The following is a 72089-nucleotide window of genomic DNA, read 5'->3' on the forward strand; positions in this document are numbered from 1 at the left end:
AAATCGAGCTTTGTCATAACCCTGCACACCCCACTATGTAGCTAGATGGGCGAAAAGCCCCTGCCTTGTCCTAGCTAGCCATAGTCATGAACTCGCTGGAGCTCCACCGTGCACCTTGCCATGGTGCGGACTCTGCTATGCACTGTGGTCACCGTCATCGAGTCCTTTGCCTTCCCCGTAGCCCTAATCAAAGGAAAGGAGCCACCTTTAGCTCTGTTTGAGACCACAGAGGCCTCAACGTAGCGTGCCATCGCCTCCGCATCGCTGCTGCCATGGCTAGCCTGCTAGAGCCCATAGGGTCATGCCTAGCCCCTTAGTTGCATCCGCCGGAGCACCCGAAAGCCATAGGAGCCTCGTTTGGGCTATGACGTCATCCCTAGTTCCCTTGCCATTGAGCCACACCACCGCTATCTGCCGTGACGCCTACACCGGGCGCTAGAGCCACCAAGGCACCACCATTGGCCCACCGGTGAACTCATCGTGAGCCCATGAAGCCATAGAGCCTCCTAGTAGCCCTACCGTGCCACCTTAGCATGAGAATGCATGAGCTCACTACTAGTGAGGAGCACCGCCATGAGACAAAGAGAAGAGGGAGCTACTGTGCTGCCGCCGCCTTGTGCACTCGATGCACCATGAGCCAGAGAGAGGGGAGGGAGAAATGGACGTGGTCCACCGCAGACCAAGTCTATGGTCTATGGACCCATGCGCCTGAGTCCACCATGAGCTACTCCTGTGGACTCAATCCTAGTAGGAGCCTAGCTATGCCACATGGCCTTCTGCTTGGGTGACATGTGTCCGAGCTCAACCCAGCCCAAACTAGCCCAACCTCGCCCATTATCTAGCCCGCTAGGCCCAGTCTGAGCCCGGTCAACATTGACCGTTGACCGTGACCCAATCCCACCTATCAGTGACCACAACCACCTCGCCCAATCTAGATGCGCCACATGTCAGCCTCTGGATTTTTCTTTTTTAGAAAATGATTTAAACTTAGAAAATTCATAGAAAATTCATACGACCTCAGAAAAATACAAAACCAGTTCCCAATTTTTTTTTCTAAAAATGAGCTCTAAATCATAGGCTTGTGTTTGAGTGCATTTGGGTCTTTTGAATTTCTATTGCTTCTTTGTGATCATCTATAGGAATCGCTTATCGTGGCTATATGTCTCGTTTGACAGACCCAGAGGAGCCACAGACTAAGGATCCTTGACCCCAACTACACTGAGGAGCTTGGAGACGACCTGCCAGGTGCCACATTCCACCCAACCTCATTGAATCCTATTAGACATGCTACAATATAGATGCTAGCGCTTTACTTTTATGCAAATGATTTGTGATAGGTTACATGGTAGAATTGCTTGTGAGCCATTACCTTATCGCAACCTATACCCCTGCACACTCGCTGTTAGGTTAGACGCTCACTTACTTACTTGCTACTACTTCTACTATGCATTATATCTGTGATGTGATGTGATGCTTGGTGGAGGATTGTATGTGAGTGGTTAAGGCACTAGGTGCTGGTAATGTGGTAACAACCAGGGAAATCTTGGCATGTGTTTTGGGTGTATGGTGAGGGTTGAGTCGATCGGGTAGGATCTTATGACGAGTCATTGGACGAGTCTTGCCAGGGGGGTGCGACCTAGGCATCCCCTATGAGTGGTACTTGTGGCGGGTGCATGTGAGATGAGGAGATCTTGGGGTGGAGTGTCTTTGTGGGATGAAGCCCCAGGATAGAGGTGTTGTCGAGGCACGTGGTGTTGGTTATCCCCTATTGAGAAGATATCCTATCCGGTCCCCCTAAGAACTAGTATGTCGAGAGAACCGGATCATAGGCCCCTATGTACACACCACTTGCTCCTGAATGAGCAGGGGGACGGTTACCCGACTAACTAGGATGGTGCCACTACTGCTAGGTTAGAAGTGGATAGTGTAGGGAGGTACGGGCGTATGGCCCACACCCTCCTAAAATAGCGTAGGGACCTTTGGGGGCCCGGTACTATGTCTCATAGTCTCAGCATGCTGGTGGACTCAAAGGTGGCCTAGGGCTGAGTGCTAGGGTGGCACCATACCGGTTGGGAGGCAGTTGGTATCAGCCTAGGCGGGGCACCACCGATGATGGTGATCTAGTGGTTCTAGGTGTACACGCTCTGTAGAGTTGATCGATCTATACATATAATCGTGTCCTCAGATATGAACATTCCTATGACCTACGCTTCCCTTGATTAGTGAGTGGAGTCATTTCTTCTCTCTCCCTAGGTTCTTGTGTTGGTTTCTAGCTTTCGTCGATGAGGCAAGGTACGAGTGAGAGTCATCCTTGTCACCTAGAGAGTGTGAGAGTGGTGAGATATGTGTGATGGGATGGGAGAACGTGTAGATGAGCCGGGTTAAAACTTGATGAATTATTATTAAAACTTGGCATACTCACATAGGAAACTATAGCCACAAATAGGATTTTTGCTTTACCCTTGCATTCCACTGCCACAAAGCAAACGCAAAGCATAGGGTGGGATCTAGTGGCCAGTACAAATTGTACTGATAATTGTTTGATAGGTTCTAAGCCGAGTACGACTACCAAGGAGACGGTTGGGAGGATTAGAGGTATTGTTTCTACGCTCATGTTTGGTTGACAAGATGGAATCGATGTCTGCTACCTTTCTACTTGATGTTGTTCTAGATGTTGTATGCTCTGAGTGATTCCGCCAAGTGGTGATGTAATAATGAGTAAACCTTGTTAGTTGTGCTCTCTTTAAGACATGTATTCGATGTATGACTGTGATATCGACTGTTATTGGATAATGTGATGGGATGATCACCTAGGACTATCATGTTATACTTTGAATCTGTGGATTTTCCTTCGAGAAAATCGGGATCATTTTAGTTGGTATCATAACCATACTTGACCCTTGGACGAGACCCTTAGGATTGGACAATAGAAATATGAGTGAAACTTGTCTTTTTCGGTTATATCTACCGACCTTGCATCTTTTTATGCAATCCTGTGGATTTCACTTACTCCTGCTAGTATGATCTCTTTTTAATATATGATGTATAGCACAAGTTAATTAGTTTATCCTAAACATCGTGTATTTAGGTGTCGTTTGGATTGGAGGCAGAATACGATAAACATATATGAAACCATTGTAAAGGACTCTATCATCCTTTGGAACAAGGGAACTGGTATAAAACGACCAGAGGAATAATAATTGCGCCTTATGAAAAGGTGAGCTGTGAGCTGATTGCAAAGTTCCACCTGGTCGCTCATCGGCTCTTTTGCTCGCTAAGAGCAAGGCTAATAATATAGCCGGCGGCTGGTTGTTAAGGTTTTTTTAGTCTTTTCTCAGCTCACTTATATAGTAGTTCGCTCTTCACTGTCAATACATGACCTACTTGTCTCTCTCATAAAGTTTTTTATTTTTTTTGCGTCTAAGCCGACTGTAAGCTTATAGCTCGCTTCTCCTCTCACTTGTCTCCTCTCTCCTCCACTTCATCATTTAGCCAGTTTATAACATGTCATTATACTTGTTGTAACCATACTTATTAGGTCTTATTTAGATCCATTATATTGTTGCTAATAGTTAGCCAGTTAATACTAGTTCATAGATAATATAGAGTATTAGCTAGCTAACTATTAGTTGTTATTAGTTGGTTTAGTCCAATTAAAGAGATAGTTATTAGTTAGATATTAGGTAACAAATAGTTAGGCTCGTTTGGATTAAAGGAACTAATTATTAGCTCCATAGATCCAAAAGGTTTTAAGATTCATTAGTTGCTAATAGTTAGCTAGCTAATACCTTATAGCTAATATTAACTGGGTAACTATTAGCTAGTTTGGTTCTACTAGTGAGATAGTTGTTGGTTGGGTATTAGCTAAACTATTAGTTGGATCTAAAGGAGCTAAATATTAGCTCCATGGATCCAACTAGGACCTAAATTGGTGGAACATTAAAATAAATGCAGAGCTATATATAACAAATTAACTGGAAAACCCCTTGTTCGCACATATATGGTGACTTGGTGAGTGGTTAGACGAGGAGTTCATGGACGAAGGTGTAAGAAAAATGGACCCTAGGCCCATTTACTTTGGATTTTGGTGTTTGATGATCAACACAACCAAATTGGACTAATTGTGTTTGCTAGTGTTTATTTTATAGTTCAATAGGATGCAATGTGGACTTGGGTCAACTTTAGAAAATGAAGAAAATGATCAACACTCAAAAGAAGATATTGGAGGAGGTGTTGACAGCCTAGAAGTGAAGCAAGGAGTCCAAGATGCGAAGATGTCGAAGCCTGAACAAAGCCACACAAAGAAATAGAAGCAAACAGTGGTTGAGTGGGCACTGCCCTAGGGGATGGCGGTGCCACCATGGAAGGGCTACTGTAGCTAGAAAATAGGGGGGCACCTAGATAGAGCCCATGTGCACTACCCTAGTCACTGCCATGGGTTGGTGGTGCATCAAACAGGGGGTGGTGGTGCCACCACCCTAATAATCCAGTGACCAGCGAGTTAGGACTTGGGCACCACCCTGGTCACCGCCCTCAGGGTGGCAGGTGTACCGTCTCGGTGAAGAGTACCCCAACGCTCGACTGTTAGTGACCAACGGCTAGCTGATGTGGCTAGCACTGCCCTGTCCGATGCCTGGCACCGCCATGTCCTAGTGCTCACAGTAGAAACGTGGAGCTCGGCCCCAACGGCTATATCTCCACTTGTGGCCTATATATATGACTCCAACCGGCCATTTGAAGTTAGTGGAGCTGAGGGAAGATAGGAGGGTGTCGCTACACCTCATTTGTGCTCTCCACATGCATAGAGCCTAAAGATCACTTGGCAATTAGCATAGGTGCTTTGCGAAGTGCTTAGGTTAGTTAGACCGCACACATATGCGCTTGCTCTAGGCTTAGGTCTAGTTACTAGTGAGGTTTGCATACCTCTTGATTAAAGGTGCTTGCACGCACCATGTTTGTACTCTGTGGGGCTTGTAGTCTTGCGAGACCACACCAACCGTGCTTGTGGTATGGCCACCACCGTATATCGAAGGGAACATGGCCCGTGATGGTTTGGCTGGAAGCTTGATAGTGAAGACAGCGGGGAGCTATCTAGGAGAGGCTTGTCGGAAGGCACACTAGAGACCCACTTGCACGTAGGAAAGGCCTAGGGCTATCCATGTAGTTTCCTGACCGAGAGCTTGGCCCTTGCGAGGGATTTCTTGTGAGGGGCTACAATAAGAACTAGGGGAGCTTGAGCGCTTCTTGATACCTCGGTAAAAATATCAGAGTCGTCGACGGGAGTTTGTATCTCTACCTCATATTTACCTTCCGCATTTATATTATGTACTTTAGTTATGTGCTTACTTTCCTAGCTTAGTTTGATAAGCTAATTGATAGAATTGGAACCTATGGTGCATAACTCTTTTATGGTAGAGATAATAATACACCTAGCAAAACCGTAGTTGCACATTTAGATAGTTACTTTCTTGCATAGATTTTGACTAGGTGGATTTAGAGGCCATAGTTAGAAGTAGAATTTTAAATTGCCTAATTCACCCCCCCCCTTTTAAGCATCACGGTCCCTTACAGAAGGGTTTAATGAGAGTCGTGTTAACACATGTACATTGATCCATCCACTGTTATAGCATCTCCAAGAACCTTTCTAAAATATACTATAGAAGTCATCATTTGAAAAGTCAGTTGAGTAAAAATAGTTTTCTATATCTTTATACCCTTCAAAAAATTATATTTTACAAATACTCTAGAGAGTTATCATCGGTCTCCATCTTTGACTAGTGAGAAGTACAGAATAAAAGATATTTATATTTAGAGATCCAATTAAAGAGGTTGTTGGATGATATTATTTCACCAAAATTTCTATTCCTATAAATTAGGAAGAATATAAAGATACTATTATTAGTTTATCATTTTCATCTTTTTTAAATTCCTAGACCATGGATTCTGCGTTCCAAACACTTATTTTTTTCTATGTTTTTTTATTCCTCCATTTTATATTCCCATTCATAATACCGGTGTGTGTTTATGTACATTCCATCATTTTCTTTTTCTTTGTTTCAAATAAACCCTTAAACACTTTGGAAATTTTACATGCTATTATTAATTCTTAAAATCCAGAAGTATACGCCAATTTTTGGGACATCTATATATATGTGTGTGTGTTCTATATCTATACCTAATAATAACGAGGCAAAATTTCCACTGTTTTTTTCTAGCTTGATCTTTTTTTCTGCCTTCCCGAGACCAGCTCGGTCTTGCACTCTGGTGTCCTTTCACGGTTACGGTAAAATTGTCGAGTGTGGGGGAAGAGAATAGAAAGAAATATGGGGTTCTAGTTATAAAGATTCTAGAGAGAAAGAATAGGTGGGAGGACCTTAATAATTTTTGAAACAGATCAGGTTCCTGATGTAAAATGTCCAGACCCAAGTGGGTCTCTCCTGATAGGCTTTTTTTTCTTAACCTAGGCTGAATCCTTACAACTGGGCCAGCTTCATTGTGGGCTAGACCAACCCGATGAAGTCTTTTCCTTTTCTTTCATTTTTTTCTTATTTATAAAAAACTAAAATCATAAAAAATCATAGAAAAATCAGAAAAATGCTAAACTAGTTTTGTTAGCTTCATAAAAATATGGTCTATCCATAAATATTATGAATCTTGTTAGGTTGTGCTTTTATTTATAGGTGTGTTAAATCATCCTTACAAATGTTTCATGCATATAGATTCAGGCGATGACCGAGGACGTGCCATAGGAAGACCTATAATAGGCGAAGGTGGCCGAGGAGTATGAGGAGGATGTCCTCGTTGTTGGTGTTTCTGAAGCCTTCACTAACTTTTTGGTATCCAATTCCTACCTAAGACAAGCTCCGGTGCATAACCCCTACTTTTCAGCAACTATATATAGGTTCGACGATGACCGAGAACATGTGAGAGGTAGACCTAGAATACACGGAGGTGGCCGAGGAGTATGAGAAGGATGTCCTTGTCGCCGGTGTTCCCAAAGCCTTCACTAACTTTTCGATGTCCGGTTCCAACCCAAGGCAAGCCCCGGTGTATAACCCCTACTTTTTAGCAATTATTAAGTTTATTTGCGCATTAAGTTTTGAGGAGAAATATGTACACCATCGATGTAGCTCTGATTAGAAACAAAACTTATTTTTATTAAAATATGGATTAGTCAATGTTACAAGTAATTATTTTATAAACCGAAATCTTGTGCATATTATTGTCTAATGAAATCTAAACAAATATATTTATATAATTCCTAACAAGGGCTGCCATGTGAAAAATCAAGAGAGGTCTCCCATCATAATCATTGGCGGACAGACCTAATCCTTTATACATCAACAAAAAAAGTCAAGGAGGTTGACATGATGCATCAGAAAAACTACAAAGGTCTATATTGCGTCATAGAAACACATGGGTACTATGGAGAATTAAAGTTCTGATATATTTATATCTAAATAATTATGCACTTTGTAATGGAAGCAAAAATATACCAAGATGTATTTTAATTCGATATAGGTTTAATAGGACATTGTTATTTATTGTCAGCATTAACTTATGTTATGGATGTGACGGTCATCACAAAATAAATTATAAAAGCATAAAACATAAGTAGATATGTACCATTCACGTTATCATTTTGCATAAATATTTAATAGTTTTTTTTCTTCCATTGCAACGCACAGGCATATTTGCTAGCATAATATTAAGGAGGCAAAATTTCTCTCCATATATTATTTTTGTCCACCTCTGATAGGTTCTAATGGCTAGAGGAGGGGTGAATAGCCTATTAAAATTTTCTATAACAACACTTAGTAAACTGGTTAGACAAATATGAGGCGAAGCGAGTGTTGCGTGAGCCTACTAAAAAGCAAGCCACCTACCACAATTCTAGTTTCTATAGTCTCTATCCACACAATGGCTATGTTACTACACTAAGTTAGTGTGCTCTCAAAGGCTAACTAAAGAACCACACTAACCAAACTAATAAGCTCTCACAACTAGCTACACTAAAGAGCTTGACAATTAGTTTGCGGGAATATAAAGAGAGAGAGAGAGCAAGATGGTTATACCACCGAGTCAAGAAATGAACCAATCAATCATAAGAATAAATACCAATGAAGACCAATAACCTCGAAATCAAATGATGATAATGATTTTTACCGAGGTTCACTTACTTGCCGGCAAGCTAGTCATCGTTGTGGCGATTCACTCCCTTAGAGGTTTTTGCGCTAATTGGCATCACACGCCAAACTCTCAATAGAGTGCTGCACAACCAACACAAGATGTGGATCACACAAGCCACGAGCAATTTACTAGAGTATCTTTTGGCTCTCCACCGGGAAAAGGTTAAGAACCTCTCACAATCACCACGATTAGAGCCAGAGACAATCACCAACCTCCGCTTGACGATCCTCGCTGCTCCAAGCCATCTAGGTGGCGGAAACCATCAAGAGTAACAAGCCAAACCCATAGCGAAACATGAACACCATGTGCCTCTAGATGCAAATACTCAAGCAATACACTTGGATTCACTCCCAATCTCATAAAGATGATAATCAATGATGGAGATGAGTGGGAGAGCTCTGGCTAAGCTCACAAGGTTGCTATATCAATGCAAATGCCAAGAGTTTGAGCTAGAGCCAGCCACACACCTTTAAATAGAGCCCCCAACAAAATAGAGCCGTTGGGCTCACAGAGCACCCTACTGTGCACCGATTGGACGCGTAGGTCAGGGCGACTGGACTGCACGTCACCAGCGTCCGATCACACGACACGCGCCATGTGGCCCCTTGGTTTAACCTCGTCCACATGATCTCAACGACTAGTCTGCTTCGCACCACGTGTTAAGTTGCAACTGGACACGTAGCTTAAAGTGACCGGACGCTCCATCACTAGAGTCCAGTCGTTTTCAGTAAGGTTGTAGATATGATTTTTTATGACCGAACACATCCGGTCACGCCCGACCGGACTCGCCCATTGTCCAGTCACTTACCCTTTTTTCTGTGCATCGCCACATTGCTGAACAATGTTTAGCCAGAGTTCGGTCACCTACGTCTGGTCTTAGGCCGAGAGTAGCCCGAACACCCCACTGATTTTTATAAATTACCGGACGCTACTCCCCCGAGTCCGGTCACCACGTGACTAGCGTTCGATCACTGTTTTTCAGTGACTATCTAAAAGCTCTAGTTTGGTTTTAGTTAATTGATGAAACCCTAAGTGCTAACCTAGTTTATCAAAATGATTATAAGATAGGTAGCACTATTCCAAGTGGTGAAGCAAATAAAGATCATGACATGATGATGGTGATTCCATGGTGATAATCAAGTGCTTGAACTTGGAAAAAGAGAAAGGAAAACAAAAGGCTCAAGGCAAAGGTATAAGTGGTAGGAGCCTTTTTCGTTTCGGTGATCAAGACACTTAGCGAGTATGATCACATTTAGGTTCGATAGCCGTACTATTAAGAGGGGAGAAACTCGTATCAAAATGCGGTTATCAAAGTGCCACTAGATGCTCTAACTCATTGCATATGCATTTAGGATCTAGTGGAGTGCTAGCACCCTTGAAAATATTTGTGAAAACATGCTAACACACATGCACAAAGGTGATACACATTGTGTTTAGCAGTTGAGAGTAAGGGTTCGAAACTCCACCGACGGAGTGTTAGCCCATAGAGTGCGGACAGTCCGATGGTGCCATAGGCGCCCTGTACATAAAAGATAGGGTTTCACAGAGTGCACTGGACGCTGGTCACACAGTGACCAGACGCTGGTGTCCTGCGTCCGGTCAGTAGTAGCAGTGAGCGCACTGTCTCAGGTCTTTTGACCGGACGCTAGCACAAAGTGTGACCGGATGCTTAGGGCCTATGTCCGATCAGTGCGGACGTACGCTGACGAGGCGGCACACTGAGGAGATGGTGAGTGACCGGACATTGGGTGAGTCCGGTCGGGCGTGACCGGACACGTCCGGTCGTGACTGGTACCTTACTAGAAATGACCAGATGCTAGGGTCCTGTGTCCGGTCACAACTTAAATGTACTGATGACCATTGAGATTGGGTGATCAGTGTTTAAAGCAGGGGACACATGGCATGCATCGCTCGACCGGACGCTGGAGTCCAGCGTTTGGTCAATCTGACCGGTGTGTCCGGTCGCCCCATTTTTTAGTGGACTAAGGAGCCAACGGCTCTATTTCGTAGGAGCTTCTATTTAAGCCCCATTTGCATTGACATAGCAATCTTGTGAGCTTAGCCAAAGTCCTCCCACTCATCTCTATCATTGATTCATCATCTTTGTGAGATTGGAAGAGAATCCAAGTGCATTGCTTGAGTGATTGTATCTAGAGGCACTTGGTATTCGTGTTTCGTTGCGGGATTCACTTGTTTTTCTTGGTGGTTGCCGCCACCTAGATGGCTTGAAGCCGCGAGGATTGTCGAATGGAGGTTGGTGATTGTCTCCAGCTCCGATCGTGGTGATTGTGAGTAGTCTTGTGCCTTCTCCGGCGGAGCGTTGAAAGGTAACTCTAGTGGATTGCTCGTGTCATTGAGTTACCTCACTTGTGGGTAGGTTCTTGCGGTGTCTAATTATGTGGACGAGGTTCGTGCAACACCTCTTAGCCATTGAACCACCTAAGTGTTGGTTGACACAACGGGGACTAGCGTGCCGGCAAGCACGTGAACCTCGAGAGAAAATTGATTGTCGCTTGCCCTTTGGTATTCTCTCAGGTGATTGATTTAATATTCATCTTGTGATTAGTTCACTCCTCTACACGGTGGTTTAATCACTCTACTCACTCATTTATATTCTTGTAAACTAGTTGTAGCAAGCTCTTTAGTGAAGCTAGAATTAAGAGCTTGCTTTGTACTTTAAGTTCATCTAGTGGAGCTCTTTAGTGTAGCAAGTGTGAGAGCTCTTAGTGAGTAGTGACATAGCAAATTATGTGTTTAGTAATTATAGTAACTATAATTGTTGGATAGGTGGCTTGCAACTCTTGTAGAGGTAGAGCAAGTTTGCATTTCGCTATTTGTTATACTAATCAAATTGCTCTAGTTGGTTTATAGATTTTTAAATAGGCTATTCACCCTCCCTCTAGCCATATTAGGACCTTTCACTATCACCTCCTTCATTCTACCAACTTCTCCACCCTTACTCAAATATGTCAACCACCAAGTGTATCACCTTGTGCACATGTGTTAGCATATTTTCATAAATATTTTCAAGGGTGTTAGCACTCTACTAGATCCTAAATGCATATGCTAATGGGTTAGAGCATCTAGTGGCACTTTGATAACCGTATTTTGATACGAGTTTCACCCCTCTTAATAGTACGGCTATCGATCCTAAATATGATCACACTCTTTAAGTGTCTCGATCACTAATCCAAAAAGCTTCTATCAATTTCACCTTTACCTTGAGCTTTTTATTTTTCTTTCTTCTTTTCTAAGTCCAAGCATTTGATCATCACCATCATCATGTCATGATCTTCATTTGCTTCATCACTTGGAGTAGTGCTACCTATCTCATAATCACTTTGATAAACTAGGTTAGCACTTCGGGTTTCATCAATTCACTAAAACCAAACTAGAGCTTTTAACCTCCCCTAACTATCCGGATAGTGGACAATTCTTCCAGTCCTACTTATTTACTTCCCAAACTATACTCACGCCCTCCATGTCTCATATGTGATTTGGACTCATGACCTATACTTATACGAGTTAGGACAACTCGCGTAGCGATGATGAATATGGGTCCGATTCCAATGGATATTGGTTCACGCCCTACATATCTCGTATGTGACCTAGACTCATGACCCACGCTAATACAAGTTAGAACAACTAGAGAGAAAATTAGGAAGAAAAACAATGTAGACAAAGGGCATGTTTGGCACAGCTCACAAACAGCTTCATGAGCTGTTTTTTTTTTTGCCAAACACTTTTTTTTCAAAACAGCTTCAAGGGTGAAGGTGTTTTTCATCCTCTCTCACAGAGGGATGAGTTGGGATAAAGCTAAAAAAAGTAGTTTATCCTAGCTTCATCTTCCATATGTGGGCCCCACTGTTGACAAAGGATAGCTTTTGCCCCTAGCAGAGAGAGCACGCTTGCAGGGGAGGGAGGAGGCTGGGCGTGGCCGGCTGGGGCGCACCGATGTAAGCAGGCACGCTGCATGCGCGGAGAGGAGCTGAGCCAGCGTGCGGGCGTCGCCATCGCTGGACCGTGGCGCGAGCTTCGCCTCCTGGTCGCGGCGCAGGATCCTTGCGAGGTCGCATGCGGGTTCGCCACGTGGCCGCTAGGGCGCGGGTCCGCCGCGTGGCCACCGAGGCTCGCCGCGTGGGTGCGTGGCCGCCGGGTGGCCGCAGCGGGGTCAGCAAGCGCCGCAGCCGCCGGGGCGAACGTGCGCCATCACGACTGCCGACGCAGCGAGTGCCGCCGACGGGAGGAGGCCCGCTGGGACACGGTGGTTGCCGGGCCTGGGCGCGCAGTCAGCCACCGGAGCCGAAGAGGAAGGTGCGCGGTCGCCGGAGCTCGCTGTATGCGATGTCGCTGAGGCTCGCCTAGGCACACGTGCGGATGCCGGAGTTCGAGGGAGTAGGGGGCGCAATCGCCGTCGAGCCAGGCGCGGTCGCCGTTGTCGAGCCGAGGCGCAGGCATCGCCGCCGCCAAGCCAGGTGCGGGCATCGCAGCAGCAGTCGCGAGGGGCGTGGCTGCCCGAGCAGCTGGGAGGGCGCCGCAGTGGGGGCTCCAGACGCGAGAGTACGACTATTTTGAGCTGTCGGGAGGGCGCCGTCGCTGTTCCATCGATGCGGAAGAAAAAGAGTACGAAGAACAGAGGGAAAGGGTGTTATGGTAATTTTGATTCTTCGGCCCCGTTCGGCTTGCTGAATTTTGACTGAAACTGACTGAAAACACCGTTCTGGCTGAATTGTTATTAGAGAAAAATATTATTCTACTTGAAAAAAAGCCGAACAAGCCGGTTTATGCCGAACAGGGCCTTTGTGTACATGTGAAGCTGTTCCCCGAGACTTCTTTTTCAAAATAGCTTAGCTTTCCCAATAAAATTGCTCATGAGGTTGTTTTGCAAAAAACAACAACTTTAAAGGTAAAGCTGAGATGTGCCTAATAGGCTTATAATATACATAGTATATTATCATATTATTATATTATTATCTGATACGATGAAGATTTGCTAAAATATGGTCGAGGAAAAGAAAAGCATATTCTATCCTCCCCTCCCATGCTCATCGGACGGAGATCGACACTAAGGTTCTCGTTCTGCTGTCCCGGGCAGCTGGACCGACCGCTCTCCAGACGCCCCCGAAAGCCGAAAGCCCGAAACCGAAGCGTTCCAGTTTCCAAGGGCGCGAAGCCTCCAAAGGGCGCGTGCGTGCCTGGCGGACACCCCCTGCCCGTCACCACCGTTGGTCGCCTTCCCATTCCGCTCCAACCTCCTCCTCTGGAGAGATCCGCTCCCCGCCTCTCCGCGGCCTCCTCTTCCTCCGCGCAAACTCGCCGTGGCAGAGTAATCTCGCGCCGGCCTCGCGCGCATACCGGGGGAAAAAAAAGGTGAGCCCATCGCGCGCTCCTCCTCCTCCTCCTCCTTGTTTGGTTGCGCTGTCGGGAAAAGAACAGAAAAAGGTTTGCTTGCCGGATGCGGACTCGATGTTGGGGGTGGGATGGGGGCTCTAGGGTTTGGTTGCGGTTATTTACGGGTTGCGCGTCGATTCGATTGACAATCGGTCCTCAAATTCGATCTGGATTTTGGATTTTGCAGTTTTTTGGGATGCCGGGTGCCGGTGTGGAGCCGCCGGCGCCGCCGGCCGAGGCCGCGGCCGCGGCGGGGCTACCGCCGCGCAGGTGGAGACCTTCGAGGGTCTCCGCCAAGCGGTCCTGGCCGCCCGGGTGCGGTCGGCTCCCTGCGCCCCCGGCCGCGCCGGCCTCTGCGGCCGCGGCAGGTCCTGACGTGAACGGCGTGGATGGCGCCTCCACCGCCCTCGGCGGCAGAGCCGATGAGGCGGCCGCCGCCGCCGTCATTTCGCCTTCGGTTCAGAGCGGATGCCCGGATAAGGTGGAGGAGGCCGTCGCCCCCGCCACAGTTTCAACTGTGCGTCAGAACGGCGCCCCGCCTCGGCAGCAGGGATCGGATAAGGTGGAGGAGGTGGCTGACCCCGCCGCCGTTTCACCTGCGGCTGAGAACTGCGCCCTGCCTCGGCAAGAGGAAAATAAGGTGGAAGCTGTGGCGGCTATTTTACCTGCAGCGCGCAGCAGCGCCCTCCCACATGTGCTGCCTCAGTCAGGGCCGGAGAGGGCTAGGCAGGATGGAGACGGCGGTGAGAACGGAGAGGCACAATTGCTGCGCGATGCAGGCGAGCTGTCATCGGATGGTCAGCAAGGGAACAGGGTGGTGCAAGTGGCAGTGCCAACGGCGGTAGTGCTGGGGAGTTGTAGCACTGTCGGTGCTAGTTCTGTGCAGAACGGTGACAAGGGGGATGGCTTGTTGGTGGCTGAGGAGAAGGGACGTGGTGGCAGCAGTGATGTGGGGCAGGAGGTTGCTGTTAATGGGGATGTCACAGAGATTGGAAAGAAAACAGGTGGCAGTGAGTTACAGAGAAAAGAAAATGGAATTGCAGGAAGGAGAAGGAAATGGTGGATGGAACCCTCTTTGAATCCGCCGCCTAAGAAGAGGGCGGTTTCAGCCGTACGCAAATTTCCACCTGGCTGTGGGAGGACTGCTGTTACCACCGAAGTCAGTGAAGTTTTGAAGGGCTCACCTGTACACACATTTTCTCCTGGCTGTGGGAGGGCTACTGTTACCACCACAGACACTGGTGTTTTGGATGTCTCACCTATAAGCACATTTGCTCCTGGTTGTGGGAGGTCTCCTGTTAATACCACAGGCAGTGGAGATGAGGGGTTACCTTCAGAAGCCACCCCTGTCAACAATGGTGATGCCTTGGTGGCAAGTCCGGTTTTAGGAGAGTCGGCTTCTCCAACTTTAGCACTAGAGGCCTCCAATAAGAAATTGGAAAGCAAGAAAATAGTGGATGAAGGACATAGCAAGGCTCACAATAGGGTCCAAGTTCGAGATGATTTTGCCGGTACCAAACAAGATGGTGACCAGCGAAATGTTGTTCCAAAAGCTACACCGAGGAATGTTTCTGATGGGAAGATGAAGGGGAAACTCTCGGTACATAAAGGGAAGCAGGTAGCACAAGAAGTGGTGGATGATAAGATGAAAAATAAACTTGATGGAAGCTTGCAAAGAAGTAATCTTAGGACACCTTTGAGCAATTCCATTGATGCAAAGACAAAAGTAAAGAGGTTGGATAGTGACAAGATGAATGCCGAATTGCTTGGTAATGCACGGGCCTCTGCAGGTGGGAAGATAGAAAGTAAGACTTTGAGTGCTAAAAAGGAAGTGGCGTGCTCAAATATGAACACAAAGCAAAAGAAGTTTGCTCGTAAGTTGAAGGGTGATGACATAGGCAAGGATAATTTGCATTCATCCGCTAGGGAGTCCAAGCTTGGAAAACATGTTGCAACTGATCACATTGAAGAGCCTAACCAAATAATTGTACAAGCATTGATGGCTCCTGACAATTGCCCTTGGACACGAGGAAGAAAGTCTATTGCTAGTGCTTCCAAGTCTCTTGTTCCTAGGAACAAGCTAAAGGGAAAGGATGCTAAGGATGCTAGTGCTTCCAAGTCTCTTGTTCCTAGAAACAAGATAAAGGGAAAGGATGCTACTTCAAAAGATATACCGGCAAGAAAAGTGGATTTTAGTGAATCGATCAATGATGAGACAATGGATGACAATGAGACACGAGGAAGAAAATCTATTGTTAGTACTTCCAAGTCCCTTGTTCCTATGAACAAGCTAGATGCTACTCCAAATGATATACCAATAGGAAAAGTTGCCTCTTTTGAAGCGAGCAATGATGAGACAATGGATGACAATGATGACATTAACTTGGAAGATGATGACAACTCTAGGGTGCTAGTTGTGTATGGAGAAAAGCGAGAAATATGTGTCACGGTTCTTCCGTCTGTTCCTTCCGGGTCACACCACAAGCAACCTAGGGTCCATGATATAGATGCTCGAAGCAAAGTTAGGAAGTTGCTCCAGTTGTTCCAGGCGATGTATCGAAAGCTTACACAGGTTGAGGAACAAGGTAAACGCAAAGTTGGGAGGATTGACCTTGAAGCAGCTAAGGCCCTAAAGAACGACCCTATCTATAAAAAGATTGGGGCCGTTGTGGGAAATATTCCCGGTGTTGAAGTTGGCGATGAATTTCATTTTAGAGTTGAGCTGTCCATAGTTGGTCTCCATCGCCCATTTCAAGGAGGTATTGACGATGCTAAGGTGAATGGTGTCCTTGTTGCTTTAAGTATCGTTGCCTCCGGTGGCTATCCTGATGAATTATCAAGCTCGGGGGAACTAATATACACGGGTTCCGGAGGGAAGGCTGGTGGGAATAAAGGAAGAGATGATCAAAAGCTTGCGCGGGGCAATCTTGCCTTGAAGAATTGCATCAAAACCAAATCCCCAGTTCGTGTGATTCATGGGTTCAAAGGCCAAAGTAGAAGTGAAGTTGGTCATTCTAAAGGCAAGCAAACTTCAACATTTACATATGATGGGTTGTACGAAGTGTTGGAATGTTGGCAAGAAGGCCCAAAAGGTGAGATGGTCTTCAAGTACAAGTTACAGAGGATCGCAGGGCAACCTGAATTAGCCCTACATGCAGTTAAGGCAACAAGGAAGTCCAAAGTTCGTGAAGGTCTTTGTTTGCCGGATATATCTCAAGGAAACGAGAGGATACCCATATGTGTCATTAACACAATTGATGACATGAGGCCAGCACCATTTAAATACATCACCAAAGTCATATATCCAGCTTTGTATGAAAAAGAACCTCCAAAGGGTTGCAACTGCACAAACGGCTGCTCGGACTCGATTATGTGTGCTTGTGCAGTTAAGAATGGAGGGGAAATACCGTTCAATTTCAATGGTGCGATCGTTGAGGCCAGGCCTCTCATATATGAGTGTGGTCCATCATGCAGGTATGGCTGTGCAAAGACTTAAGTAATCCAAATAACTGTCAACCTGAAAATATTCATTTGTTATTTAGTTTTCTATTGGGTTTTTGAAGTTCCTGTATTTGAATTTCAAACCATGAGAAATATTCCTATTCGTTGGAACTTGTATTTGATGTTACATTAAGGCTTATTGTTGGTTTTAGGTCCAGATGATAGTGACACATTATGAAACATTAAGAACAACAGCTGGTGTCTGGCATATGAAAAATGGTTTCAGAGTTTAGCTATTCTCCTGAAGTTATGGAGATCTTTGACAACAAGCAAACATATTGATACACACCAGACAATTAGCTTAAAACCAAGATAGTAATCTAGCTTTATATACAAGTGAGCTAACCAATTTTTTACCACTACATGCAGGTGCCCGCCAACATGCCACAATAGGGTGAGTCAGCATGGTATCAAAATTCCACTAGAAATATTCAAGACAGGGAAGACAGGTTGGGGTGTAAGATCCCTCAGTTCTATATCATCAGGCAGTTTCATATGCGAGTATACTGGTGAGCTATTGAAAGATGAAGAAGCTGAAAAGAGACAGAATGACGAGTATCTATTTGATATTGGCAATAACTTCCATGATGAAGAACTTTGGGAGGGGCTAAAGTCGGTGGTTGGTGTAGGATCTTCTACCTCGTCCTCTGAGACAATGGAAGGCTTCACAATAGATGCAGCAGAGTGTGGCAATGTGGGAAGATTTATCAACCATAGTTGTTCCCCAAATCTCTATGCCCAAAATGTTCTCTGGGACCATGATGACATGAGGATGCCGCATGTTATGTTTTTTGCTGTTGAGAATATCCCGCCACTACAGGAGCTGACCTACCATTATAATTATAAGGTAGGGGAGGTCTATGACAAGAATCACAAGGAGAAGGTTAAACATTGCTACTGTGGCGCCTCGGATTGCTGTGGCAGGCTCTACTAAAACATTATTGACTGCTGTTAGCTCAATGTTATGAACACCTCTGCCTTTGCCTCTGCCGTACCCTTCTATTCTCAGTTCATCTTGTACTTGTCGGCGTTCTGATGTTTACAGCAAGCTGCATTTGCTCTTGCTGTTTTCTTTTAGAAAACATTCCGCTCCGTTGTACTGTCTTTTAAATTATGAATGAAGTTTGAATGGAACCCCATTGTACCATGTTTTAAATAATTAATGAAGTTTGAATGGGCTCCATTTTCCGATGATTTTGTGTGTAGTTGTAGGTCTTATAGTTTGCTTGGGTGTGTATTCGTGCATGAACAGTTAGTATCCAGATGATAGGCTAGAAAAAAAAATAATGAAACGTGCTGTTGTCTGTAGAAGTATTCATTGAGTAACATGAATCTGCAAGGTAAAAATGGACGATGATTGCTTTTTTTTTTCTTCACAGAACTGACTGGTGGTATTGCAAATTGTACTATGTTATTATATAATTAAAAATCTTAAAATCTGGTTTAATTTTAAAAAAGTCAGAGAAAATCTTGGGCTCCTTTGGGCCTTACCAAAGGATTCAGAGATCTTTGGGCTCATGGCAAGTGTAAATTCTTCATGTGGCCACGCGACCGACTGCCAAGAAGAGGGCTCGCTCATTCAGAGAGGTGCCCTCATTGTGATCAAGCTTAGGAATTCATAAACTGTCTTCTTTTTGCGTCCTTACAAGAGATTTTTGGTTCAGGTTATTCCAAAGAGTAGGTCTACATATCCTTGCCCTTCATATTGGAGAGGAGTTCTTGGATGATTCGTGGGAGAAGATTGTTCTTGCTGTTGGAGGATAACTACAGAAAGGCCTCAACTCGCTTGTGATTCTTGGGGTCTAGACCATCTGGGATCACTGTAATAGATTTGTTTTTTATGGTGTACCTCCTTGTTTGGCCATAGCCTTGCTTGTTAGCGAGGAAATTCAGTTGTGGGGTTTGGTTGGGGCTAAAGGTATTTTTACCTTTTTGCCTAGTCGTCTCAGTAGTGTGTGTTCTTTAGGTTGTGTTCGGATCCTTTTCTTGTCTTGGCGCAAAAGTGATTTGTAGCTTCTTTTTTGGTATGTGTGGTGTTCTGTAAGGGTTCTCTTTTTTCTTATTAATATAATGATATGCACTCGTTCGAGAAAAAAATTAAAAAAAAGTTTTGGCATAGAAAAATATGAAACCAATTTTAGTTTTTCATAAAATCATGTTGTATCTTATGGTGCATAGCATAGAATGATTTGAATATTCTATTGTATTATTTGGGTGTTTATTTACTAGGAAATGCCCTGGTTATCTATTATAATTAATCTATGTTGATAACCTGGAATACGTAGAAGTTCTAGATGACTCTGATGACAACACAAGTGTCATCTAAGCACCTCATGCCTTATCATATTTGGTATGATCAAATATGAGGTGGTTACCTAGTATAACACTCGTTTTGTCGAAGTCACTTGCCTTCTATGTAGTCTGGATCGTTAACGTCGACAAATTATAATAGATAATGAAATCATCTACTACGGATAAACTTCAAATAATTCCAAGCTATGTACTAGAAGATAGAGCATAGTTTTTTCAATCTAAAACAATTTTTTTGAAGGTTAAGTTGGATTTTAAGATTTTTTAATTACATACTTTTATAGAAAAATATTTACCTTGAACTATTAAGGCAGTTCAATTTACCTTTGTGGCTGACGTGGCAGGATATATAGACTAAAACTAAGGTGCAAAAAGATGATTTTAAAAATTGAGAGATCAACATTAAATCGACCTCGGAAATAGTTTTTTTTTGGAGATGCTATGGTGCATCCGTCCGTCCGTCCAGACGTCGTGCTTCCTGGACCTGCGCGCTACCAGCCCGACAGGCCTGCTCCCCTCTACCTTCATGGTTTCTCTAAAAAAAAGACAGCGATGTTTTCCAACTTGCACGGCCGTCGCGGCGTTCCCCACCGCTTGCCCGCCACTCGCCTTCTCCAATGGCGATCACCTCCACTTTCTTTGTATGTTTCAAGTGTTTTAGATGTTCCAGAGGTATGTTGTAAGTATTTCATATGGATGTCGCAAAAGTAGACCTGGATGTTGCATATGCTGCAATGCTATACACGTATGTTGCAAACTTCTGTTCTAAATGTTTCATCTGTTTTTAGACATAAGTTGCAACTGTGTTTATCTGGATATTGCATATGTTTCACACATATGTTGCAAGTGTTTCATTTAGATGTTGCATATGCTTGCAATGGCTTTAAAGTGTTTTTCAGGTGTTTCAGACATATGTTGCAAGGGTTTCATCTATTTTTAGACGTATGTTTGCAAGTGTTTCCTTTGGAATGTTGCAAAGTAGATCGGGTGTTGCACGTGTTGCAATACGCGTGAGAAGCGGAGGGGGCGCAAGTGATCCCCGCGCATGGTCTGGCGGCGCAGGTGACGTCTGGACGGCGTGGGCACCACATGGGCGAGGGTAGGGGCGTGCTGGCGCAAGCGCGGGCGTAGAGTGTAGGTGCGCGCACTGGGGAAACGGAGTGCATCAGTAGGCATCCGATTGCGAGTGTCTGTCCGGACGCTATGAAAGGTTGTAATATGGCTAGAGGGGGTGAATAGCCTGAAAGGATCAAGATGCCCAAGAGGGGGGGTGAATTGGGCTAATTCTAAATTTTCTTGTAATAATCAAATCATATGGATAGCCCAATTAACCCCTTGTGCCTAGAAAAGTGTTTCTATCAAATTAACACACAAAAGACTTGCAACCTATGTTCCAAACTTACTCTAGCATGGCAATTCTATAAACGTAAAGACAAGTATTGAATTGCTCAAAGTAAATATTTAAAATAAATGCTCAAAGTAAATGGAGAGAGGAACGCGACGATGTTTTGCCGAGGTATCGAAGAGTCGTCACTCCCCACTAGTCCTCGTTGGAGCACCCGTGCAAGGGTGTAGCTCCCCCTTGATCCGCGCAAGGATCAAGTGCTCTCTACGGGTTGATTCTTCGACACTCCGTCGCGGCGAATCACTCAAAACCGCTCACAACTTAAGTTGGATCATCCACAAGCTCCGTCGGGTGAACACCAAGTTCCCAATTACCACCAAGCCATCTAGGTGATGGCGATCACCAAGAGTAACAAGCATAAACTCTCACTTGACCACGCGAAGCCTAATGAGAAGATGGATGCACACTTGTCTACTCTTGATTCACTAATGAGGTTTCACTCTTCGATTCTCAAATCACAAACACCTCACTAGGACCTTGCTCTTCTTGGCACTCACAAACGTGTTTCTCAGCTGTTGAAATGAGCAAAAGTAACTCCACACATGAGTGGAGCTTCTATTTATAAGGCAGCCTAAAAAACGAACCGTTATGAGCTTCTACGGGGTGACCGGACGCTCCGATCATGTTGATTGGACGCTCCGGTCAGTTCAACCCGCAAACCATTAGTAATGAGTTGACTGGACACTGGCAGGGTCCGGTCAGCACTGACCGAACGCGTCCGGTCGCATAAAACCCTTACTAGAACCTTACTGGACTCGACCGGACGCTGAACCCTCAGGGTCCGGTCAGTATTGACCGGACGCATCCGGTCACACTTTTTCAAGTCTGGACCCTTACTAGAGTCGACCGGACGCTGGCCCTCAACGTTCGGTCACATTGACCTTCCAGCGTCCGGTCACATCAAACTTGTTCTTCTCGGTCAAATGAACTGACCGGACCCTGCGGCCAGCGTCCGATCGCACCGAAGCCAGCGTCCGGTCAGTATTTGACCCTCCATTCACTTCCAACTCTCGATCAATTATGAATGAAGTTTGCTCCATGGGATCAAAGGGCTTCGTAGGAGCTACCTAGAGCTAGTTTTAACAAGTGTGCACCACACCTAACTCATTAGACTTAACTAGGTCAAGCTACCCAGTCCATACCCCCCTTAATAGTACGGCCAAAGGAAAAACAAGGTCCTAAACTACTCTAAGTGTCTCTCCAACTCCAATTAACACTTAGAACTAGTCATCCTTAACCTTGTCGTCCATCCTTTGAAAACCGAAATGATTTCCATCGTAGGGGCATGAACAACTTTGATTGCCCGATTGATCTCCATTACCATGACCTAACTTAATTGCATCTGCAAAACACACGTTAGTCATAGTAATCTTGTATTAGTCATTAATCATCGAAACCCAACTAGGGGCCTAGATAGCTTTCAATCTCCCTCTTTTTGGTGATTGATGACAATACCACCTCGAGTATGTGAAAGAGTGAGGTTTTTGACGGGCTTGGTTCATATAAGCTTTTGTCGATAAGAACAAAAATGTTAGTCAAGCTTATATGACCCAAGCCAACACAATGTACTCAAAGGATGTGAATTAAGCATGAGTACGATTAACAAAGCTCATTTGCATCAGAGTATAAACGCGGAAGCAAAGGCAAATGAGCATAACACAAGTGATATGACATTTAAATAATGCAAAGTAGAAAGCACACTTGTCATATATCACAATCACATAGATAACACTATAGATAGAATAATATGCGTGAAAGTAAATACATGAATGCAAAAGGAATAGTGTATCACACAAATAAAACTCTAAATGTATATAATAAGCTAATACTATATAACAAGCTCCCCCTAAATGTAGCTCCCCCTAAGTCTACATACTCAAACCCTCTCCCCCTTTGGCGACAAACACCAAAACCTAGGGGTCGGTCGGCGGGGCTGCAGCAGACAAGCCGGGCGTAGAAGAACGTGGGGCAAGCTAGAATTGGGCACCATCATCATCTAACCCTGAGCTCTGAACTGACTGGCCCTCTGTGGCAGGAAGTGTCGCTGAAGCGGTCTAGGTCTGAGCTGGGACTGGTGCTGCCTGTGAAGCTGCTAGTATATCTGTCGTAGGATCTGACGAGGTGACAGACGAGGGGAGCCTCTAAGTAGTCACTGCGACTGGAGCTGCTGTGGACGGACCGGCAGTATGCATATGAGGTGGTGTAGGCATGCCGGTTAGCTCGCTGAAGGATGCTCCAAGACTCCTAGAGACTAATGTGTCAGGCACGAATAGCGAGGAAGACTGCTCTAGTGTGAAGCCTGTCTGAAGTGGAGTGAACTGTAGGGCTACCATGGGTGAGGCTAACCACTGGGACACCTATACAAGAGGTGAAGCAAACTGAGCTGGAGGTTGTCCCTGACTCTGGAGCCCACTAGGCTGTACTACTGGAGTCGTTGAAGTGGTAGCCGACTGAGCAAGCTAGGGCAAAGGCTGTGGCTATGGGGCCCTAAGAGCTGTCACCACATGTTGCATGAAACCCATAAGCTGCTGCTGCAAGAATATCTGCTGCTGATGCATCTGCTACTGCTATTGCTGCATGGCCTGCTGCTGCCTCTGGAACTCATCCTGTCGAGCCTGAAACTAGGCAAAAGAAGTAGCTGTCTCCTGTGCCTATCTATCCTATGTCTGCTGCATCCGCTCAAGAATAGCAATGAGAGCGGGGTCTAGTCTGCGGAGTAGGTGGAGCAGAACTAGGAACTACCGGCCTCTGCATCATGTCTGCAGTGGAGGCATCTGAGGAATAGGCTGGTAGTCATCGTCAGAGCTGTCACTATACTCACTCACCTCCTGCTTGTGCCTCTAGCTCCTCCTCCTTAGTGGCTGCAATCCCTCTAATAATCTCATCCTGCTGAGCTGCGGACTCTAGGCATGTCGGGACAATGGCTAGGCTGTCTGGGTGCCTGAGGAGTGCTATGTCTGATCCTCTATGACAAGTTGTAAGTTGGGAACTCTATGGTGGCACCTGTATACTCATCCATCATACCTAGGGGCTTATCAAGCACCACTCTGTGGATGAGAAATGTGATCCAGTGAGCATAGGGAAGCTGCCTATGACCCTTGAATCCCTCAGCTATTATATCCTCCATCTCTAAAAGAAGGAGGTCCTAGATATCAAATACTGTCTGCTGCATCAGGGCATTGAGAAGCCAGATCTATAAGCGAGTCAGGCCTTCCCTGTATCCCAACCTAGGAAGCAGTGTCCTCCTGATAATGGCCTCTAGCACTCTCGCTGTAGGAGTCAAGTCACTAGGGTTCTTGCTCGACCCCTCACCAAAGGGCTTCTTGAAGCAATGTTGCACTAAATCTGTAGGGGGCACCAACCCTCCATGAGGATGCCTGGGAGGCTCCCACTGTCCATAACAAACCTCATGCATCTTGACAGGCTGATCCTATAGCCTCAGTATCTCTCTGGCCCTTCCACTCGTCACTCTATAGTCTCTGCCTCTGAAAGCAAAGTGAATAAATCTGTGATGTGGATCGATGAAGAGTGAAGCATAAAACTGATGAACCCAAGATGGTACATATATTCCTGTCCGTCCAATCAAATCTGTCAACCTTGGCAAATATGATAAGTAAGGCCGAATGTGCTCTCCGGCTGCTGCCACAATAGACTCTATGCGATAGACTCTCTGAGATCTGAACACTGCCCCACTAGTTGAGATAAGCATTGTAGAAATCTTCCTACAGTGGCATGTAGAAACCCTCAGCTAGCTCTCTTATCCCTCCTCAGGAGGAAACCAAACCTCAAACTCTACAAATCACAGCTAGTTGAACCTATCTGGCCAGTGGCGGCCCTCAAGTCGAGATGCACCACTAGAGGTGGACCCTATGGTCTAGGTGGTGGACGTGATCCCCTCCGCTGTGTCGGTGGCCTCAGCGAGACTAGTACATGGGTTTGTCCAGAGCAGTGAAGCTGGGGTGCCGACTCTATCCCCTCGGCCTCCTAGGTCTGCTGTACCTGCTCGCCCTCCTGAGTCTGCTGAACTGGCTCCTACTCAGCTGACTGACCCTCCTCAATGGCAACCCATCATCCTGTAAGCGTGGCAGTCCCAGCTGGACTACCATGACGACACTCAACCTCCTCAAGCGCATCTCTCACTGCTGGTGAAACTGGCTGATCTGTAATGACAACTCCGCTGCAGGGCACCGCCTCTCTCGGCATGCTCTGCGGCCTCTGCAATAGCTGCTGCTCTCACTGTCTCTGCGTCGGGGTACTTGCGCTTCTTGGATGTCACCTGCTTGGTGGACTTGCCCTTCGATCCTGCTGGCTGGTGAGGCGGGGGCCTCTGATCATCATCACCTGGGCCACCACCAACGTTCTTGGTGCGAGCCATCTGAACTGACAAGATGATGAACTGACGCTGATGAAGATCAACAGACAAACTGACACTCTCGAGGCTTGGCCTCGATCCTTACTCATGAGCTTAGCTCCGAGTTGACTGCCACCTGCCACAAGAACCACAACTGGCACCGACTCGCTGCACGATAGAATAGATGGATATACTGAATAAATACAATATATCTACTAGATGCGAAAACCTAGGAAGCAAGCAATGTAGGTATGAAATTGAGACGACTGAGCAAGCTACCTGACGAACAGCGATCTAGGAAAAGGAAAGACATTCACGTGGGGGAACCTCGGAACCGGCTCGAGTTAGGTCGAAAACCCTAAATGCGATTTGGAATCAGAACAATGCAGTTGATCTAGGTTCACAGGCAAATCGAATTTAGAGCATTGATCTGGTCTTACCAAGATGAAGGAGGTAGGGCTAGGGCACACTACGCTTGATGACCAGCAGGATGACTGGAGGCGCATGGTGAGGCTTAGCAGTGGGCTCGGCTTAGGCGGCACGGTGGCAAGAGGGCCAGGCGAGCGCGGGCAAGGGAGGCATGGTGGCGTGTGTGGTCGGTGCAAGGAGCTCGGCTACAGGCTAGGCTATGGCGGCGTGGCGTGCTAGACGGCGGCGTTGGCGCGGGTGAGTAGCGGCGGCGACCTAGCGGCGGCAAGGGCTAGGGCTAGGTCACGGGGAAACAAATTGAAGGCAGCGGTTATATGAGGGTCCCAAACGCGACAGAGAAGGAAACGGAGAAAAGAGTCCTGAAGCCGCGCGAGATCCACTGACCGGACGCTCCAGTGGTAGCGACCGAATGCTACCACCCAGCGTCCGATCGATTCTAGAGAGGTCCAATTCCTCTGGAATCGGGACCGGACGTGTTCGGTGGTCCATGACCGGATGCGTCCGGTGGTCCATGACCGGACGCAGGCAGGGTCCGGTCAGTACAACTTGTTCTTCCTTTGATCGACCGGATGCTGGATCCCCTCCTGACCGGACGCACAGACGCAGCGTCCAGTCACTCCTTCACCAGCAGTTCACCTCCTGTGAACTGACCGGACGCTGGACAGCAGCGTCCGATGCAGCGTCCGGTGCACTTTTTCCAGCAAAACTTCAAACTTCCTTCGCGCTGCCTGTTCCCAATCAAGTCCCAACTTGAATAAGATTCAAATAAACACCAATTGGGACTGATGTGAGTGACCTCTCTCAAACCCTCATATTTTTCAAAATATTTTGCCTTAGGCTATAATTCTTTTTTAAGAAAATAGGCAACAAGAGGGCAAATAGAACAAAACGACAAAACAATATTCATGCATATGCAATACTTGTAAGTAAATCTAGTTGCTTGTCAAGTTTGATCCAAGGTTAAGCTTCTTCACACGCTTTGCGGCGGTTATCTTAACCATGTTAGACAAGCCCTATATGCATTGCCACAAATTAAGCATGTTGTATATTACAATGAATGCAAGGGACAACACAAGCTCAATTTTTAGTGAAGTTACTAAAATCAAGTATATTGAGCTCATTCCGCAATCTATAAAAAGTAGCCTCATCTAGCGGTTTAGTGAAGATATCCGCTAATTGATCTTCGGATCTTACACCTTCTAGTGATATATCATTTTAGCCACATGATCTCTTAGAAAGTGATGGCGGATATCTATATGCTTGGTGCGAGAGTGTTGAACCAGATTATTTGCAAGTTTTACCGCACTTTCATTGTCGCACAAAAGAGGTACCTTTTCTAGAACTACACCATAGTCTAGCAAAGTTTGTTTCATGTATAAAATTTGTGCACAACATGCACCCACGACAATGTATTCTGCTTCGGCGGTAGATAAAGCCACACTATTTTGTTTCTTGGAGGACCAAGATACAAGTGATCTACCAAGCAAATAGCACCCTCCTAGATGTGCTTTTTCTATCAACTTTGCATCCGGCAGTAATCCGAATCAGAATAGCCAATTAATTCAAATAAAGCTCCTTTGGGATACCAAAGGCCTAATGCTTGGTGTGTGCTTAAGATACCTAAGGATTCTTTTTACGACAATTAAATATGTTTCCTTAGGACTAGCTTGAAATCTAGCACACATACACACACTAAACATGATGTCGGGCCTAGATGCGGTTAAATATAACAAGCTACCAATCATAGAACGATAGAGAGTTTGATCAACTAGGTTATCTCCCTTATCTAGGTTGAGATGTCTATTAGTAGGCATTGGGGGTCTTGATTGGCTTACATTCATCCATCTTGAATCTCTTAAGAAGATCTTTAGTGTATTTCTCTTGAGAGATGAAGATGCCTTCTTTCATTTGCTTGACTTGAAAACCAAGAAAGAATGTAAGCTCACCAATCATGGACATCTCGAACTCCTTTGACATCAATTCACCAAATTCTTTGCATGAGTCTTCATTTGATGATCTAAAGATAATATCATCAACATATACTTGACAAATGAAGATATGCCCATCAAGCTTCTTGGTGAATAGTGTAGTGTCGACCTTCCCAATGGTGAAGCCCTTCTCAATAAGGAAGTTCCGAAGACGCTCATACCAAGCTCTTAGGGGCTTGCTTAAGCCCATATAGTGCCTTGGACAACCTATAAACATGATTAGGATATCTAGGGTCTTCAAACCCGGGAGGTTGATCAACATAGACTAGTTCATTAATAAAGCCATTTAAAAATGCACTTTTCACATCCTTTTGATATAGTTTCATTTCATGATGTGATGCATATGCAAGTAGGATACGAATGGCTTCTAATCTTGTAACTGGTGCAAAGGTCTCTCCAAAATCCAAGCCTTCAACTTGAGAGAACCCCTTTGCAACTAGTCTTGCCTTGTTCCTCACAACAACACCTTGATCATCTTGCTTGTTGCAGAATACCCACTTTGTTCCAATGACTCTTACACCTTTTGGTCGCTCTTCAAGAGTCCAAACTTCATTGCGAGTGAAGTTGTTCAACTCTTCATGCATGGCATTGATCCAATCTGGATCTTTAAGAGCTTCTTCTACCTTGGTAGCCTCATAGCAAGAGACAAAAGAGTAATGAGCAATAAATGAAGTAAGTTTTTGAGATCGAGTCATTACACCCTTTGATGGACTCCCTATGATGAGATCTTGTGGATGATCTTGTAGGAGAGGTGTATTTCTTCTATTGATCACTTGAGGAGGAGGTTGTGGAGCATCAACATCTTGTGCTTGTACCACCATTTGCTTATGGGAGATATGAGTATCTTTATTTTCTACTCTCCCTATCTTTTTCACCATCTTGTGGTACACTTGATGAAGAAGGTTGGTTAATAACTTGTACATCATCTTTTGGTTTGATGTCTCCCACCAGAATATTCTTCATAGCCTCTCTCAATGGTTCATCACCTACATCATCAAGATTCTCATGTGCTCCTTGGGAGCCGTTAGATTCATCAAATTCCACATCATATGTTTCTTCAACCTAAGCCAGTGGCATGATTAAATACTCTATATGCTTTGGACTTCAATGAGTGACCAACAAGAAAACCTATATCACAACGTCTTTCAAACTTCCCTAGGTGTTGCCACTTCTTGTAGATGTAGCATTTGCAACCAAACACTCTAAAGATTGAGACGTCTGGCTTCTTCCCATTGAGCAACTCATAAGGTGTCTTGCCAATGAACTTTTGAAGGAATAGGCGATTGGATGCATAATATGCGGTGTTGATTGCTTCCACCCATAGAGCTTCAGGGGTATTGTACTCATCTAGCATTGTCCTTGAAAGAGTGATCAAAGTCCAGTTCTTCCTCTCAACTACACCATTTTGTTGAGGAGTATAAGTTGCGGAGACTTCATGTTTGATTCCAACTTCATCACAATAAACTTCTATGTTTGTGTTGTCAAACTCTTTGCCATTGTTACTTCTTATCTTCTTGAGCTTCACTTCAAATTCATTTTGAGCTCTCTTGGCGAACTTCTTAAAGCAAGATGCAACTTTGGATTTGTCATGAAGGAAGAACACCCATGTATACCTTGAATAGTCATCCACAATCACAAGACAATAGAGATTTCCTCCCAAACTCTTGTATGTTGTTGGTCCAAATAAATCCATGTGTAGGAGTTCTAGCACTCTTGTGGTTGACATAAAAGCTTTGGTTGGATAAGTGTTTGCAACTTGCTTGCTGGCTTGACATGCACTACAAAGCTTGTCCTTCTCAAACTTCACATTCTTCAACCCTCTCACCAAATCATTCTTCATAATCTTCTTGAGTGAGCTCATCCCAACATGAGCAAGTCTTCTATGCCATAGCCACCCAAGTGTTGTTTTGGTGAATAGGCAAGTCTTCAAGTTTGCATCTTCGGAGGTGAAGTCAACTAGATATAAGTTATTGTATCTAAATCCATTGAATATCACTTGATTGTCATCTACCTTGGATATAACAACCTCCTTCTCGGTGAATAAGCATTGAAAGCCAAGATCACACAATTGCCCAATGGATAGCAAGTTGAAGCTCAATGAAGCAACATAGAGCACATTTGAGATGTAATGATCATTTGATATTGCCACTTTGCCCAATCCTTTAACCTTACCCTTTGAGTTATCTCTAAATGTTATTTTCTCTTGTCCATCTACCTCTTCATCTAGTGAGGTGAACATACGAGGATCACCGGCCATGTGTTGAGTGCAACCACTATCAATAACCCAATGACTTCCATCCAGTCTTGTAGTTCACCTACACATAAGAGATTCAAGCTTTAAGGATCCAAACTTGTTGAGGGCCCTTCACCTTCTCAACAAGTGACTTAGCCACCCAAATCTTCTTAGGCCTACTCTTGTTGGGGGTCCTAAGAACATGACTTTCATCTTTCCACTAGAATCTTTTCTAAGCATATAGTGAGCATTGAAAGCAAAGGGTCTAGCATGCTTGGGCAAGGGTTGTGGTGGTGGAGTTTGACACTCATGAGCAAAGTGGCCTTCTTGTCCACACTCAAAACATCTCTTTGGCTTTGATTGTTGGTGTTGAGCTTGGGCCTTCATCTTCTCTACACTTGCCATATATCCAATGCCACTTCTATCCATCTTCATGACGGTATTCATGAGTAGCTCACTTTGGAGATGCTTGCCTCTAGCAAACTTGCTCAATCCCACCTTGAGATGCTCTTTCTCCATCTTGAGCTTCTTGTTCTCTTCCTTGAGAATATCATTGTTCTTCTCTTCCTTGAGTTTCTTGTTTTCTTCTTTGAGCTTCTCATTCTCAAGGATCAACTCTTTGTCATGATCAAGAGTTTCTAGCACAATGGTGTTGTGACTTTTCATCTCTTCAAGATCTTTCATGAGCTTCTTATTGTCACTCTTGAGCTTGACATACTCATCATAGTCATTGCACTCAACCACTTGCTTGCCTTTGCTACTAGACCCATGCTCAATGCTTTCATCAATTAAATCATCACATGAAGTAGCTATATCAATCTTGATAACATGGTTAGTAGCATTATGTGGCTCATTTGGTAAAAATTCTTGAGCAATAATAAGAGTATCATGATTAATCTTAAGAGTAGTGTATTTATCTTTTAGCTTGTTGTGGCTAGTGATGAGTTCATTGTGCACCCACTCAAGTTTATCATGTTTATCTTTAAGCTCTTTCTTTGAGGATTTGAGCTCCTTGAGTTTGGATGATATAGCATCATTAGTTTCTCGAAGCTCAACATTAGCCTTTTCCAATGTATCACACTTAGCTAAGAGTGAATTATTTTTAGCATCAAGCTTTTCATTTGTAGCTCTACTCTTTCTAATGATCTTAGTGTATTTTCTTAATATTTTGACAAGATCATCATATGTAGGTGAGTCATCATCATTGCTATCGCTATCATCATCACTAGCATGTTCATCATCACTACTATCATCACTCTTAGTTACCTTGCATTCACCCTTGGCCATAAGGCATAGGTGTGTAGAGGATGATGGCAATGATGGCGGTGAAGATGCAAGATCAATAGCAATGGCGGCCACCTTTTCATCGTCACTATCATCATCGGATGATCCACTTGATGAATCAATGTCCGTGAGCCAATCACCGACAATGTAGGCCTTCTTCTTCTTGTAGAAGTCCCTCTTTTTGCCATCTCTCTTCTTGTATGGCTTGTTCTTTTTCTTCTCATCTTCATCTTCATTGCTTGAGTCATCTTTCTTGCCCTTGTTCTTGTTCTTGAACTTGTCTTTCTTGGGCTTTGTACATTGATGAGCTAGATGGCCAAGTTCGCCATAATTGTAACAATCCATCTCGAAGATTGGCTTTCTTCTTGAGCTAGTGAAGAACTTCTTCTTCTTACCGTCAAACTTGATGCCACTCTTGTTTAGCCTTTTTAGCATCTTGGCGGTCTTCTTCACCATGAGAGCAAGGCTTTCTTCATCATCTTCATCACTTGAGCTCTCATACTCAAGTCTTGCTTTGCCCTTATCTTGGCTAGCTTTGAATGCTAAGTCCTTCTCTTTCTTCTTTGTAGAGGATGAGCCATCTTGTGGGGTGATGTGCATGTACATCTCATGAGCATTGATCTTTCCCAAGATTTGTGTCGGTGTAGCGGTGGAAAGATCACCTTGGTATAGCACTGGTCACAATATGGCCATATTTGTCAATAGCGAGGACACTCAAGATCTTTCTCACAATGTCGGATGGTGACATTTGAGTAAGTCCAAGCCCATTGACTTCCTCTACAAGAACATTCAAAAGTGAATACATCTCATTAGCACATTCTTTGGGAAGCATCTCAAATAAATTTAGCTTTTTAATCACAAAATGATAGTGTTCCTCACGCTCACTCTTGGTTCCCTCATGGAGTGCACAAACGTCCGACCATAGTGCATAGGTGTCTTTGTGGTTCCTTACACGATTGAATACATCTTTGCAAAGGCCTCTAAAGATGGTGTTGCGAGCCTTTGCATTTCATTTTTCATAGTTCACTTCATCGCCTTGAAGTTGTGCGGCATTCTTAGGCGTTGGGAACCCTTGAGAGGTAGTTCTAAGAATTCCAACGTCTAGAGCTTCTAGGTATGCCTCCATGCGAATTTTCCAATATAGAAAATCATCCCCCTCGAAGATAGGAGGAGGTCCATCCCCGTGAGACATCTTACTCTAAGCGGTTAAGATTAAAAATGTGAGCATGAGGCTCTGATACCAATTGAAAGGATCAAGATGCCCAAGAGGGGGGGGGGTGAATTGGGCTAATTCTAAATTTTCTTGCAATAATCAAATCCTATGGATAGCCCAATTAACCCCTTGTGCCTAGAAAAGTGTTTCTATCAAATTAACGCACAAAAGACTTGCAACCTATGTTCCAAACTTACTCTAGCATGGCAATTCTATGAACGTAAAGACAAGTATTAAATTGCTCAAAGTAAATATTTAAAATAAATGCTCAAAGTAAATGGAGAGAGGAACGCGGCGATGTTTTGCTGAGGTATCGGAGAGTCGCCACTCCCCACTAGTCCTCATTGGAGCACCCACGCAAGGGTGTAGCTCCCCCTTGATCCATGCAAGGATCAAGTGCTCTCTACGGGTTGATTCTTCGACACTCTATCACGGCGAATCACCCAAAATCGCTCACAACTTGAGTTGGGTCACCCACAAGCTCCGCCGGGTGAACACCAAGCTCCCAATCACCACCAAGCTGTCTAGGTGATGGCGATCACCAAGAGTAACAAGCACGAACTCTCACTTGACCACGCGAAGCCTAATGAGAAGATGGATGCACACTTGTCTACTCTTGATTCACTAATGAGGTTTCACTCTTGGATTCTCAAATCACAAACACCTCACTAGGACCTTGCTCTTCTTAGCACTCACAAACGTGTTTCTCAGCTGTTGAAATGAGCAAAAGTAACTCCATACACGAGTGGAGCTTTTATTTATAAGGCAGCCTGAAAAATGAACCGTTATGAGCTTCTGCGGGGTGACCGGATGCTCCGATCGTGTTGACCGGACGCTCCGGTCAGTTCAACCCGCGAACCAATAGTAATGAGTTGACCAGACGCTGGCAGGGTCCAGTCAGCACTGACCGGACACGTTCGGTCGCATAAAACCCTTACTAGAACCTTCCTGGACTCGACCGGATGCTGAACCCTCAGGGTCTGGTCAGTATTGACTGGACGTGTTCGGTCACACTTTCTCAAGTCTAGACCCTTACTAGAGTCGACCGGACGCTGGCCCTCAGCGTCTAGTCACATTGACCTTCCAGCATCCGGTCACACCAGACTTGTTCTTCTCGGTCAAATGAACTGACCGGACCTTGCGGCCAGCGTCTGGTCAGTATTTAACCCTCCATTCACTTCCAACTCTCGATCAATTGTGAATGAAGTTTGCTCCATGGGATCAAAGGGCTTCGTAGGAGCTACCTAGAGCTAGTTTTAATAAGTGTGCACCACACCTAACTCACTAGACTCAACTAGGTCAAGCTACCCGTACATACCCCCCTTAATAGCACAGCCAAAGGAAAAACAAGGTCCTAAACTACTCTAAGTGTCTCTCCAACTCCAATTGACACTTAGAACTAGTCATCCTTAACCTTGTCGTCCATCCTTTGAAAACCAAAACGATTTCCATCAGTAGGGACATGACAACTTTGATTGCCCGATTGATCTCCATTACCATGACCTAACTTAATTACATCTGCAAAACACACGTTAGTCATAGTAATCTTGTATTGTCATTAATCACCAAAACCCAACTAGGGGCCTAGATGCTTTCATAGCCTATTTAAAAACTCTATAAAGCACTAAAGCAATTGATTAGTATTACAAACAGCGTAATGCAATTTTGCTCTAGCTGTACAATGGTTGCAAGCCACCTATTCCAATAATTCTACTGGCTATAATCACTAGGCACACACAAGAGTTAAGACACTACTCACTAAGTTAGTGTGATCTCAAAGACTAACTAAAGAGCCATGCTAACCTAACTAACAAGCTCTCAAAGACTAACTACACTAAAGAGCTTGGCAACTAGTTTGTAAGAAATGCAAAGGAGTGAGTAGGATGATTATACCGCCAGTGTCGAGGAAGAACCAATCACAATATGAAGTCAATCCATTCACCAGGAGAATTACAATCACATGAGAGACATAAGAATTTTCTTCCGAGGTTCATGTGCTTACCAGCATGTTAGTCCCTGTTGTGTCGACCAACACTTTTGGTTCGCACAGCTAAGAGGTATTGCACAAACCTCGTCTAACAAATGGACACCGTAAGAACCTACCCACAAGTGAGGTAACTCAATGACATGAGCAATCCACTAGAGTTATCTTTCGACTCTCCGTCGGGGAAGGTACAAGACCCCTCACAATCACCGGAGCTGGCCACAAACAATCACCAACACGTGTCGAAGCTCCTTTGCTGCTCCAAGCCATCTAGGTGGCGGCAACCACCAAGAGTAAATAAGAACTCCACAACTACAAAGCTTAGAGAGCCGTTGGGTAGATACGGGCTAACCGAACGCACCCCAGCGCTTGGTCAGCCAGAGTTCGATCGCCCTTCATCATCCACATGCCCTCCTTTGAATACTACGCGTTGATCTTCACCGATCGAAAATGGCCAGCGTAGTTAGTCAACCACTGATCGGAGGCGACCCTCAAAATGACTGGACCCACGTACATGCTGCATCTGATCAAGGACAGAGAGGGCCCAGAGACAAAATTCTCTTACTAGACATGTCTAGTCCAAGGCAACCTGACGTGCCCCTACGTCTAGTCCTCCCTGCACTCCTCTCCCTGCGCCCGCGATGCTAATGCTAGCATACGTCACTGCTTGACCTGATGCAGCACAAGCGTGTCCGATCATGCTAGCCCGCTTGCATCCACTCGCCACCACGCGCTGCTTCTCCTCTGTGTCAAGTGACTTGACTCAATGTCGAGTTAGGTCCCAGCGTCCGGTCTTGCTTGTCCCTCTTGGCCTAAAGTGCGAACAACTAACAAGACGCACCTGGGCAGGGTCCGGTCTAGCGTCCGATCATGCACCTTCGTCTCCTTTTTCTTTTTCTAACTTCTCAACCTCTTCACCCTTGCTTTCAAGTTACTAACTGTAAGGAAAATAGGACCCTAGGCCCATTTACTTTGGATTTTAGTGTTTGATGACCAACACAATCAAATTGGACTGATGAATTTGCAAGTGATTGTTTTGTAGTTCAATAGGGTGCAAGATGTGACTTGGACAAAGGCAACGTGTTGATCCGATGATCAACACCATAAGCAAGACCTTAGAAGCACAAGAGAAGACCCAAGATATCAAGCAAAGTCCAAGCAAGAAGATAGGAACCACGCCGTATGCAAGATTGCGAAGAAATGAGCTCACAGGAGTGATCAGACGCTGGACTGGATGCTGGAGGAAAGTGACCGGACACTCCGATCAAGAGGCTCGGTAATAGGTGCGACCGAACGCTGGCGGTAGATCGACTGGATGTAGGACAACAGAGTCCAGTCGAGTACAGAGAGGTTCTAGAGCAGCAAAAATGCGACCGGACGTGTCCAGTGGCATGTTGAAAGCTCTAGTTTGGTTTTGGTGAATTGATAAAACCCTAAGTGCTAACCTAGTTTATCAAGTGATCATGATATAGGTAGCACACTCCAAGTTGCGAAGCAAACAAAGATCATAGCATGATGAAGATAATGCCATGGTGATGATCAAGTGCTTAGACTTGGAAAGAAGAAAGAGAAAAACAAAAAAGCTCAAGGCAAAGGTATAAACAATATAAACTATTTTGTTTTAGTGATCAAGACACTTAGAGAGTGTGATTATATTTAGGTTTGATAGTTGTACTATTAAGAGGGGTGAAACTCATATTGGAATGTGGTTATCAAAGTGCCACTAGATGCTCTAACTCATTGCATATGCATTTAGGATCTAGTGGAGAACTAACACCCTTGAAAATATTTGTGAAAATATGCTAACACATATGCACAAGGTGATACACTTGGTGGTTGGCACATTTGAGCAAGGGTGAAGAAGTTAGAGGAGAAATAGAGTTGGTCGCAAAGATGCTGGCATCGGTCAACTGACCGGACGCTGGGTCGCTCAGCGACCGGACGCTGAAGGGTTGTGTCCGGTCGTGTTGTCGGTTAGCACAGTAAGAAGTCACAGTGTGACCAGACGCTGGCAGGGTCCGGTGAAGCATGACCGGACATGTCTGGTCGGCAAAAGTCAGTTTTGGAACCTTACTGTAAACGACCGGACACTAGGTGTTCAGCGTCTAGACAACTCAGGCACCATGTCCGGTCAAGACAGATGACCGTTGAAGTTGGGACACGTGGCCGCCATCGGGCGACCGGACGCTGAGGAGCAGCATCCGGTCACCTCGATCAGTACTCAGTGAAGGGGTACAATGGCTCTATTTCATGAGGGGCTTCTATTTAAGCCCCATGACCGGCTCAAGCTCACTCTCTTGGCCATTTTCATTGACATAGCAACCTTGTGAGTTTAGCCAAAGCCCTCCCACTCATCTCCATCATTGATTCATCATCTTTGTGAGATTGGGAGAGAATCCAAGTGTATTGCTTGAGTGTTTGCATCTAGAGACACTTGGTGTTCGTGTTTCGCTGTGGGATTCGCTTGTTACTCTTGGTGGTTGCTGCCACCTAGATGGCTTGGAGCAGCGAGGATCATCGAGCAGAGGGTGGTGATTGTCTCCGGCTCCAATCGTGGTGATTATGAGGGGTTCTTGACCTTTCCCTGGTGGAGCGCCAAAAGGTACTCTAGTGGATTGCTCATGGCTTGTGTAATCCTCATCTTGTGTTGGTTGTGTAGCACCCTATTGAGGGTTTGGCGTGTGATGCCAATTAGCGCGTGAACCTCCAAGTGAGTGAATCGCCACAACGAGGAGTAGCTTGCCGTCAAGCAAGTGAACCTCGGTAAAAAATCATTGTGTTCATCCTTGATTCCAAGGTGATTGGTCTTCACTCTTGTGATTGATTGGTTTCTCCATCTACATGGTAGTATAACCTTCTTGATCACTCTCTTTACTTTACCGTAAACTAGTTGACAAGCTCTTTAGTGTAGCTAGTTGTGAGAGCTTGGTTGGTTGGTTGGTGTGACTCTTTAGTTAGCCTTTGAGAGCACACTAACATAGGGTAGTGTCATAGCTATTATATGAATAGATACTATCTAAATTAGAATTGTGATAGGTGGCTTACATTTTGAGTAGGCTAACGCAATACTTGCTTCGCCTCAAAATTGTCTAATCATTTTGTTAAGTGTTATTGTAGAAATTTTTATTAGGCTATTCACCTCCCTCTAGCCATTAGGACCTTTCACATGTGACCGGACGCTGGCAGCGTCCGATCAGTGGATCATAGCTCCAACGGTCGGGACAACCGGACGCGTCTGATCAAGATGACCTTAGCGTCCGGTCAGTAGCAGAAAAGTGGGATTTCGTCCCCAACGGCTACTTTCTTAGTGGGGCTTATAAATATAACCCCCAACCGGCCAAATGAGGGGGGTGGAGCTGAGGAAACATACCAAGGGTGTTGATACACCATTTTAGTGATCTCCACTTACATAGTGCTTAGTGTTTCATTAGGTGATTAGCGTAGGTGCTTTGCAAAGTGCTTAGGTTGATTAGACCACCGCTTATGCGCTTGCTCTAGGTTTAGGCCTAGTGTTTAGTAAGGTTTGCATACCTCTTACCACTTGGTGCTTGCGCGCACCATTGTTGTACATCAGAGGGGCTTGTAGTCTTGCGAGATCACACCAACCGCGTTTATGGTGTGGCCGCCACCATGTACCGGAGGGAACAAGGCCTACGGTGTTTCGGCCGGAAGCTTGATAGTGAAGACGGCGGGGAGCTTCCGGGAGAGGCTTGCTAGAAGGCACGTCGGAGACCCACTTGCGCGTGGGAAAGGCCTGAGGCTATCCACGGAGTTACCCGACCGGGAGCTTGGCCCTTGCGAGGGATTCCTTGCGAGGGGCTCCAACAAGGACTAGGGGAAGCTTGAGTGCTTCTCGATACCTCAGGTAAAAATACCGGAGTCATCGACGGGAGTTTGTATATCTCTACCTTGCTCTTTAGCTTCTGCATTTACATTAATTATTTTACTCCTTTTGTGGTAGAGATAGCAACACACTAGCAAAACTGTAGTTGCACATTTAGATAGTTTATCTTTTATATAGGTTTTGCTAAGGTTAGAAAAAGAGGCCATAGTTTAGAGTTAGAATTTTAAGTTGCCTAATTTACCCCCCTTCTTAGGTGTCACGGTCCCCTTCACTAACCACAGTGTGTAAAACTTGTGTGCACATGTGTTAGCATCTTTTAAAGTATTTTACAAGGGTCAAGGTTAGCACACTAGGTTCCTAAATGCATATGCAAGAATCATGTCACCTAGTGGCACTCGATAAAACCGTCTAGCCAAAGATTTTCTCTCTTTATAGTACGGCTATCGATCCTAAATACACTCACACCCTCTGGTGTCTTGAGTGCTAAAAACAAAAACCTAATTGATACCTTTGCCTGGATCAACCTTATTTTGTTTTTTTTCTCTTTCTTCTTTCACAAGTTGGAGCCCTTGATCTTCAAGTTTGGTCTTCGCCATCACCATGACCATCATCTAGCTCTACCACTTGGCATAGGACCATCCTTTCATGTCTACACACTTAGCATAAAGATTAGTCCCTAAGTTTCATCAATTATCTAAAAACAAACTAGAGCTTCACGCTAGCACTAACATTTTTTTAGCAGAACCTTGGAAATAGTTTTTTAGAGTTACATAGTACAACGCAGACGCTCACAACACGCACGCACACTCACCCCTATGAACACACGTACGTAAATCCTACCCCTATGAGCACCTCCAAAGGACTGAGCCGGCGGATCTCAAGATTCACGAAGTCACCGCTGGCGCCTTGCTGTTGACGGGTACGTCGCCTACCACCGAAAGCATAGCGCCGTTAAATCCTGGAATAAATCTAGAAAAATGCGAGCACCCGTGCTAAGTCAAGAACTTGAATCCGAGTGGACAAGTTCCACCACAAAGAATATAACCAACTGATATATGATCAGTTCGCAAAACCTTGGAAATAGTTGATGTGGCTTAAAAAAAGAAATAGTTGATGTAGATTAAAATGACTCGTTCTTACAAGTGTTTAAAATCATCCAATGGCAGCCCACGTCTAAAATAAGGGTCCAAAAAGCCCAAGGCCCGTCAAATAAGCCTTGCCCCTCCATATCCCTTCGGCCTTCGCCTTCGTCAGTCATCTCCTACCTGCCCCCAAGCTCCTCCTTTCCCACCTCCAATGGCGCTGCTCTTGCCACCTCCCGCCCTGTCCACGACCCCTCCCTTTCTCTCCGCTCTCCGACCAGCAAGGCTACCCTGCGTCAGATGCACCAGAACTACCACCGCCACCGCAAGCGTCTCCTCCTCTCCCGCATCGGCGTCTTCTCCCTCGACCTCCTCGCCGGTGGCGTCGGACGGCGCAGGTGGAAGGAAGAGTAAGAAGAAGAGAAGGCCCCTCAAACCGAGCTTTGAGGAACAGGCCCTCCGCCGCTGGTCCGCCTGGGCACCCTCCCAGCGTGCCTCAGTGCCCTGGGAACAGCCTCAGCAGCAGTCGCCTTTGCCGGCTTCGCTGCCGCACCGGGCTGGCCGAGAAAGTGGTGGTGCGGGCGGCCAAAAACGCAGTGGTGGAGGTTCAAGCGCAACGTTGCGCTCCATCGTGGGCTACTTTGCCGGCGGCTCCTCCGATGACGACGGAGTTCGAGCAGAGGAAGGGGCGTGCGACACCACCGCGGTCCGGGGCGAAGCGGCGCGGGAGCAGGACGATGGATCGCATTTTCGGCCGAGCTATCTGCTGGGGGGGCAGCCAGTCTCTGCGCCGTGGATTCACGGGGAAGAATCGACCAGGGATAAGTGGGTTTCCGGTCCGGTGGCCGAAGGGGAGGAAGGGGTGGACATGAGTGATGTTTCTGATGATGAGCTGGGCTTGGCAGATAAGGATGAGGAAGAGATGGACAATGGTGAGGAGCTTCTTACCGTGAGTTCAGAAGAGGAATTGTATGATGATTATGCCACACCGACTGTGAATTCTTCATATGGGGTGGATTTATCAGTAGACAGAGATTCATACGGTGGCAGGTTCGATAGGAGTATGAGGCAGGGCAGCGTAAACACCATAGTTAAAACGTTGAGGGGTTCGATGGAGGAAAGTGATCCGAATGCCGCAATTGAGCTGTCTAATGCTGAAGATTTTGTCCAGAAATTGGGCCCTGTACTCCTGCCATGGGAAAGGGAGGAGGAAGATGATGAGGCATTCAGTGGTGGCAGGGTGGGGAGGCGCAGCTACACAGAGCTGGCCGAGAGGACTATTCCAGAGCCTGAACTGCGGAGGCTTAGGGACACGGCGTTGAGGATGAAGGAGAGGATAAAGGTTGGACCAGGAGGGGTTACTCAAGACGTTGTGGAGAGCATCCACAGGAAATGGAAGGTGGATGAGGTGGTCAAGATGAGGTTTGAAGGCCCTCCAAGCCTGAATATGAAGAGAACTCATGATTTACTAGAGGTACTTAATTTTATGGTTCATTTTTATCTGTAGTTTTTTCAGTCCAATGAAAAATGATTATAGTTTGTGGTCTTGCTTTTGTCACTCAGGACAGGACTGGGGGAGTTGTTATATGGAGGTCAGGGAGATCGGTTGTGTTGTATAGGGGAATGAATTACAACCTTCAATGTGTGCAGTCATATGCTAAATTTATAGAAATTGATTCTGGTAAGGAAGTTGGTGATGCTAATAGTGCTGTATCGAGCCGTGGTGATCACAACTTGCAGGACTCAAGAGCAGATGGTGCGAAGCCCTTAAGGTCGACTGACAATTTTTCTCTAGAATCCTCAGAAACATCTGAGATTGATAACTTCTTGGATCAGTTGGGACCACGGTACAGGGATTGGTCTGGTCGCGGCCCTATCCCTGTTGATGCCGACTTGCTTCCTGGTGTGGTACATGGCTACAAACCTCCATTTAGAGTACTTCCCTACAAGATTAAGAGCACTCTTAGAGATAAGGAAATGACAGCTCTGCGTAGACTTGCAAGGCAAACTGCTCCTCATTTCGCTCTAGGTATTGTAGTCTGTATCTGAATTGGATGCTTTGACTAAATACCATTTGATCTTTAATGAATTTCAATCCCTTTGTATGTACTTGTCGGCGGACAGGGAGAAACAGAGAACACCAAGGCTTAGCTGCTGCTATGGTTAAATTATGGGAGAAAAGTGCTATTGCAAAGATTGCCATCAAGAGAGGGGTTCCAAACACATGCAATGATAGAATGGCAGAAGAAATCAAGGTAAGGCTATATAAAATTTCAGTATATGTTACATTTATCTGATAATCATGCGTCTATACCCAATCTAGAATATATGAGGTTAGCTTGCTTAATTCGTATAGGTATAAGTTTGCTTTATATGTATCTATTCTTCTCTTGCTCTACTATCTTGTGATGATACAATGTTCTGCCCATTACCTCCTAGGATTTTTCTGCTTATTATTTATTTAGCCGTGAAAGTCTGGTTGTTGAGAGTGCAGGAAGGTACAATTCTGCAAGGGGTGCTATAGACCATCCATTGATAGATCTTTTGGTGTGTATCTTTTGATTGGTTCTTGTGAATGATTTATTAACTGCTTTGGTTGGTCATTGAATTCTTGCTGCATATTGCACCTGGTGAGTGTTTTGAGTCCGTGTAACAAAACACTTGCAGAAATTGACAGGAGGAGTGCTCTTGTCAAGGAACAAGGAGTACATTGTCTTCTACAGGGGCAATGATTTCATAGCACCTAAAGTAAGGCAGGTCTTGGTGGAGAAGCAAGAACAAGCCATTACTCAACAGGATGAGGAAGAGCTGGCTCGGCTTAAAGCATCAGCCTCTATTATAACTATCCCCAAGGATATAAAGGGTCCTCTAGTTGCTGGTACTCTGGCAGAAACTACAGAAGCAAAATCTCGATGGGGAAAGTCACTTAATGACAAGCAAAGGGAAGAGGAGATGAAGCGTTTGTGTTTGTTAAAGCATACCTCTCTTTTGAAGAACTTGAAGAGAAAACTGATTTTAGTATGTTCTACAAAATCTCTACCTGCAACGAAGTTTACCAATTTCAGTTTTCATCATTCATTTTAAAGACAGCATCAGACTTTCCACTCTATTTAGAAGAAAATATCATTGCAGCCATTGCACATACTAATTATAATAATTTTTGAACTTGCAGGCAAAAACAAAAGTTGCAAAAGCAGAGAGGGCTCTGGCGAAAGTTCAGGAATTTCTTTCTCCAGCAGAGCTTCCAACTGATTTGGAAACAGTTACAGATGAGGAACGCTTCTTATTTCGCAGAATTGGCCTGAAAATGAGGGCCTTTTTGATGCTTGGTATGACTGTCTTCTCACTATACAGTTGCAATATAGAATTCATGATATAAACATCTGTCGACCTACATCTATTTACTGAAAAATTTCACAGGTAGACGAGAAGTTTTTGATGGAACTGTACAAAACATGCATTTGCATTGGAAGCACCGAGAGTTGGTTAAAATTATTGTCAGGGGAAAGAGCTTCGCACAAGTGAAACATATTGCAATCTCTCTAGAAGCTGAGAGTGAAGGTGTTCTCATTTCACTTGACAAGACAACTAAAGGATATGCAATCATTTTCTACCGGGGTAAAAACTACAGGCAACCCCAAATCATGAAGCCTAGGAATCTATTAACAAGGAGGCAAGCATTGGCACGCTCTATAGAGCTGCAAAGGCGGGAGGTAACTCCACTATTAAGTCTTTTTTTTTTCTTGAACACGCAGGAACTCCACTATAAACTCTGGTCTTCCCTTTTTCCTTTTGTGTAAGTTGTACTTACCTTTTCATCCCCCGGATGGGTTTTCAGGCCTTGAAGCATCACATCTCGAGTCTGCAGAGCAAGATCTGGAAGATGCAATCACAACTTGTAAGGCATTAGATTTCTTGAACCTGAATTTATTTTACTGTTCTGTTTAATTCCCATGTACTCACGCGATACAATTCCATACTTTATCATCGTCAGGTACAAACAAAGGATGCTAGTGAAAAACAGGATCTGAAGCTGCTTCAAACAGTTGAGGATGACTTGTCATCAGATGATGATGATGTAGAGGTAAGGCAAACAGATGTTGCTTTTTGGGACCCTTACCTTCCAAAGTCTTGCTTGCAGCTGAAGTTGATAGGAGCTGCTTCTGTACCAGGATGATGGGGAGGAAGCTTATTTGCAAACTTACAGCAGCGCTGATGAAGAGGATGCTGAGGATGACACTAATGAATATATTTGAACTGGTGCCGTTTTAACTGATGAGTCTCAAGGTGGCCATGTTCTGTTCTGAAGCAGTAAAAGTTCAATGGTGAAGACACCCTGTCACCGCGTGCCTGCACATCTGCAATACCACGGGTCCAGGAATAGCATGGAGCCACTGAGTGTGAGTAGATTGCAATATTGAGATCAAAGGTACAGTTCATTTCACAGCCCAGACCGACACATGAAACCAAGATGACCTTGTTTTAAGGGATCCAGATGTGGCTATTAGTTAACTCCAGTGAGTGGCATGGCATCATCTGCGGTTGATACGCCATCGCCTGTTGCCACATTCTACAGATTCAGAAAGGGTCTTCAGTAATGTGTGCAACAGCCCAATCTGTTTGTCCAATTAATTGATTATATTCAGGGAAAACAAGTGTGTTAAAATTGCTCAAGTTGTTTGAACTAGCAGGAAATGGGCACGTGCTGCCGTTTTTTTTTCTCTGTAGAAACTGAAGTTTATGGTTTGGTGACGGGAAAACAATATTTGAGTCTATGGGCACTATATTCCCTCTGTCCCAAAAGACACTTCGTTTTTGTCCTAATTCAAACTATTTTAAGTTTGATCACGTTTATAGAGTTATATAGACACGAAGAAAATACAATTGGGGATAATTAACTAATACATATTTTAGGTTATAGATTACACTCTTAGTTACTACAATAACATAAAGAGTCGCTTTAGCTTGATACTTAATATGTAGGATTTTATCTATAAAATATTTATATGTGTTAATAATATGTTGTTTATTATGATTTTTTTTGAGATTGATAAACTATTAAAATAAAGGGTTATTTTGATCCAGGCCATTACAATTCTACGAGTTTTGAGATACGCCATTATAATTCGACTATTTGGAGATCTGCCATTATAACTATGTCTCTCCTCCATTCATGTCATTTTCTACGCCTGCCGCGTATAAGGACCCACTGTCAGATGCGTATGGCTACAAGAACACGTACAGGCCCACTTGCCGCGAGCACGGTGCGAAGGCAGAGCGACAGTGCTCACCCGCGGCAGATAGTGCGCGAGGCGGAGCGGCGGTGCTCGCCTGCGTAGGCCTACGCGTGAGGGAGGAGCGCCCTCAATTTCGCCGCCACTGCCTCCCTCCCTACCGTCCAGATGGAACGAGTCGGCCCGCCGCCGGTCCTGCGCCCCAGTCCCAGTCCTTCGCCAGTTGGGGCCGTGCGTCGGCCCGCTTGCCCGCGCACGCGCTGTGACTGGCGGCCAGCTCGCTCACCAGCGCACGAGCTGCGGCGGCGGCACGACGCCCACGCTCGGCGTGGCCGCTTGCTCGCCCACGCGCACGCGACGGCGGCCCATCTCCTCCGCGATGCCTAGAAAAGCTGGTGCACGCGCGGATGGAGACGAGCTTCTTCGGCCGGCTGGAGAAGCGCGGCATCGTGAAGGCCTCGTGGTTCGTGTGGTTGTTGCACTGCCTCTTCTTCGTGTTCGATAGCGGCGTCGACTTGGACTTCTTTGCGTTCGACGGCGGCGCTTGAGGAGGACGACGCGTCCATCTTCCGCTCTGCGCACGGGGGCAAGCACAGGGACGCACTTCTCGGAGGATTGCGCCGAGGAGGAATTGCCTTTCACCTCCATCTCCTCATCCCCATCCCGACGCGAAGGAGTGCGGGCGCCATGGCCCGCTGTGCTGTGGGGCGAAACTGCTTTGCGCTCCTAGGTCGGGCTGCACGTCCTATGCCACGGCTGGGCGCGGCTCCTGCGGCGGTCGACGCCGCTGGGCCGTCTCCTCCCTGCGCAGCGCGGCGCGGGCCTAGGCTTGGAGCGCGACGAGCGTGACCAGGGCGTCGCGGGAGTTGCCGTGGCCGTGCGCATCCAGTGGGCCTGTACGCGTCCATACACGTTTCTATAGCCACATACATCTGACAGTGGGTCCTCGTACGCAACAGGTGTAGAAAATGACATGAACAGGGAAAATATGAAATTGTAATGGCAGATCTTCGAATAGACAAATTGTAATGGTGTATCTCAAAACTTAGAAAATCGTAATGGCCTGGATCAAAATAACCATAAAATTAAATATCTATCCTAGCGCAATGCATATTTTATCTAACATACATTACTTTATGGTTATTGGGCTATTTTTCATAATTTAGACACGAAGTAAACGATTTCACGTCAGTTTGCTAGCTACATATTTATTTAGTTAGACCAATACATATAGCGTGTCACGGTCTCTGACGCAACTCAAAAGGCTAGTTTTTAAAAATTTAGTTCGATATACATGCTACTTTTAATATTTTACTATTTACTATTTTTTTAGTAAAATAAAAAATGCCGTATGGACACCTATTTCTATTTGGAAAAAGTCTACTTCACCCCTCCACCTTTCATACTTGGTCTACTTTACCCTCAACTATGAAACCGTCTGTTTTACCCCCTGAACTTTCCAAAACCGTCTATTTTAACCCCTGGGCAGTTTTTCAGCGACGGTTTGCTGCACTAACAGCGGGTTTGCTACAGCAATGGCGGTTTGCTACAGTGTCGACAGTTTTGAATTTCCTTTTTTTAATTTATTTTCGGTGAATTTTTGAAAAATCATAGTAAATCATAGAAAAATCATAAAATAAAAAATCTAATTTTATTGGACTCCACATGAGTAGATCTACACAATGAATATTTAATACAGTATACTTTAGTACAATTTTTTTTGTAGCTTTAGATTAATTAGAAAATCCAATTTTGTCTGTAATTAATCAGAATTTATCTATAACTAAGTTATACATAGTCCAATGAGTACGAAATTTTTACTATAGTTCAAACATACAATAATTAGCGTAGCATAAAAATTTCACCACAATTGGACCATAGAAGCTGTAGCTATGAATTATTCCAATTAATTACAGACAAAATTGGATTTTCTAATTAATCTAAAGCTACAAAAAAAATTTGTACTAAAGCATATTGTATTAAATATTCATTATGTAGATCTACTCATGTGGAGTCCAATAAAATTAGATTTTTCATTTTATGATTTTTCTATGATTTACTATAATTTTTCAAAAATTCACCAAAAATAAATAAAAAAAAAGAAAATTCAAAACTGTCGACTCTGTATCAAACCACCGTTACTGTAGCAACCGCCCAGGGGTAAAATAGACGGTTTTGGAAAGTTTAGGGGGATAAAACAGACGATTTCATAGTTAGGGGGTAAAGTAGATCAAGTATGAAAGGTGGGGGGTTGAAGTAGACTTTTTCCATTTCTATTTCGTATGGGCTTGTCTTACTACTTGAGCCCAGCCTTTAACGGCCTTTCTTCCCTGCTGCATCTCTCTTCTCTTTGTTTTTTTTTCTTTTTCTGAAACGCCCGCTATTTAAATAAAAAGGAGAAAGTGAACGATTTCCAACTTTTGAATTCCGCCCACTGGATTGCTGAATTGCGTTGCGAGCGCGAGAGGCAAGCGGAGCTCTCCGATGGAGTCGGAGCCGCCGCAGCGGTGGGCGGCGACGTACACGAAGCAGGTGAAGCAGAAGCGAAAGGCCTACCAGGACGGTGCCCTCCTCCTCTACCCCGCCTCAGGCCGCCTCGTCCTCCTCGACGATGCCGGCGATACCCTGGAGTCCAGATTCCTCCGCTCCAGCGAGGAAATCTCCTCTGGGGCCGCACTCTCCTTCCAGGCGCACCTCGTCGACGTCGGCGAGCCCGAGGACGGCCCCGCCAGGTACACATCCTCCTCCGCCTCTGCCACCGCTGGTTCCAGGAACGCGCGCCGCGGCGGTGGCGCCAGGGCGCGCCCTCCGAGCTCGGGGAGGGTGTTCCCGCCACGCGTGCCCCGCACGTTTGTGAACCCGTCGAAGAGTCACGGCTGCGGTGATGGAGGCGAAGGTGAAACAGCGGGTTCTGGCAGAGCCGATGTGGCGGAATCGAAGTTCCAAGGTTTGCGTGCCATCTGTTCGACGCATGTCCAGCGGCCTGTGGATGCTTATGCGGTGAACGAATTGGACGCCCTATTGTTCTGCAGAGTGGACCGCGCTTTACACCGCCCAGCTGACTCAGAAGGCTAAGAAGTACCATGATGGCTTGGTGAGGCTTGTGCAAATTGGTCCTCAAGTGAAGCAGGTAAGAAGCACTACACCTTTGATGGTTGTTTCCGTGCATGTTCTGAAGATTGGAGATGATGCAGTTTATGTTGCTGATTAGTAATGTTAGGTTGTTTCAATAGTCCTGCAATCATCAGTTTACTAAAGTGTCATGTTATGTTCCCTGAACTGAATGCTCAGATTGTTTTGCTCGATGAAGATGCCCAAGTACTGTGCAGCAGGCATCTCAAGTCAGGTGAATCCGTTGAAAGTGGGAAGAAATGCCATTTTCCAAATTATCTGGTAGATATTTGTGAGGCCAAAAATCAGAATAAAGGTAACTTCATAAATGCTCTAGTATAGTCACGAAGCTTTTAATTAGTCCTTGGGCCTGCACCTCATGAGACTTCCTAGTTTCATTTTCTCAATTACAGAATGATGTATAGCAAGCATTTTCTTTTCTTTTCTAACTCACTGAATGGGTGCTACTGTGGCTTGATTGGTATGCCGTATGTACATGCAGAGCATACCTCAGAGGAATCTATGGTGCACACAAAACCAATGAATGGGAAGAGTCCAAGTAACAAGATGGGAATGGGTGCATTGAGTAAATCTCAGAAATTTATTAGTCCACACAAATTTCATGGTACTTAGCTATATTCCACATCTTCCTTCTCAGTGCCATGAGAATCTTGTTTTTTCTCTGTAATGTGTAGATCTTGAGAACACTGACTCAGAAGTCACTGCTAGCTCTGGCAAGCCAGAGACTGACAATGCTGAAGCAGTGTCTGCTGACCAACCAGGGAGCCTTATCGAAGCAGATTCAGATTTCAAAGGTCTGTGTGTTAACACTACATGAGATATCTGTATTTTGTAGTATAATGAATTTTGAGGCTTATATAGTTTTATATACGAAATGTGCACCCTTTGTAGAATGGAATGCCTTGTATACCACCCAACTAACTCAAAAGGCGAAGAAATACCATGATGGCATCATAAGGCTCATGCAAAGTGGCTCACACGCAAGGCTGGTAAGGAACTGGTGTCCAATACTTTATTTTCTAAGTAGGTGTCCAACAATTCTATAGGAGGATGCTGTTGCCTGTTAGATTATCTAATGAAACGTTGGCTTGCTGTGGACCTATGTGAGTGACAAATCTTACTGTTGTCTTAAATTTCTGTTTAGATTGTTTTGTTGGATGAATATGGTGAAGAGCTTGGCAGCAGATACCTCAAGTCAGTTGAATCTGTTGAAAGTGGGAAGAGATTCCAGATGCCTAACTATCTTATTGATGTCTGTGAGTTTAGAAATCAGAAGAATGGTTAGTTACTTAGTTATATTCCCACCCAAGCATTCTCCTTCTGTTCCCAATGTGTAGATACAAGATGCTGCACTTGTGCAAATAGGTAGCCTAAGCACCTCTTTTTATGAATTGCACATACTTTCTTCACGTGTAGAGCCTAGACACTCTTCGAAGGAGGCTTTGAGTCAGACAGGACTGAGAAATGAAGAGAATACAAGTGACAAACTGAGTGGAAAAAGTAAATCACCAAAGTTTGTTAGTCCATTTAAGTGCCAAGGTACTTGTTTGCAAAGTTCTGCAACAAATAATTTGCTTGCTGTATTATAGGATTCATTTGTCTTCGAAATCTGCAGATCTTCGGAAGAGTCACTGGGAAAGCACTACAAGCTCCAAAAGGCCACAGATTGGCCCAACTTCCAGTAACTTGGATGCTCCACCAAATTTCAATGGTACAAGAGCTTAACATTAAGCCCCATTAGTTCTATTTCCTGCCTCCCATAGAGCTTAATATATAGTTCAACTACAATCCGTTTTCGGTACTTTCAGATCCTTGGAGTAAATCAGACTACAATGTCAATAGAAGGGCTGACTGTAGTGAATCAGCATTTGGTATCATGGATGATCCGCTTAAATTTAGTCGTATCGATCTACTGAATCATTAGTTTTACACTCCATTTATACTTTCCATACTCTTATACGTTGTTTGTGCAACGATACTGCTTTTGCAGACATACAGAGGGCCACAGCTACCAATCCTTGTCCTGCATTTGGCAAATTAAGTTCTACCAGGGATCTGCCACAGTTTCATGGTACTGGAGCTTAATGTTACAAGATTACGTTCATTTAGTTCTAGTTCCTGGTTGTCATATATTCTAATGCAGCATCACCCATGTTTCTCCACGATCTACAGATCTTCAGGCAGGATGTCCCAGGAGTTTTGACAGGAGAGAGGTTGGCAAATCAACTTTTGGTAACATGGATCATTCAGTACGAACTGGTTTGTACATCTTTACTTATTTCTAGCTTGAATATCTGTTGCATGATTCCTGTGTAAGGAAACTGGGAAAATAGTTGCTTTGGAGCCCATGGTTAATGCTGGAGTGGCAGAGTGGTCAAGCAGATTGATTTAGTTGCTGTTGTGCTTTGGACTACCTTAGGATCATTGATAAGCACTTTGGGCATGAGTGCCCAGTCAGCTTCTGTTGCACAATCTTTGTAAAGTGATCACTTTGTAAAATAAGCTAACTGTCTCGATGCATGCCCTTTTACAATGCCAAGGTGAGTAGTAAACAATTAGTATAGTTCTCAAATCTCAAGTCTAATAAATTGGAAATCCTGCTGTTATGCTTCCATCATGCTCATTTCACTTTTCTTGTGTGTGTTTGATAATGAGAAATTTGGATTTAAATCATGATTTTATTTTTGTATAAATGTATGATGCTATAATAATCATGTTTTAAGTACAAGCCTCATTTTGATGGAACACAGTTCCCCTTAGGTGTGTGTTGGTGAGTTGTACAACTACTCTTGCTTATTTAGACGCATGTATTTTATATTAACCAAATGGCATCTTTATCTGTAGCATCCCAAATACTGTCCATCATGAAGCCCCCAGCAGAAGTCAGAATTTCCCAAAGCGTTCCATATGGACAAGCACATTCATTGGCATCTTCTGTGTCAAGGACTGCTTTTGATGTGAATTGTAGAAAAAACTCAGTGGTTGATGATTCAAACAGATCATTTGATGGTAGGGAGACCTCTGGATCATCTCACTTTGCTACTCAGCTTCGTTCATCCATACAATCTTGCTTGAACTTAGAAACTCTGCCACGAAAGAACTCAGTAAGGGATCATCAGTGGAATGAATCATCAGGAAACAATTATTCAACTTATGATGATCCGAACATCAGGTGAGAATTTATTTGTCTAATATTTATATCCTAGAATGTGAATTTCTGGACACCAGCTAAGCTGCAACGTGGAAAATAGAATAGCTGATAAATATTTACTTTAACGATATTTAATAGGAGACCAGCTGCTTTTGAGGGTCAGGATTTGGCCATGGTAGATACCTTAGCATCTAACTGTCCAATGCAAAAGGACAGAAACTAGATTCAAGCAATCAGCACTCTGGAAGTTCTAGTGGTACTACTTTGCACATTTGTAATTTGCAAAGCTTGATTGCCATAGAACATAGATGAAATAATAAATGCTGCTTATGTTAGTTTGTATTTTACAGATAATGTGCCAGTTATGAACATTGTGACGGACACAGGATTTCAAGATGGCAGAAGTGGAACAGCAGACCAGGTATGCATTTTCCCTGTGGAACATGCAATGTTACATTTGTGATATAACCGTGTTACGTGCAGGAAGTCATAGGTTCGTCTTTTATTGGCTGCCTGCAGAGGCACATACACAGTTTCTTTCTTGCCAGCAGGTTTTTTCTCATGAGATCTGAGCACTGAAGCACTAGATATAGGATTTTGACCTCTCAGTGTTGAACACAATGTTTCAGTAATTGTTTTAACACACGACTTTAATTTGTGATAGCGCTTTTCAAGGCAGCTAATGGTATTGTTTTACTTTGGGTCGATCTAGATAGCTTTACCTAATATTAATTAAAGGTTATAATTTCAATATCAGACTTCACATACCTGCACAAGGACCTTCATTTTGTGATTGAAGGAATACAAATTGGCTACTATGCCTCTTTTTTTTTTTACGACGTACTATGCTAGTTAGTTGATTCGCATTTGCAGATAACCACACAGAACAGTTCAACGGATGGGATATTTGATGGTCCCTCATCTACATCTGCTTACACCCTGACATGTAAAGACCCCAAGATTCAGGAATTAATAGATGATTGCCCTTCGTTCGATCTTGGCTTCTAACCAGAAGGTATATGGGCGTATGTCCCTATCTTATATTCAACATTACATTATGTAGCATAACATGGGTTATTTGCGGTATGACTTTCATATAGTTAAGCATGAATTTAGTTCCTCTTATTTCTTGTTTTGAAATGTGTGTATTTCGTTGGAAGCCCTATGATCCGTAACAATACACGAGTTGAATTGTTGTCTGTTTCGCCCCTAATTTTGTGTCGATTTGCTAGTTGTCTTTATTTCACATTCTCACCATAAACTAATGTAGTAATGTGCAGCTAGATTAGTGCCACCGGGAATTCCTTATATAAAACTTGTGGCATTTTTCATGTGACATGGTATCATGAATTGAGTTTCCGGCTGCCACAGTTCAAATTGAGTGGAGGCAATGGTATGTTTATGACATGAACCAAATATGATGTAGGGGTTACAACTTGCCACTGTATTTTTTTTTTGGTCTATGTATGTTAAAAATGGAAACAAATGTTTCACGGTTCAAGACTAGACTAGAAGCCATGCCCCCTCTTTTCATCACGTGATGGTGAAAAGGATTCGAAAGTGTCCATGTAGTGGGTCGGCAACTGTCACCTTAGATGACTTGTATGCGTAGCTATGTCTCGAATAGGAAGGCAGAAGTGAGCACGTAGGCACGTAGCTCACGCACGACAATGATTCCTTTGTCCACTTGTCTCCAGAGTCAAGGACTATGCGTGGAGAAGTTTGTATTTGTATGGGAAATACTACTGTACTATTATGTTCTGAAACCGTCCTCTCATCATTTCCTGTGGTCCGACAAAGAAAATATCTACGTGTCCAAACAGTGTCAGTTCCTATAGTTTTTTCTTTGCTCATGTAACCTACGGTCTCTGAGGATCTGCGGAAATCTAACGAGTTAGGGGCTTTTGCTTTTCATCATCCAGGATTTCGCTTTTGTGATGATCCGTGGGCAGAATTCAGCAAAAGGCAGCGGTTTTGTGAAGAAACCGGGAGTTATTAGGCGGGCGAAAGTGCGTGCGTGGGTGCTCAGGCCTCTTGCGCGCGGTTGCAGCTCTTTTTTCTCCCCCTTTTCCCCTTTGTAACCCAGCTGAGAACTGAATGGTCGCTTTTGCTGTTTGGCCCTTTGCTTGACACGAGTGTGATACACGTCGTTGCTCGCTTCAGTGTGAAGTTATTCCATCAGGTTTCTTTCAGGAGAAGCTCCGGTCAATTAGAGCGTTGCTGATGGTCTAAATTTGTTCTAAATCAAACTTTTTTATTTTTATTAAATTTTTAATAGAAATCTACTGGATACCTACAAGATCAATCTACTTCCTCAGTCGCAATAAATACGCATCTCCTAATCCTAGAAACTAAACTAGATCTATAGAAAATAACATAAATATTTTTATCTTTAAATATGCTTATTATAAAAATATTACTGTCAATCTGATACAATACTTTTAGGTGTTATAAGTATTATTATTTTTCATAGAATTGGCCAAACTTTTAAGAAAAAACGTAATGCGTATAATTTTTTAGACGATTGTTAAATTTTTCATGAGATAGATTTTTACTAAAAGAATTGGTCAAAATTAAACCAAGCATTGTGGAAAGGGGGAGTGTTCTTCTCTTTATTTATTTTCCCATGCCCCGATCTCACTTTTTCGTTTCGGGAACATGTCTCGCGGTGTGTGATCGTGGCGCACGCACAGCGTCATGTCTCGGTGCGGCCGTGTGGGAGCTGAGACGGTGTGGCCGCATGACCGACGGCCGACGGGACACCTGCCCCCACCCCAGGTCCCCACACCTAGGGATGAAAACGGATCCAATACGGACGGATATCATCGATATTATATTTGTTTTTATATTTCTGTCTGGATTCGGATTCGAATACGGATAGTGTCAACTATGTCGGATAGGATACGATTGGATATCGACATCATTAATATGTGATTTGAGTATTTGGATACGGATACGGTATCGGATATTGGATATCCAGACTCAGATACGGACAGATCTCAATCCCTTTAAACGGATTCGATTTCGAATACGATCGGAAAATATTCATACCGTTTTCATCCCTACCCACACTGCACCGTCACAGAGCATGTCAGCAAACCTGAGGGAGAGGGAGAGGGAGAGGGAGCAGAGCACCGAAAGAGCGAACGGATAGGTTCTCCTAGATTTCTGCCGAAAGAGACTCGCTGCTCTCGAAAGTCGCAAGTCGGATTCAGGAATGCTCACACGAGACGGCTAGGTTTATTTTGCTCCTTGCTTCCCCCCACCCCCAACAATCATCATCAATTCAAAAAGGAAAGGAAAAAAAAAATTCTTGGCACCCTTTCTTGGACCAGTAAACTCTAGACTCTAGAGAAACGCCCCGACCGAAATTGGACGGAAAAGAAAACGAGGCGACGCGGGAGAAAAAGAAAAGAAAAATGGCCAGGGAATGGAAACCAATGCTGGAACTGGAACAAGTAGAAGAGGGGGCGCTGTCAGAGAAGGTGAGCAGTGCGTGCCGTGGACGGCAGCTCGCTTCGCTTCATCGCTTGGCCTGGCTCCCCAGTTCATGTCTTCGCCTTCGCCGGGAGTAGTATACTAGCATTTATTATCCGACGAGACGAAAAGGATTGCGGGCCGGGGCAAGAAATATCATTTTACTTGGCGGTTTCTTCTGGCGCCACTTCAACCCTCTCTCCCTCCCCGTCGTTATCCGGAGAGCAGCGAGGGCCGTTCCGGAGGAGAAAGATCCCCCCTCCCTCCCTCCTCTTTCCCATCTCGCTCGCTGCGGTGCGGCGGGATACGCATACGCACGGCTAGATTCAGTCAGCGCTCATGATCCGGGGCAGCGAGGGCGGCAACAACCAGCGCCGCGCGGCACAAGCCTCACGTGCCCGGGACCTCCTCTTCGCCACCCACCAGTAGGCATCCTTGCCCCTTGCCCGCGCGCGGTTCTTGCTCGTGGCAGTCGGGTCGTGGCCCAGGTTTCCAGGTGAGGCGCCTGATTACTACTTTCTCCTTTCGTGCGATGTTGATGAACCCCCTTTGCCCTTGGTGTTGTCGCATCCTTCACCTGTAGGATCGATCGGACGATCTGATCTGCAGCTGAAATCGTCGTGTTACTGAAAATGAATGAACTCTGACGTGTGTGTATCAGTATAGCGTCCGATTTGGGGGCAGATCCGCCTTGCTTGCTGCCCTAGTGCCCTCAGCCCCCGGAGCCCGTTGAGGGACCGCGCAATCCATGTTTTTTTAGTTTCCTCCTATCGTTCTGGAAGTTCCCACACTGAAATTGGCCTTTCTTCTTGATCTACCGTGTACTTCAACGTTGCTTGCATCTTTTTAGACAAGACACTTGCCGTCTACTTGTGGATTGTGGGTATCTAACTTCCTTGTACCATCTACACTCCTTCAATGCTAAGCAATCATTGATGGATAGACTGATAGGTCCACTTAATAATAATACTTTCAACATTTCATTTCATTTGTTATATATAGTGCATCTTGTGCTGTGACCCCAGTTTCCTGCAATTCTTTGTTTGTCCCTGTCCTCGTTGGGGGAAGAAGTAAGTGCCTGCTAATCCGATGCCAAATGATTTTGTGACGCGCAGGTCTGTAGCATGTGAGAGTGATGGCAGCCGCAGAAGCGAGGGCTGCCTGGCAACGCGCTGCCAACCGCTGCGTGGTCCAGGAGGATGCCAAACGAGCTCCCAAGCTGGCCTGCTGCCCGCCGACCCTGCAACCGCACGACACCAGCGATGGAAGTCCTCCGAGTCCGCAAGATCTCCATTCCCCTACGTTTATGCCCATCAACTGGAACCTGATGAACTCCAGTCTGCCCATGGAAACCCAGTGGTGGCTCCAATTGCAGCCCAACTTTGGGTGCCAGACAGCCCTAGCTAGGGAGCACCTCAACTATGTAGGTGGGGAAGCCACAGAGAAGAAAATGGAGGGTTTAGCGCCGGTATCCAAACTTGAGGATGTCCAAGCAAACAAGGCTGCAGATCCTTTTGAGCCTCCGTGGATCGTTTCGATGGCTTCCATGAAGCAAACACCTGAGACGGGTTTGGAAGAGTTGAGGAATCTTGCTTCCTATACCCCAGTGAGCCTCAGGTGCAAAGGAAATGCCAACAACTGTATTTACGAGGATAAAGAGTCTACAGAGTTCAAAGCTTTTGATCCTCTGTTTCCTAAGAAGCCGCAAAAGGAACACTGCGAAATGCATGCCCCTTGGGAACAAACCAAGAAATCTCAGCCATGGTGGCAAGTAGCTGATGTCGATGGTTTGGCTTCCCTTGTCGCTGAAAGAGCAATGGAAAACATTGTCAACAATGATCTGCCAAGACCCACTCAGACAGTCCGGGTTCATGGACCTAAAGTGAAGGGCCCTGAAAACAAGGATGACTATGGCCTGCCTGCTCTTTCCGTGGGCAAAGAGCCAGATCCTGTACATGACACTATGGAGTGCAGCTACAGTGTTTCAAGCACCACCAATGAAACGAATTCTTCTGATGGGGGACGTTGGCAACAACATCAAAGAAATAATGTGCCTGGGTAAGTTACCTTCTTTCACAATCAGTCAAATAACCACAAGTCCAAAACTACAATGATGTGTCTTCCTTGTGTGGTTTCCACTGGCTTTTCCCTGTTTTATGCAAGTCTCCTCACTGATGGAAAAACTTAGATGAAGCATAGTTTCCATGTACTGAATTTAAGAGATACTAATAGCATAGTTTCCTTGTTTTACGAGTTCTAGTTTGTTTCTATGGTGATATCCTCATGTTCCCTCCTGTCTATTTAAATACAAGGTCCAATTCAGTATTTACTTCTTTTCAATTAAAAGTTACATGTGATTGTCTGAACTAATCTGTGCATCAGTCATATGACCAGATAGTAGGTGGTATCCTTTGGATGCATCTCCCTGGAAAGCTTTAGTCGTCTTCTATTTGTCCATGACTTGTTCCTGGTCCCTGCCATGCACTAAATATTATCATATTCTGCAGGGATGCACAGGATTCTTATAGTTCCACCACCAATACACCAGGCAGCAAGCCAACATATCAGAATGCTTCCGAGAGGGCCAAGCTACTAGACGCTCTCCGTCACTCGCAAACACGTGCTAGGGAAGCTGAGATAGCTGCCAAGAAAGCCTATGACGAGAAAGACCATGTCATCAAGCTATTATTCCGCCAGGCCTCACACCTCTTTGCATGCAAGCAGTGGTTGAAAATTTTGCAGCTGGAAAACATATGCCTTCAGCTCAGGTTCAAAGAACACCAGATAGCAACCATGTTCCCGGAGTTTCCATGGATGGTGGTGAAGGAAAAGGTAGCACCTTCTCAAGAGCACAATGAAGGGAGTAGGAAGAAAGGCAGAAGGCCAAACAGGAAAGGTGGCCTCCGCAATGCCGTTGCATTTGCTGTTGGTGTTGGTCTTGTTGGTGCTGGATTGCTTCTTGGCTGGACTCTTGGGTGGCTACTGCCCTAGCTGGAAGTTCCATTATCTTCGATGACCGTAAAGGTGACAGGATAAATGCCTCCTGTGCACACTAAATTGAATGGCAATAGGTAAGCTCCAGCCTCCAAGCGTGTGCTTCATGGAGCGTGAAAAAGGGCAGATTTTTAGAATTCTTCCATGGTAGTCTGTTGATTTGGTGATGATAGCTTGATACCTTATGTTGGTTCCTGTATATATAGGATCTGGTGTACATACTGCCAGAAACTGGATACCTAGGTTGGTAGCGTGGGTGTGGATGTGGATGCGATGCTTATCTGTGTGCTGTACATAGGGGTCAGTGGTGGTCTGGTGGAAAATGAAATCAGCCGACTTCAACAACGTATGTGCTAGTACTGTAAATCTGTAGCTTTTATTTCCTTAATGTAGCAGAAATTGTGTTAATCCGTGTAATGTGTGTTGAACGTATTTGCGTGTCTTGTTTTCTCCTAGTGGTTATGGACCGAGTCTCTATTTATCATTCTGTGGATTCAGTTTTTTTGTTCTCTTATTCTAGACTATATAGAGGATTATGTCTCCTTGGTTTTGTACAGGAAACTGGCACCCAGACCCATACTGCTGAAGATTCAGACCGGTCATGGAAGCCTATACCAATTGTTTTTTTTTTCCAATGTTCCGAAATTTCAATACATTAAAAAGAGGGAATGCAACAGGTGCACCAATTCAAGAGACGTCAGCAGGTGTATTTGGACCAGGATCACCAGAGCGTGAATTGGGCTAATTCTAAAATTTAGCAATACTTAAGTCTCATTTCACCCCTTGTGTCTAAAATGTGTTTTTATTATTTTTCTGCACAAAAGTTTTGCACTATAAGTTCTAATCCTACTCTAGCGTGCAATTCTAGAAATGTAAAGATATGAAATGAATTGTTCAAATATAAATGTCCAAAGTAAAAAGAGGAAAAGAAAAACGGCGATGTTTTTTCGAGGTATTGGAGAGTCGTTACTCCTTACTAGTCCTCGTTGGAGCACCCGCGGAAGGGTGTAGCTCCCCCTTGATACGCGCAAGGATCAAGTGCTCTTTACGGGCTGATTCTTTGACACTCCGTTACGGTGAATTGTCCACAACTGCTCATAACATGACTTGGGTCATCCACAAGCTCTGTCGGATGATCACCAAGCTCCCAATCACTACCGAGCCGTCTAGATGATGGCGATCACCAAGAGTAACAAGCACAAACTCTCACTTGACCAAGACAAGCCTAATGAGTAAGGTAGATGCACACTTGCTACTCCCTATGCACTAATGAGGTCCTTAATCTTGGATTATCAAATCTCAATCACCCACTAGGCTCTTGCTCTCCCTTATGCTCCAAAGGTGCTTCTCAGCTGAACAAATAGGCAAGAGACCTCCCATGGACGAGTGAAGTAAGTATTTATACCCCTCATTCAAAACATAATGTTTGGAGGCTGAGTCATCACTCTGCGGGCTGACCGGATACTCCGGTCAGGGTGACCGGACGCTCTGGTCAATTATGCCCGCCACTGTGTCAGAGAGAGCCGTTAAGCTCTGATTGAACTCTGACCAGCGTCTGGCCACATCCACCGGACGTGTCCGGTCAAGAAAAAGCCTCTCTAGAACATCTCTAGAGTCGACTGGACGCAGGCACCCCAGCGTCCGGTGCTCCTCCACTCAGCGTTCGGTCAGTACCAGACGACTACAGTTGATCAAATGAACTGACCGGACTCACCCTCCAGCATCCGATCAGTCATTTGACCCTCCATTCACTTCCAACTCAAAATCCTATGTGAATAAAGTTGACTCCAATTGATCTTAGGGCTATTCCTGAGCTACCTAGTGCTAGGTTTGACAAGTGTGCACCACACCTAACCCACTAGTCTCACCTTGGTCAAGCTACTAGTCCATACCTCTCTTAATAGTACGGCCAAAGGAAAAACAAAGTCCTAAACTAAGTGTCACTTCAACTGCAAATGACACTTAGAACTAGCCGTCCTTAACCTTGTCGTCCATCCTTTAAAAACCGAAACGAATTCCATCGACGGGGGCATGAAAACCATAATTGCCCAATCAATTGCCATTATCATGACCTAACTTAAATTGCCTCTATAAAACACACATTAGTCATAGTAATATCGTGTCTTCATTAATCACCGAAACCCAACTAGGGGCCTAGATGCTTTCAATCTCCTCCTTTTTGGTGATTGATGACAACACAACCTCGAGTATATAAAAAAGATGAGTGAGGTTTTCAACATGCTTGGTTCATATAAGGTTTTGATAATAAGAACAAAGGGATTAGACATGCTTATATGACCCAAGCCAACATGGTGTACTCAAAAGATATGAATTAAGCATGAGTACATGAAGTAAAGCTCATTTGAATCGGAGTAAAACGCGGAAGCAAAGCAAATGAGCATAACCAAGTGACATGACACACACACACACACACACACACACACACACATATATATATATATATATATATATATATATATATATATATATATATATATATATATATATATATATATATATATATCAATGTAGAGAGCACACATGTCACATAAGTCTCACCATCACATGTATATAATACAATGCATGAAAGTAAACGTGAATGCACTAAGTATCACACACAAAAGACCAAAAGAATCGAATCGAGACCATCTCACACACTCCCCCTAGATCTAACATACTCGCTCTCTCTCCCCCTTTGGCGTCAAGCACCAAAACCTAAGGGTCAAATGACGGGACTGGAGCAAATGGGTCGGGCGCTGAGGTGCGGTGAGAGATCTAAAACTAAGCTGCATCATCCTCTGATCCTGAACTCTGAGCGATATGACCCTCTATAGCTGGAAGTAAAGGTGAAGCGATCAGGGTCTGTTCAATAATTGGTGCGGCCTGTGACTCTAGAGGTGTCATTGTAGGAAGTGGATCCACATCTGCCTCTGTTGCTGTCGCTGAAGCCTCAAGTGTAGGAGTGACTGTCTGAGGTGGCTCGGATGATGCAACAGACGATGGAATCATCTCGGTAGTCCTAATAACAAGAGCAGCTGTGGAAGGGATAGGGTCTCTAAGCTATGGAGGTGTAGGCTACCCTATAAGCTCACTGAAGGTAGCATCGAGACTCCTAGAGATTAGGGTGTCTATCACTAACACTGAAAAACTCTGAGTCGGAGTGAAGCCCATAACAATAGGAGTAAAATGCGGACCCTACGTAGTCACTGGTGAAGCAAACCACTAGGACACCTGCTCTATAGGTGAAGCAATCTGAGTAGTTGGTTGTCCCTGACTCTAAAGCCCACTGGGCTGTACAGCTGGAGTCACTGGAGTGGTGGTGGTAGGCTGGCCTATCTAAAGTGTAGACTATTGAGGAGCAACCCCAATAGCAGTGAATACATGCTGCATGAAGCCAAGTAACTACTGTTGAATCATAAGCTGCTGCTGCTGCATGACCTGCTGCTACCATTGAAACTCATCCTATCATGCCTGAACCTGAGCAAGTGCAGCTGTGGTCTCCTGTGCCTAGCATGCCTGGTCCTATCTCATCTGCTCAAGCACTGCTAGAAGTGCTGGGTCAGTCTGCGATGACTATGATGGAGCTAAGCTAGAGCCACTGGCCTCTCTGTCATGTGGTCGAGGAGCCATCTACGGAATTGGCTGATAGTCATCATCTGAGCTGTCACTCAGGTCGCTCTCAACCTCATCCTCTTGCTGTGCATCAAGCTCCTCCTCCTCTGTCACTATAATGCCCCTAATGATCTCATCTTGCTGAGCTGCTATCTCTGGTACCTCTAGGCGATGGCTCGGCTGGTGAGGTGTCCTTGCATGACTATGACGTAGCATCTAGCTCATGTCATACTATGGAAACTCAGTGGTAGCACCTGTCCACTCTACCATTATCTCTAGAGACTTGTGTGTAACTGCCTTGTAGAGTAGGAAAGTGATCCAATGAGCATAAGGCAGCTGACGGTGACCTCTAAAGCCCTCTGCTAGTGTGTCCTCCATCTCTGAAAGCATCACATCCCAAATATCAAAGATAGTATGAGACACCAGATAATGCACTAGCCATAGCTAAATTCGAGTCAGGTCCTCATGGTAGCCCATCCTCAAAAGCAGAGTCCTCCTCATAATAGCATCTAGGAGCCGAGCTAGTAGGTGTAAGGTCACGTGGTGTCCTGCTTGACCCCTCACCAAATGGCTCTATGAAGCACGGTCTGACTAGATCTGTAGGTGGCATAAGTCCACCGTGAGGGTGTCTCAAAGGCTCTGTCTATCCATAGCATACCTCATGAAGGCGAATAGGTGACTAGAATCCTCAGTATCTCTCTAACCCTCGAGCTCTAGAGCCTGTAGTCATAGCCTTTGAAAGCAAAGTGAATAAACCTGTGCCTTGGATCAATCCATAGAGAGGAGTAGAACTCAAGAATCCATGACAGAACATAGCGACCAGTCCGTCCAAGAAGATCTATCAAGCCTGGCAGATAAGAAAGGTGAGGATGGATCTACTCGTCTACAGCTGCAACAAGAGACTATGGAGTAAACTCATTGAGATCTCAAAGCAACACCGCTATTGAGATATGCACTATAGAAGTCCTCCTGCAACACAGTGTAGAAGTGCTCTAAGGCACACTCATCCCATCTCGATGGAAACCAATCCTCAAACTGTACGAACCATAGCTGTTGCACCTGTCTGGCTATGGCTACCCTTAGGTCAAGGTGAACTACCAGAGGTAGACCCTATGGTCTAGGGAGGTGGACAAGAGCCCCTCCTCTAGTGTCTAAGGCCTCGGTGACACCTGAGTGCGTGTACGACTGGAGCATCAAAGCTGTGGCTATGCTGCCTGCTCTGCCTCCTCAACCTGCTCTCCCTGCTAGGTGTTCTCTATCTGCTCTGCCAACTATGTCTGCTGCTCAGCTGTCGCAGAACCAAGCAATTTATAAGAGCATAAGTACAATGGCAGCCCACAAGCGGTCGCACTATCATACTTGAGCCCATATAAACCCGGTAGTCGATCAAGTACCACGATGGGTCTCTAAAAGCATCTAGGCCCCTTGTTGAGTTTCGATGATTAATGACAATACAAGATTACTATGACTAACGTGTGTTTTGCAGAGGCAATTAAGTTAGGTCATGGTAATGGAGATCGATTGGGCAATCAAGGTGGTCATGCCCCTACGATGGAAATCAGTTTTGGTTTTCAAAGGATGGACGACAAGGTTAAGGACGACTAGTTCTAAATGTCGATTGGAGTTGGAGAGACACTTAGAGTAGTTTAGGACTTTGTTTTTCCTTTGGTCATACTATTAAGGGGTATGGACGAGTAGCTTGATCTAGGTGAGTCTAGTGAGTTAGTGTAACACCTCTGGTGTTTTGACCTAGCACTAAAACTTGACATGCCATCATATGCATTGCAAAGCATTCATAAAGTAGAAAATTTTGAATGCATTCACTAAATAAGCTTTATTTCATAATGTTGTTATTTTATGTGATGTGATTCAAAACCCTAAATAAAGATCATGGCCACAAGGGTCAAATTTCATGTGATCATGTGAGGCCATGTGTCATTTGACTCAAATAACCCTAATGGGCCATGTTACTGGTCAAAAATCAAAGTTAAAGTAAAAGGTAAACAAATCAAATTTGAATTCAAATTCAAATCATAAAAGTCCTCTTTGCCCCTTTTGTCTAATTCAAAATCCATTTGGAATTTGGGGTTGTGACAAAAAGCAAAGTTGAAGCTTATTTTATAAGGATCAACTTTGGTATTCAAAGTTTTTCAAGTTTACATATAAAATTTGGAGTAATTTTGAAATGATTCAAATGCTCAAATGTACCCCAAATTCAAATTTCAAAATGGAGACATAATTTGAAAATATTCCTTGAAGCAAAGTTGTAGAGTTTGAAAAGTTGAGCAACTTTCATTTTTGGAGATTTTCAACTTCTTTAGAAAAATTGGGAGTAATTTGTAAAATGAACTCAGTGGCAAATCTATAAATACTTCAAAAATCAAGTTGGCAACAGGGCCCCACCGCCCCACCGCCGGCGTCCTTTCTGCGGCCTTCCAGGCGCACCTACGGCCGCCCTTGGCTTCGCGCTGGCGTAGGGAGCACGTTGCAGTGTCGATTCCGCACGCTCCTAGCCGAGCTATAAGACCCAGACGTCGTCATTGGCTTTTCTTTCCTTCCCTCTGTTTTCCTGAATGCCGCCGTCTCAACTCCGGCGAGCTTCTCTCATCTCCTCAGCGCAAGTTAGCCCCGGAAAAGCCATGTTCCAGTTCCGCCTGCTCCTTACGCATTCGATCCGAGCTGTTGCTACCGCTTGATTTCATCGAGAGCTCGCTCTCCATGTTCATCTTCCTCACGGCCGGCGACCTCAATGGAAACTCTGATTCACCATGGCCAGCATCATCCGGTGAGCCGTTGCCCTTGCTTGTTGACTCTATGGCTTTGTCTTGATGCTATAGTGCTTATTCCACTCTTGCCTGCTTGTTTTGCCCAATGCAGTCGCCGGAACGCCGTCATCGACGAGGTCCGCTCCGCCGTGATCCCGGTCACCGTCGAAACGCGTCACCATAGCTTCTCCGGTCTCGCTTATTGCTTCAACACATTCGGGGTGAGCCACAGATGCTTCCTGAACTCTCTGTTTCACCGTTACCGGCCTTGTTTCACCAGCATAACGCTGCCGTGCCACCATGTCCGCCATGGCCGGTGTCAGCCTTGTTCCATGTCGTAATCAACCTCCAAAGTACCACAGATTGATCCGCCTAGCTCTTGTGAACATGTTGGTACTTTGGCCGTCGCTATTGGGCTCACCGTCGGTGAGTTAGCGCCGGTCAGCGCCGTCGATGCCACGGTCAATGCCAGAGGTTAGGGATGACATGTGGGGGCCGGCTGTCAGTGAGAGAGAGAGAGAGAATAGTGTATTTTGATATTTTCTGATTTTGAATAGTGCTGAATCTTTAGAAATTTGTAGGGAAATAATCATAGATCCAAAAATTCTGAAAATTTGTGTGTAGCTTCTGTACATGTTCTAGTATGGTTTAAAAATATGAAACTTGAAATATGAATAAATTTTTAATGTTCAAATATTCAGTCCTTTAATTGATAAATGCAATTTCCATGATTTTTGTAGGCCACTGTATAATTCCAAATATTATGAAATTTGTTTTGGTACTCTAATTTCAAGATTAGTTTGGTCAAGTCACATGTGTGATCCTTGATGGTAGATTTACAAGTTGGTTTTGTTGGCTTGCAATTGTACCGTGAAGAACAGTTGTATTCGAAGTGTTATTATATTTCATGTACCATGATGGCATCATGTTTACATTATCATCATGTTAAAGCATATGTTATCATTTCATGTAGAATCTAAGAGTGAAATGATTCTAGTTGAGCAAGTTCTAGAAGAATCCCCGGTTGTCACGGGATTCGATAATTGTGGTACTGATCCGGAACCTGAGATCATCAACGAAGGCAAGCCCGGTTTATGCATTAAACCACAACCTTGTTTACTTTGAAAAGTTTATCACCTATGTTACTTATTGCATTAAGTTGCTTAATTCAAATGTTACCTACTTGATGCATTGCCTACCTTGTTAATTGTTTACCATCCTTGAAGATGTTTTCTTTTACAAAGGCGTAGAATGCTTAGTATGCTTTATGGTAGGCTTTCAAAGTAAAAGTTTTGATACAATCAAAGATGGCATACTGGCCAAAGAAAGAAAGAAGATAGAATGAACTAGAGACTAGTCGGGTGACTTATCTTGAATGTTGGGTAATGTTGCCGACTATGTCGCTTAAAGGCCACTCATTGTGGATCTTCTGAACGAGACACTTTGTAGTACTGGTCACATACCCCAGTAAGCCTACTTTGGCTAATCTAATATTAAGACGAATGCCCACGCACTGGGAGTGGAGAGATGGCGGGAGTAGCGTGTACCCTCATGGCTAGAATGTAGCTGGATTTGAGGTGTGCTGTGCTCTCGGGTGGCATGGAGACAGCTTAGTATAGGAGGATCTGGTAGCGAGGTTGCTGTATGCAAGATTAAGTTCTACATATGTCGTGTGATAAGGAATCCCTAGCTGGGACTTGAATCAATTCGAATTGCCGGTGCTCCACGGATATGGAGACTCGATTCATTACAGAAGCAATGCAGGACTGGTGAATTACTAAAATATGAGAAAAGAATGGAATGAGAAGGAATGGAATATGGGAAATGTACATTTAGTTTGAGATAATGAACTAAAAGGACTTAGGAGTAAAACTTGAAAATAGGATAAGAATAGTAAGCTTTTGGCAAATGACTTTGAATTCTGCTACATCCTTACCTTGCCCCAACCCCTACATCTCTAAAAGTCTCACACCCCTTTACAGTCGGGTTAGTCTTGTTGAGTACTTTTGTACTTAGGGTTTGTTGACCCTTGTTGCAGGTGAGTCGCATGCGCAGGCTTGTTTTGGTCCCTGCTGCATGTCTGTGTTTGAAGTTAATGACGATGAGGAATGATGAATGGCCTTTGGACAAGGCACTAGTTTGTATGATAAATAAAGTTAATGTAATATTATCCCACTACTATGGTTGTATGACACTTATGGTATTGTAAGTTTGAAAACAACTGGTTTGTAAACTATGTTATCTTAAGACTTTCGCTATCTTTTACTCTGATGTATATATATTTGAATAAACTATTGTAATATACAATGTCTGTGATTGGGATCCTATTTGAAAAGAGAATCATGGATGATTTGGGTTTCCCGAGGACACCCGACAGACCTATTGAGTTGTTGGGAACTCATGTACTGCTATCCGAGGTCTGTCAAGACAACGATAGGTGCACGTGGGCCTGATTTCTTAGGAGGTTCTGCCACAACTGGTATCAGAGAAGTTCCCATCAAAGATCATTGTAGGTTACTTTGGAAAACCTTCAAATTGATTTTGATCAAAGAAAGTAAACTTGATATTTTAAAGTTCAAATTTCTTTCTTCTTACCTTTGATCTAGACTCAATCCTATCTTATTTGAAAGTTCGTGGCGGATAATATGATTAGGTTTGTCCTATGTATTAAAAATCTAGTACTTATGATTATATAAATCTTTTGTACCTAGATTCATAAGATTGATTCATGCATCATGCTTGAACACTTTGCATAATAATTCCCCTTAAGAAGTGGTTGGGTAAGTAATGTTAATCCCATTCTTACTAACCTCCATTATCCTCAAGCTATTCTTATAGCCCTACCCTAAATTCTACAGGCTATGGCAAAGACCAAGGTAACCACACGCAAGTCCACCGGACCTCATGGAGTCCCTCATCACTAGTTGGCACCACGAAACCATGAGCTTGGTGAAGGAAGTTCCAAGAAACTAGGAGATGAAGGATCTTCAAGCAATCCCGCCAACATTGAGAACCTTAACAAGGAGCTCAACACTCTTCATCGAGCTCATGCCAAAGATCAAGAAGAGCAGGTGGAAATGCAAAGGGGCATCACCATGACCATGGATCTACGGAATGAAGCCTAGACATGAGAGGATGCGGCCAATGAACGCATCCATGAGTTGGAATTCTATGTAGAAGACCTGGAGATGGACAATGCCATTCTTCATGAGAATGTCCACATGCTGTATGCTCAACTTCATCCTCCTCATGGGGATGGTGAAATTATAGATGAAGAAATGATTGTAGATCCAGGAGAAGTTGAGAATGAAGAAGAGGAGGAGGATCCTGAGGAGTTGGTGTACTTCTTAGATGAAGATGAGGTTTCGTCCGGTATGGGCATGGACGCTGATGACTGAGAGCTTGGAGTAGTAATAGTTCCTTTACTGCTTTCCTAGTAAACCAGGGTTGTCTTGGGGGATACAAGACATGTAATTTAAATAAGTAACCCTTTGTAGCATGAAACCTTTTAAATGCTTTCAATAAAGAATAATGTAAGTAAACAGTGTTTCTCTAACAGATGCCTCAGTCCTATCACTCGAGCTGGTGCTAGTGGCTCGCATGACGATGATGAGTACCCAAATCCTCCACCAATGCCTTCGACTATGGTAGATGCCATAGCTGCACTCGTCAATGCAATAGCAGAGAATGCTAGGTTGTTAAGGGAATTGGCGTAGAACCAACAGGCACCATACCCTAATCATGGTCATCGTAATAATGGAAATGACGAGTCAACCTATGTTGATTTTACTGACACACGTCCGCCTGTGTTCTCTAAGGCAGAAGAGCCTTTAGAAGCTGATGATTGGCTTAGGACAATAGAGCAAAAGTTTGAGCTGATTCACTGTACCGAGATTCAGAAACCAAGGTTTGTGGCACAGCAACTCCGAGGAGCTGCTGGTGCCTGGTGGGCAAATTTGGTAGCAGTACAGCCCGCTGGTCACCAAATCACCTGGAGGGAGTTTAAGGATGCCTTCAGGGCACACTATATTCCAGACGGTGTGATGACCATGAAGTTAGAAGAGTTCTTGGCTCTTAAGCAAGGGGAGCACCCGGTGATGCATTATGTTGGGTGCTTCAATCACCTGTCGTAGTATGCTATAGAGTATGTGAATACTGATAGGAAGAAGAAGAATCATTTTCTTAGAGGCCTGAACACTAAACTTCAGACCATGATGGCAACTTGTGGTAACGTAACTTATCATGAGACAATCAACATTGCTATCACTTCAGAGGAGAATTACCGCCGACACAAGGAGGCGAAGAAAAAGAAAATATCTGCTTTTGGATCATCGAGTGGAAAGCGTCAAAAGATAGTCTACCATCCTCAGAATCATGGCCGTACGCCATTCCATCCACAACAAGGCCAAGGTAGGCAACAAATCTTTATTCGCCCTGCAACTAATACGCTTTATCCTCATCAAGCACCGCAGTAGCAAAATAATACAAATAATGCAAACCGTAATGCTACTTCCTAGAATCACAATTATCCATGCTATAATTGTGGTAAACCCGGACACTTTTCTCGAGAATATCCAGTATCCTAGGAAGAATAATCCTGATGCACCCAAAGCCCCTGTTACTCAAGCTCAGAATCAGTACAAGGGCAATGCTCAGAATAGTCAGAAGGGTCAGGCTAAAAAGAAAACTAGAAGGGTCTTCTATACTTAGGTGGAATCTATTCCAGAAGGAGAACCAGTAATGATGGATATGTTTCCCATTGCTAAGCATCCTGCAATTACCTTATTTGATTCTGGTGCATCTTATACATTTATCAATCATACATTTGTTGTGAAGCATGTGATAACTATTGGGAAAACAAAAGAACCATATCATATATAGTCGCCCGAGGGACGAATCTGTACAAGGGAGGTAGTTCAGCATGTACCTATTGATTTGGGAGGTTATGAGTTTCCTACCAATATGCTGATATTAAAGGATCAAGATATAGATGTGATCCTTAGTATGAACTGGTTAACCCAACATGGGGCTATCATAGATGTCCTGTGTAGAACCATAAGGGTAAATGCACCTGACAGCAAAACCCAACTTCTCATCCAACTTCCCTTTTCTAAGAGTATAGTGGAAACAGTCTGTGCAACTATTGTTGAAGAAGCCGAGAAAATTTCAATGGTATTTGAGTTTACAGGATGTCTTTCCCTATGATCTGCGTGGTCTATCACCAGACTGAGATGTAGAGTTTAGAATTGATCTGAAACCAAGAACAACACCAGTGTCTAGAAGAGCATATAGGATGCCACCCAAAGAACTAGCAGAATTAAAAATGCAACTACAAGAGTTATTAGACAAGGGTTTCATTCAACCCAGTTCATCACCTTGGGGATGCCCTGCTATCTTCGTGAAGAAGGACCAAACCTTAAGGTTATGTGTTGACTATCGGCCGTTAAATGAAGTCACCATAAAGAACAAATACCCCTTACCCCGAATTGATTTGCTTTTTGATCAACTTGCGGGAGCTAAGGTGTTCTTGAAGATAGACTTGAGATCAGGCTATCACCAGATTAAGATCAGATGAGAAGATGTGCCGAAGACAGCGTTTACTACCCGATATGGTCTATATGAGTATCTAGTCATGTCTTTTGGGCTGACCAATGCCCCAGCTCATTTCATGTACCTGATGAACTTAGTTTTCATGCCCGAGTTGGATAAGTTTGTAGTGGTGTTCATTGATGACATTCTTATCTACTCTAAAAGCAAAGAGGAACATGCGGAACATCTCCGCATTGTTCTACAAAGATTAAGAGATCACCAACTATATGCCAAATTCAGTAAATGTGCATTTTGGTTGGAAGAAGTACAATTTCTGGGTCATGTGCTATCTGCTGGTGGAATAGCTGTTGATCCAAGCAAGGTAGAAGAAGTCCTTAACTAGAAAGCACCTACCACTGTTCATCAAGTTCAGTAGTTTTCTGGGGTTGGTAGGGTATTATCATCGGTTCATCCCTGACTTCTCTAGAATTGCGAAGCCAATTACTGGACTGCTAAAAAATCAAACTAAGTTTATATGGTCAGCAGAGTGTGAGAAGGCCTTTCAGACATTGAAGAAGTTGCTGACAACTGCACCAGTATTAGCACAACCTAACATCGAGAGGCCGTTTGATATTTATTGTGATGCATCTGGAATTGGTATTGGCTGTGTTCTTATGCAAGAAGGCAGAGTCATAGCGTACGCTTTCAGACAACTCAAGAAGCATGAAGAACATTATCCCACCCATGACCTTGAATTAGCTGCTGTTGTTCATGCACTCAAGGTTTGGCGACATTATTTATTGGGCAATATCTGTCATATCTATACGGATCACAAAAGTTTGAAATACATCTTTACTCAGTCAGAGTTGAATATGAGGCAAAGAAGATGGTTGGAACTTATCAAGGATTATGACTTAGAAGTGCATTATCATCCGGGCAAAGCTAATGTGGTTGCCGATGCCCTGAGTTGCAAGAGTCATTGCCATTGTCTGACTGTGAAACCTCTGCAATGAACATTGTGTCAAGAGATGGAGCATCTAAATTTACAAATCATAGAACAAGGTTCCCTGTCCAATATTGCAGTTGAGCCCACTATCAAAGATCAGATCATTGATGCTCAACAAAAAAGTAAGGGCATAGCCCATATCAAGGATAAAGTCAGATATAGAAAACCAACATGTTTCAAGATTGATGAATCAGATGTTGTATGGTTCAAGGATAGATTGGTAGTACCCAAAAATCTGGAGCTACGAAAGCAGATTCTTGATGAAGCTCATTCTACAAGATACTCCATTCATCCGGGTAGCAACAAAATGTATCATGATCTAAGAAAGAGATATTGGTGGACCAAAATGAAAATAGAAATAGCTCAATATGTGGCCAAGTGTGATATTTGTTAGAGAGTCAAAGCGGTTCATATGAAGACTGTAGGTCCATTACATTCATTGCCTAGTTCCATCCTAGAAGTGGGAAGATATTTGTATAGACTTCATCGTGGGATTGCCTAGGACATCTGCAGGCTACAATTCAATTTGGGTTATTGTTGATCGCCTAACCAAGATAGCTCACTTCCTACCAGTTAGAGATAAATATCGAGCTGGAACTAGTATGCAAAGCTTTATCTTGATAGAATTTTCAGTCTGCATGGGGCACCCAAGACCATTGTCTCTGACAGAGGGTCGTTGTTCATATCTAAGTTTTGGAAAAGTCTACATGAGTCTTTGGGAACCTAAACTTATCCGCAGTTCTGCTTATCATCCTGCAAATAGATGGATAGACTGAAAGGGTAAATCAAATTCTTGAAGATATGTTAAGAGCATGCGTCCTTTCCTATGGTGTTAAATGGGATGAATGTCTTTCTTTAGCTGAATTCTCATATAACAATAGCCATCAAGAGAGTATTAAAATGGCACCATTCGAAGCATTGTATGGCCGTAGATGCCTAACACCTTTAAATTAGTTAGAAGCTGGAGAACGTTGGTTCTTTGGACCAGATGTGGTCAAGGAAGCTGAAGAGAAAGTTAAGCTCATACAAGCTAATATGAAGGTAGCTCAATCCTAACAGAAAAGCTATGCTGATAAGAGGAGACAACCACTAGAATTCAAAGTGGGAGATCATGTCCACCTCAAGGTATCACCGATGAAAGGAGTTCATCGTTTTGGGATTTGGGGAAAGTTGGTGCCCCAGTTATGTAGGTCCTTTTCAAATCCAACAATGACGTGGACCAGTCGCCTATCGCGTCAAGCTACCAGATCACATGTCAGCTGTGCATGATATCTTCTATGTATCTCAGTTAAAGAAGTGTCTTCAAGTACCTGACCAAGTGATCGACTTTGGTGATGTAGAACTAGAACCTGATTTTACTTATGCTGAGTACCCCATTAGAGTCTTAGATCAAAAAGATTGAGTCACTCGAAGATGTACAATCAAGTTCTACAAAGTACAATGGAATCAACACACTGAAGATGAAGCTACTTAGGAGTCCGAGGATTACTTAGAAGAAAACTTTCCTGACTTCTTCGCTTCTATCTAGTTGCAATACCTTGTCTATATTGTAACTTGTCTCATTTGTCAACAGAATGAAAAGCCCCCCTCACTAGCCTTTTGAATAAAGTTAGGATGTGTTAGCTTGACACATTTCCTTTTCCATTACTTAGCCTTAGGTTTTAAATCTCGGGACGAGATTTCTTTAAGGGGGAAGGGTTGTAACACCTCTGGTGTTTTGACCTAGCACTAAAACTTGACAAGCCATCATATGCATTGCAAAGCATTCATAAAGTAGAAAATTTTGAATGCATTCACTAAATAAGCTTTATTTCATAATGTTGTTATTTTATGTGATGTGATTCAAAACCCTAAATAAATATCATGACCACAAGGGTCAAATTTCATGTGATCATGTGAGGCCATGTGTCATTTGACTCAAATAACCCTAATGGGCCATGTTACTGGTCAAAAATCAAAGTTAAAGTAAAAGGTAAACAAATCA

At 44.4% G+C, this 72089-nt stretch overlaps 3 protein-coding genes and 1 pseudogene across 3 annotated transcripts; all 4 read left to right on the forward strand.

Moving 5' to 3' along the window:
* The first annotated feature begins 13436 nt into the window (after positions 1–13436).
* Positions 13437–18221, forward strand: LOC136549786 (uncharacterized). Its single transcript, XM_066541193.1, has 3 exons — positions 13437–13560; positions 13769–17055; positions 17452–18221. Exons 2-3 carry the CDS (start codon positions 13778–13780, stop codon positions 18014–18016), a joined length of 3843 nt encoding a protein of 1280 aa, XP_066397290.1. The 5' UTR covers positions 13437–13560; positions 13769–13777; the 3' UTR covers positions 18017–18221.
* Positions 18222–39335: 21114 nt separating this feature from the next.
* Positions 39336–44002, forward strand: LOC136551670 (CRM-domain containing factor CFM3, chloroplastic/mitochondrial-like). The gene is made up of 9 exons (XM_066543215.1): positions 39336–40679; positions 40769–41234; positions 41330–41460; positions 41873–42223; positions 42378–42534; positions 42626–42918; positions 43044–43103; positions 43200–43289; positions 43378–44002. The coding sequence occupies exons 1-9, from the start codon at positions 39420–39422 to the stop codon at positions 43459–43461; spliced, it is 2892 nt and encodes a 963-aa protein (XP_066399312.1). The 5' UTR covers positions 39336–39419; the 3' UTR covers positions 43462–44002.
* Positions 44003–46880: 2878 nt separating this feature from the next.
* Positions 46881–52931, forward strand: LOC136551671 (uncharacterized; annotated as a pseudogene).
* A 1285-nt stretch (positions 52932–54216) lies between these two features.
* LOC136551672 (uncharacterized) lies at positions 54217–57677 on the forward strand. The gene is made up of 3 exons (XM_066543216.1): positions 54217–54695; positions 55315–56257; positions 56707–57677. Exons 2-3 carry the CDS (start codon positions 55335–55337, stop codon positions 57188–57190), a joined length of 1407 nt encoding a protein of 468 aa, XP_066399313.1. The 5' UTR covers positions 54217–54695; positions 55315–55334; the 3' UTR covers positions 57191–57677.
* Positions 57678–72089: the final 14412 nt, after the last annotated feature.

The sequence above is a fragment of the Miscanthus floridulus genome, chromosome 4, assembly GCF_019320115.1.
Source record: "Miscanthus floridulus cultivar M001 chromosome 4, ASM1932011v1, whole genome shotgun sequence".
NCBI classification, from domain to species: Eukaryota; Viridiplantae; Streptophyta; class Magnoliopsida; order Poales; family Poaceae; genus Miscanthus; species Miscanthus floridulus.

Coding starts and splice junctions, on each gene's coding strand:
- LOC136549786 (XM_066541193.1), top strand. CDS start 13,778: ATGCCGGGTGCCGGTGTGGAGCCGCCGGCGCCGCCGGCCGAGGCCGCG. Junction 17,056..17,451: donor GAGTGTGGTCCATCATGCAG/GTATGGCTGTGC, acceptor CACTACATGCAG/GTGCCCGCCAACATGCCACA.
- LOC136551672 (XM_066543216.1), top strand. CDS start 55,335: ATGGCAGCCGCAGAAGCGAGGGCTGCCTGGCAACGCGCTGCCAACCGC. Junction 56,258..56,706: donor CAAAGAAATAATGTGCCTGG/GTAAGTTACCTT, acceptor CATATTCTGCAG/GGATGCACAGGATTCTTATA.
- LOC136551670 (XM_066543215.1), top strand. CDS start 39,420: ATGGCGCTGCTCTTGCCACCTCCCGCCCTGTCCACGACCCCTCCCTTT. Junction 42,535..42,625: donor GAGGGCCTTTTTGATGCTTG/GTATGACTGTCT, acceptor AAAATTTCACAG/GTAGACGAGAAGTTTTTGAT. Junction 43,290..43,377: donor CAGATGATGATGATGTAGAG/GTAAGGCAAACA, acceptor CTTCTGTACCAG/GATGATGGGGAGGAAGCTTA.